General features: G+C 44.5%; 3 protein-coding genes across 7 annotated transcripts; 2 read left to right on the top strand and 1 right to left on the bottom strand.

Annotated features, from left to right (window-relative positions):
• Positions 1–1,476: 1,476 nt before the first annotated feature.
• On the top strand, positions 1,477–21,486 carry LOC140721133 (NACHT, LRR and PYD domains-containing protein 12-like). Of its 3 annotated transcripts, none has more exons than XM_073036011.1 (8): positions 1,477–1,630; positions 6,187–6,479; positions 6,995–7,166; positions 7,267–7,332; positions 17,139–18,863; positions 19,901–19,987; positions 20,141–20,311; positions 20,467–21,486. In XM_073036011.1, the coding sequence occupies exons 2-5, from the start codon at positions 6,477–6,479 to the stop codon at positions 18,128–18,130; spliced, it is 1,233 nt and encodes a 410-aa protein (XP_072892112.1). In that variant the 5' UTR covers positions 1,477–1,630; positions 6,187–6,476; the 3' UTR covers positions 18,131–18,863; positions 19,901–19,987; positions 20,141–20,311; positions 20,467–21,486. The 3 variants fall into 3 exon arrangements, with proteins under 3 accessions (XP_072892112.1, XP_072892111.1, XP_072892113.1); XM_073036010.1 differs by having other exon boundaries at positions 6,187–6,469; XM_073036012.1 differs by lacking the exons at positions 1,477–1,630; positions 6,187–6,479; positions 6,995–7,166; positions 7,267–7,332 and adding an exon at positions 16,355–16,919.
• A 7,982-nt stretch (positions 21,487–29,468) lies between these two features.
• LOC140721137 (uncharacterized) lies at positions 29,469–33,569 on the top strand. Of its 3 annotated transcripts, XM_073036014.1 has the most exons (3): positions 29,469–29,674; positions 30,068–30,193; positions 31,537–33,569. In XM_073036014.1, exon 3 carries the CDS (start codon positions 31,948–31,950, stop codon positions 32,797–32,799), a length of 852 nt encoding a protein of 283 aa, XP_072892115.1. In that variant the 5' UTR covers positions 29,469–29,674; positions 30,068–30,193; positions 31,537–31,947; the 3' UTR covers positions 32,800–33,569. The 3 variants fall into 3 exon arrangements, with proteins under 3 accessions (XP_072892115.1, XP_072892117.1, XP_072892116.1); XM_073036016.1 differs by lacking the exon at positions 30,068–30,193 and having other exon boundaries at positions 29,471–29,674; XM_073036015.1 differs by lacking the exon at positions 29,469–29,674 and having other exon boundaries at positions 29,738–30,193.
• A 19,057-nt stretch (positions 33,570–52,626) lies between these two features.
• On the bottom strand, positions 52,627–61,253 carry LOC140721136 (uncharacterized). The gene is made up of 3 exons (XM_073036013.1): positions 60,942–61,253; positions 58,990–59,237; positions 52,627–54,832 (listed from the first exon to the last, which is right to left on the bottom strand). Exon 3 carries the CDS (start codon positions 54,497–54,499, stop codon positions 53,462–53,464), a length of 1,038 nt encoding a protein of 345 aa, XP_072892114.1. The 5' UTR covers positions 54,500–54,832; positions 58,990–59,237; positions 60,942–61,253; the 3' UTR covers positions 52,627–53,461.
• Between the last annotated feature and the right edge of the window lie 10,684 nt (positions 61,254–71,937).

Consider the following 71,937-nt stretch of genomic DNA (forward strand, 5'->3'; position numbering starts at 1 on the left):
AATCTTAAAGCAATGTCCCCTAGTTCTAGTCTCACCGACAAATGGAAACAACTTTCCTACTTCTGTCTTATTTATCCCTTTCAAAATTTTGTATGTTCCGATAAGATCCCCTCTCATTCTTCTGAATTCCAGAATATAGTCCCAGGCAACTCAATCTCTCCTCATAGGTTAACCCCTTCATTTCTGGAATCAACCTGGAGAACCTCCTCTGCACTGCCTCCAAAGCCAGTATATCCTTCCTCAAGTATGGAGAGCAGAACTGCACGCAGTACTCCAGGTGCGGCCTCACCGGTACCCTGTATAGTTGTAGCATGAGTTCCCTGCTCTTGAATTCAATCCCTCCAGCAATGAAGAACAACATTCTGTTTGCTTTCTTAATAACCTGTTGTACCTGCAAGCCAACTTTTTGTGATTCATGAACTAGCACTCCCAAGTCCCTCTGCACAACAGCATGCTGTAATCTTTCAACATTTAAATAATATCTGCTCTTCTATTATTCCTTCCAAAGTGGATGATATTGCATTCAACATTGTTATATTCCATCTGCCAGACATTGACCTACTCTCTTAACCTATCTATATCCCTCTGCAGACTCTCCACATCCTCTGTACAATTTGCTTTTAGTTTAGTGTCATCAGCAAATTTTGCTACTCTACACTCAGTCCACTCTTTCAAAACATCAATGTGAATGGTAAACATCTGCGGGCCCAGTACCGACCCCTGCGGCACCCCACTCACCACAGACTGCCGACCGGAGAAACACCCATTTATACCAACTCTCTGCCTTCTATTCGTTAACCAATCCACTATCCATGCCAATACACTTCCTCCAACTCCATGCATCCATATTTTATTCTTAAGTCTCTTGTGCGGCAACTTATCGAATGCCTTCTGGAAATCCAAGTATACAACATCCACCTGTTCCCCGTCTTTTGCTACATCCTTTTTTCAAAAAGTGATGTGACATTTGCAGTCTTTCAATCGGGAGGGTAAATGTGAGGTGTTATTGGAGGGTAGGTCAGAGGGGAGGGGAAATGTGTGGGACTGGTACATGTGATGTAGTGGTGCACCTGTTACCCCACTACTGGAAATGTGTATTAGAAAATATGGAGCTGTACAAATGAAGAGTGCATTTCCGGTATGAGAATTAAGGGACACTAGGATGGATAGAGTATCTCTGGGAAGTGAATAGCATTGGCATCCCCATCATTTATTGCCCATCCTAAATTGAACCGAATGAGGGGGTGGCGTGGGGAGGTTGATTTCTCGCAAATGTGGTCCTTCTGGTAAAGTAACTCCCAGAGCGTTGTTGGGTTGGCTTTAAGACTAGTGTTGGAGTTTGGGAGAAAATCTGTGTTTGTAGCTGAAGGCAGGAGTTTCGAGACATGATGTGAGTGCTGTAAAAGCGGTGGAGAAGAGGCATATTTGGGTTGGTGCCCACTTGCTCCTTTTTATATTCGCAGACCCAGAGTCTACAATCTCTGACCTCCTGGCACAGGGTGCTGAATATCGACTATACCAACTGACAAAATTCTACAGGGACAGACTGAAACAAGCGATAGAAGAAGGTGTTGAAGGACTCAGTTGGATGTTGAGACAGGAGGGGCATTTCACTGCACAGGAACATGGGGTGAGTCTATTTAATGTATCCTCACAGGTATCAGAGGGAAAAGTGATATAAATTAATCTCCGACATGTTCTAACATTTCTACGTGGCCAACGAGATCCCTGAATTGTCTGCAGAAGATCTGGCCTCAGCTGTAAAACCTGGTAAGTTGTGGAGCGTTGGGAACTACAGTTTCAGTGTCACATTTTCCTCTCGCACCGGTATTTATCAGTGGGGTATAAGAACAGTGGCTGTATATCTGGACTGTTGGAAAGGCATTCAGACTACAATTCAATCCTCATCTCATCAGGGCTGTCAGTCAAATTCAGTTGACCGACTGGCTTCACTGCAGGCAGTGAGGGAAGGAGGGAGGGAAAGCTGCCAATCACACCTGCTCTGCTGTCCATCTGAGTTCCCAAACAAATGGGTGGCTGACCATTCAAAGTGTCATAGAGAAGTACTGCACCAGCTATATCATGCTGAACCATTTAAACCGCCTCCTACCATCGACCTCCAAACAGACCATAGCCCTCCATACCACTACCATCCATATCCGTATCGAAACTTCCCTTAAACGTCGAAATCCACCTGACTTGCTCCACTTTCATTGACCGCTTGTTCCATACTTTCACAACCATCTGAGTGAAAATGTACCTCCTCATGTTCCCCTTGAACATTTTGTTTTAACCCATGACCTCTAGTCGTAGTCTAACCGAACGTTAGTGGTAAAAGCCTGCTTGCGTTTATCGTATCTGTAAACATCTATCAAATCTCCCCTCAGTCCTCTATGCTCCAAAGTATTCTGAGCGAATTCATTTAGTATTTCCGTATAATTCATGCCCTCCAGTCCCAGTAATATCTTGGTCAACTTTCCCTATGCACCTTCAATCTTATTTGCATCTTTCCTGCAGATAGATGACCTAAACTGCACACAGTCCTCCAAATTAGGCCTCACCGGCGTCTTATACAACTTCAATATGGCATCCCAACTCTGTAATCAATATTTTGATTTATGAAGGCCAAAGTTCCAAAAGATGATTTACGAACCTATCTACCTGTGCCGCCTGTTTCAATGATTTATGTCCCTCTATTTCCAGATCCCTTTCTTCTACCACGTTCTTCAGTGCCTGGCCATTCAGTGTGCAAGACTTACCCTGGCTGGTCCTCACAAAGTGCAACACCACAATTGACTGCATTAAATTCCGTCTGCCATTACTCAGCCCATGTTTCCGGCTGGTCCAGATGCCACTGAAAGCTCTAGTGTTCCTCGGTGTCCACTGTAGTACCAGTCTTTGTGTCCTCCGCAAAATCTGCAGAACCAGTTAACTGCGTTATTACACAGATCATTGATATTGTCTGCAAACAATAACAGACCCAGTACCAATCACTGCGGCACTCCACTCGTCACAGGTCTCCGGTCAGAGAGGCAAATATCTGCTACCACTCTCTGGCTTCCCCCATGAAGCCAAAATCTTATCCATTTTATTAACACATCTTGAATGCTGAGTGACTGAACTTCCTTGACCGACCTCCTATGTGGGACCTTGTCATGTGCATTGCTAAAGTTCATGTAGACAACATCCATGTCTTGCCTTCAGCAACTTTCTGGGTAACTTGCTTGAAAAAATCTATGTGTTTTTTTTTCTAAGAACCCTACACTTCGTGATTTTTTATAAATGACCTGGAATAGGAAGTGGAGGGATGGGTTAGTAGGTTTGCTGATGACACAAAGGTTGGGAGTTTTGTGAATAGTGTGCAGGGCTGTCAGAGGTTACACAGGACATTGATAGGATGCAAAACTGGGCTGAAAAGTGGCAGATGGAGTTCAACCCAGATAAGTGTGAGCTGGTTCATTTTGGTAGGTCAATAATGATGGCAAAATATAGCTTTAAGGGTAAGACTCCTGGCAGTGTGATGGATCAGAGGGATCTTGGTGTCCGAGTCCATAGGTCTCCCAAAGCTGCTAAGCAGGTTGACTCTGTGCCTCTGTGAAGGCATACAGTGCTTGACCTTCAAATTGATTTTAAGAGCCAAGAGTTAATGCTGCAGCTATATAGGACCCTGGTCAGACCCCACTTGGAGTACTGTGCTCAATTCTGTTCGCCTCACTATGCGAGGTATGTGGAATCCATAGAAAGGGTGCAGAGAAGGTTTACAAGGACGCTGCCTGGATTGGGGAGCATGTCTTAAGAGAATAGGTTGAGTGAACTCGGCCGTTTCTCTTAGGGTGATTGAGAATGAGAGGTGACCTGATTGGGATGTACAAGATAATGAGACGCTTTGATCATGTGAGTAGTCAAAGGCTTTTCCCCAGGGCTGAAATGGCTAGCACGAGAGGGCATAGTTTTAAGGTGCTTGGAAGTAGGTACAGAGATGTCAGGTAAGTTTTTGTTTTACACAGACAGTGGTGAGTGTGTGGGATGGGCTGCCAGCGGCTTTGGGGGAGGCGGAAGCGATAGGGTCCCTTAAGAAACTCCTGGATGACTACATGGAGCTTAGAAAAATAGAGTGTTATAGGTAAAGCCTAGGTAGTTCTAAGGTGGGAACATGTTCGGCACAGCTTTGTGGGCCGAAGGGCCTGTATTGTGCTGTATGTTTACTATGTTTCTATTCGTTAGACATGACCTGCCACACATGAAGCCATGCTGACTATTCCCAATCACTCCACGTCTATCTAAGTACCAATATATTCCATCCCTTGGAATACCTTCCAGTAACTTTCCCACGACTGGTGTCAGGCTCATCAACCTATAATTCCCTGGGTTATTTTTAGATACTTTCTGAAACAGCAGAACAACTTTTTTTTTAGGTTATGAGGACACTCAGTCCTTGTTTATTGTCATTTAGAAATGCATGCACATATTAAGAAATGATACAATGTTCCTCCAGAGTGATACCACAAAAAAACAGACAAAACAAAGACTCACACTGACAAAACCACATAATTATAACATATAGCTACAGCAGTGCAAAGCAATACCATAATTTGATAAAAGCAGACCATGGGCACCATTAAAAAAAAGTCTCAAGTCCCGATCGACTCCAATAGTCCCGATATCAGGCAGCAGAAAGGGAGAAACTCTCCCTGCTATAAACCTCCAGGCACCAACAACTGATGCATTGGAAGCACCCGACCCCAGCAGACTCTGAGTCTGTCCGAAAACATCGAGCCTCCGACCAGCCCCTCTGATACAGCCTCCCAAGTGCCATCCTCTGCCGAGGGCCTTTGACCTCGTCCCGGCCGCCGAAACAAGCAAAGCCGAGGTCTCAGAGGCCTTCTCCTCCGGAGATTCCGGACCGCACAGTAGCAGCAGCAGTGAAGCGGGCATTTCAGAAGTTTCTCCAGATGTTCCTCCACGCTCTCACGTCTGTCTCCATCAAATCAGAATTGTGCACGGTAACCTACTTAACAAATAACAGATATCGTTCACCGGAGAGACCACGCACGCTGCGTCACGCCACCATCTTTTCCTCCCTCCAACTTTGATTATCCTCTAATCCTTTGCTTCTTCTGCTATCGCTAAGGATGATTTTATTATCTCTGCCCGGGCCGTGGCAATGTGCACACTTGCCTCCCGCAAGCAACACCTAGTCAGGCCTTCGGGATTTATCCACCCTGATTCACCTCAAAATAGCAGACACCTTATCTATAATGTGTATAGATCTTATGAAGTTGATGCAGTTTGGCCTCACTTCAAAATACTTTGTCCGTCTCCTGAGTATATATAAATGCAAAGAATGCATTTAAAATCTCCCCCATCTCCTTTGGTTCCATGCATGAATTACCATTCTGATATTCCAGAGGACCAATTTTGACCCCTGCAATCCTTTTGCTCTTAACATGTATGAGGAATCCCTTGATATTCGGAATCACCTTGTCAGCTCAAAGAACCTCGTGCCTTATTTTGGTCCTCCTGATATCCTGATTAAGTGCAATCTTGTATTTTTTCATGCTGACACAACTGTATTTCTATGTTGTATTGACTGTTGTACATACTACTTATTATGACGACAAACACCAGAAAATCTGCAGATGCTGGAAATTCAAGCAACACACACAAAATGCTGGTGGAACGCAGCAGGCCAGGCAGCATCTATAGGGAGAAGTACAGTCAACATTCGGGTCCAGACCCTTCGGCAGGACTAAGAGTCTCGACCCGAAACATCGTCAGTGCTTCTAACTATAGATGCCGCCTGTCCTGCTGCGTTCCACCAGCATTTGGTGTGTGTTGCTACTTATTATCAATTACTTCAAACTACACATTACACATTTAGATGGATACGTAACACAAAGATTTTTACTCCTCTAGTATATTAAGAATGTAAGTGGTAAAGTCAATTCATTCGATTCATGTCATGGATGCCACACAAAACATGACTGTAAGGGCAGGACAGGGGCTGCATGTCTCTCGTTTAAGTGAATCCTTTCATTACTGTGAAGATGTGAGTTAGGAGTGCGATGGTGCCGCCGGCATTTGCCTCGGCATGTTACCCCTGCAACAGCTGAAGCTGAGCATCACGCGGGGTAGATGGTTCTGGCATCAAGTTAATGAATATTATGTATCCTTTTGCTCCGTCAGGAACTGCCTGCAGTTTGTGCAGAAGTTCAGCAGCACTGATTGCATCTCCCAAACCTGCAAATCCATCAAACCACGGCTAGGCAGTGGAAATGTTGCTCACTGCCACCTGGCGCATCCACTTCAAGTCTCAGCTCACCCTGACTTTGGGAAATCTCACCGTTCCTTCATCAGCACCGGGAATTCATCCTGGAGATCCCCGCTCATGGCTGCGTGATTTATCTTCATCAGCAGTTATAAACTGTTACTCCTTAATGGACAAATAGGGATGAAGAGTCAACAGTGGGTTTGTAATGGTAGTTATTTAACATGCATTTTCAGATATGATTCCCACCCGTATCTGTTCCAGGCCATGCTGAATGCCTGTTAATCTGAATGTGGCTGTTCTGATTACCTGCATTGCAGCTTCTGAGAATTCAATTTTCTCCCAATGTGTCTGAGATTCGGTCCCAAAATCCATTTTATTTTGCTCCCTCAGTCCCCCCTCTCTTTTGCTTTTGTTGTTACATGCTGGTTTACTCTGCTTTGTTTCCGCATAATTGTGTTAATGCAGACCCTATCAGGAACGTCCCTGGAAATTTTTTCTTTGGATGAAAAATAACATTCATAGAAGTCTTTGCTGCACTAATCCTCAAACCTATGGCTAAATATGTGGTGTAGGTTTTATTTCAGCAGTTATTGTGCCAGAAGAAACATCTAACATGTCAGACATAAATTCTTAAATTTATTCAATTCTTATTAAAGCAACAGGAGCTTACAGGATCTGACTTTCTATCTGCTCCACAATAAATTCATTGTTTTCCTTTTATAGAAAGTCACTGAGCTGACAGAGAAGGGAAAACGGGCAGAGAGTTCCAGACTCTTCCTCAGTTTGGTGATGGGCAAAGGCTCCCGGGCCCGGAGGGCGATGTGGGAATCCTTTGTGGCATGGAGGACTGAGTTACCGAAGTTGGACAGAATACTGAGGGAAATACAGGAACGAGGTATGTTAAAACCACACACTGAACGCAAAGGCATATTGAAATAAACAGTTTAAATTATTTTAGTTCTGTTTTCAAGGACGTTTTTCTTTGAATTAAACAGACCCTGATCCAGAGGAATACATTAACATCGCCCGAGGGTTATCTGTATTACCCACTCAACTGATAGGTGAGTGATGACATTCCCAGTCATGGGTCACTTCTTTATACGTTATCTGTCTTTCTTAATCATTCAAAATAATGCAAGGGCAAGTGAAGCGATCATTCCTCAGGCCATCATTGCTGTGAGTGGGTCAGAGTGTGATGTAGTTTTGGCTCGTCAGGCTTCGGCTATGGGAAGTATCTGGTAAGATTCCGTTTTTGTTCTTAATTCTTCATTCCTTATCTGTTAGGGCATAGGAGTGGAGTGTGGAGTGACAGTAGCTCCAGGGGCAGTCGTTTGCACTGTGCTGAGATGTGCGAGTTCTTGGAGACCTCCAGTCTCCTGGACAACCACAACAGCAGCAGGTGCACCCAGCTACAGCACTGGAGTAGCAGCTCGAGGACCTTTTGCTCATACGGGAGAATGAGGAGGTGATAGATAGGAGCTGCAGGGAAGGGGCAAGAGACAGGGAGCTGGGTGACTGTCAGGAGAAGGAAAAGAAATGCACAATCAGTGCAGAGTATACTTGTCGCCGTTTCCCTCAATAATAAGTATACCACTTTAGATACTGTTGAAGAGAATGTCTAACCAGGGGAGAGCTGCAGTCACAGGGTTTCTGGGACTAAGTCTGGTGTTGTGGCTTAGAAGATACGAGAGGTGAATAGGACGGCAGTGGTGATAGGAAATTCCATAGTCGGAGGATAAGCGACGAGGTTCTGTGGGCACGATAGAGATACACAGATGGTATGTTGCTTCCCAGGTGTCAGTGTCATGGATGTCTCAGAATGGATCCATAGCATTCTAAAGCAGCCAGAGGTCTTGAAACAAATTGGCACAAATGACACAAGTAGGAAATGTGATTAGGTCCTGAAGAGAGATTTTATGGAGTTACGTAGAAAGTTGAAAATCGGGACATCTAGGTTAGTTATCTCAGAGTAAGAGTACAATGAATTGAAAGGTAAATTTCAGAGGAACTCACGCAAGGGGCAGGGGATTGTCTTGCTGCTTGATCCTAATCCAACTCACATACTTCCACTTCTTCATTGGGCAGAAGATACATAAACCTGAAAGTATCAAGGACAACTTTAATTCTGCATTTCTAAGACTATTAAAAGGTCACATTCTATGTTAAGATGAGCTCTTATTTACAACACATATAATAATATCAAAGTAAAAAGTAAGTTTATTATCACCACTTATATGTCACCATATGCGACCCAGAGATTCATTTTGTTCCTGGCCTACTCAATAAGTACAATAACCATAATAGGGCCAGTGAAGGACTGTACCGAACAGGTTGGACAACCAGTCTGCAAGATACAAAAGACTGCAAATACAGAAGAAATACATAATAATAAATATATAAGCGAATTCATAGGATGTGGGAACAATCCTATGGGGCAAGTTTGGTTTCCGCTCTGTTTGAAGAATTATTTGTTGAGGGATAATAACTGTTCCTGAACCTCTTGGCATGAGTCCTGAAGAGGTTCAGTGTTTGAAATGTAATGTAAAGCAAAGTCTCAGTTCTTTTCTCCATAAATGTGATATGATGCTTTGTTGAAGAAGAGCTGAGAGGTTCTTGCAACGTCAGCACCACTAATCCTTCAGCAGCACTTGTAAAAAAACTGACCATCTGATCAATTGATTCATGCATCTGTTATTTAATTTACACTTCTTGCAGAGTGTTGGATTCCATCGGATTGTATTGTCCGTGTTGTTGATGGGTTTTCTTTCCCTGATTTGCAATTGATGCAAATTGATTCAGGAGCAGCTTCTTCTAAGTTAGCCTTCTGAACAGTCCATGAACATGACCTTGCTAATCCTGCTTTGCGGTATATAGTTCTTTCATTTCTTATTGTCAATTATACTAGTTTTTATGTCCTGCGCTCTACTGTGCCAAAACGCAACACATTTCATAAAGTTTCTTAGATATAATAAGGCGTATTCTGCGAGTTGTAAGCCACTGACATAAAACAACAGAGCAAATGACCTATTCTGGAGTTTTATTCACATGATTTATGAAGGAAGACTGAGTTTATACTTGTTGGAGTTTAGACATTTAAGATTAGATTTCAGTGAAACATAAGATCCTCAGACATTTTATTAGGGTGCATCTGAGGGGAGTGGGGAGGACGTCCCCTCCTGTGGGGTTATCCAGAAGAAACATCTGCTCTTTAATATTAAAAAAGTCCATATTTGAAAGAGGTGAGATAATAATAATTACTTTTGAATAATAAGATAAAACGGATCTTTTGCCTAAAGGAGAAATCACAAATAACCCATCAAAATAGCCTCCTATTGTTTTACAAACTAAATATGAAATTGTAACATCATGCATCTCACTACTAATCACCGCTCATTTAGGTAACCACAGTATACTTGCGAAGAGCAGAAAGTGTGCAGTAAGGGTATGAAAAGCTGTAAGGAACAACTGAGAATAGCCAATTCAAGCCAACAGGAAAAGCAAAAAATCATTCACTTTGTTACATTGACTATCAAAAACATTCGATTCTGTCCCACACTCATTGTTAAATAGAAGTTCATAATGTACACAAATACACCCAACACTTGCGAAATTCGCACAATATATGATGAGGTATTGGCGTGCTCTAATCGCTCTGTCTATTCTCAATCAAAAAAGAACAACCACCAATAAATAAAACAAGATATTTCTCGGTGCGACTCTTTAAATCCACGGTGGTTTTGCCTGGTTTTAAATTTTCTCTCTAATTTACTGAATTGTATAAAGATAGGGTAACAAATTAGCAAAATGAAACATACAGACAAACAAATTATACCTTGGCATACCTTCTATACATGGATACATGGATGAATTAAAATTATACTCTCCATCCATAAAAGGTAAAACAATTAATTCAAATAATAGAGCTATTTTGAAAAGATAGAAACATCACCTTTGGTCTTGATAAGTGCAGAACATACAACAGATTTTGTAGTACCATTAAGAAGGCCACTCATGCAAGCAGCCCTGATGGAAATAAATCAAATATTCTCATGTTAGATTTCCAGAGCTGGAATCCACAACTAAACACTTAAATAATGCAGCAAGCAACATCATATTAAGGTGGTTAAAATCTCTATTGCTACACTATTGCTACTCAAAGCTGATAAATATCGGATGGTGGTCTCCAGACGCTAGAGCGTTTCCCCTTTACGGAAAGCAGAAACTGTGCTGGATTAAAAGTTCATTTACGGAGAAGAGGTTTCTTACTTGGAAGCTATTTTGCTGACAGATATACCGTTTCTGGAAAATATAATCGAAGTTTGCAGAGGATGATTGTTGTTCAGAGGGATATTCCGGATTGTTGTGTTCTTCTGCTTTCGGGAGACCTGGATATCCCCGTCACTCTAGATGCAGTTTTACAGATCGCGGACATCACATTTACTATCAAGATGGGACTGATGAATATTTCAAAGGCAGAGGAGTAGGAGCATGCTTCATTATCCACTGCTGGTGGTGTACAAACATGGCAGTTCTATTCCAGTCCTGCTCTCTGAACCTGGAAGATCTTGGGAACAACTATACTCCACTTTATCTCTCATGGGAGTTTTCAGCCATCATCTTGGTGGCGGGGTATAGCCCACCACAGGCCCGAGTCCAACAGTCTCTATTGAGCGGGGCGACAGGCATCAATAAACAGCACACCCTGATGTTTTCCCCGTCATCTTGGGGAATTTTAACCGAGCTAGCGTGAAACAGTCTCAAAATAGTTATTAACAACATATCACTTGTGGAACCAGAGGAGTAACACATAGGACCACTGTGATGCAACAATCATCTCACTGTGCCATCCTACACCTGTAATTTGGAAAGTCTGATCTATGGATAGATATTGAAGACCACAGCAACAGTAGAGGGGACCAATAAGGTTTAGATACAGGAGACACAGGAGCACTTACAAAACAACTTTGAGTTCATAGACTGGACTGTTCAACATTTTTATTCAAATCTGAATGAATACTCCCCAGTTATTACTGACTCTAAAAACCTGTGTGGATGTGTCTATGCCTACCAGAATATATTATACATAGCTGAATCAAAATCCGTACATGAACCAAGAGATTTGTAAATGTCTGGGGAAGGACAATATCGGTGCATTAAAGTCTGGTGATCCAGGACTGCACAAGAAGGCCAGGTATGACATACGGAGGATTATCTCAAGAGCAAAATAACCATTCTGATTGAGGTTGGAGGCGTAATTGGATGCACGTCAACTCTGGCAGTGCTTGCAGGCCATTACTTCCCACAAAGCGCAAACACAATGAATTGCGGAGATGTTTCGCTCCCAGTGGGGATTAACAGCTTTTATGCACGCATTGAAATGGAGAATACAACTACTGCAATGAGAGTCTCTGCAGCATCCACTGACCCTGGGATCTCTGACTCGGAAGCCGATTTCGGAAGGTCTTTCAATACGTTAAGTGCTTGAAAGGGAGCAGCCCCGATGCCGTACCTGGTAGGGCTCTGAAATTCTGTGTCAACTAACTGTCGTGTGTATTCAATGGTATTTTCAACTTCTCATTGCTCCGATTGTAAGTTCCCACCTGCTTTAATAGGGAGAAGTCATACCAATTCCCAAGAAGAACAGGGTGAGATGCCTTAATGACTATTGTCCAGCAGCACTCAGTTCCACAATGAAGGACTTTGAGAGGTTGACTATGGCTTGAATCAACCCCTGCCTCAGCTAGGACATAGACCCAATGTAATTTGCATATCACCACTATTTGTCTACAGCGGATGTGATTTCATTGGCTCTTTCCGCGGCCATGGATCACCTGGAGGATAATAATACTTACGTCAGACATAACACGATCGTTTGAACAGGTATGATCAAAAAGCTCCAGAACCTGGGCTGCCGAACCTATCACTGCAAATGAATCGTTAAGTTCCTCACCAGAAGACCACTGTCTGTGCGGAATGGAAATAATATCTCCACTTGGCTGATAATCAAGACTGGCGCAACTTAATGATGAGTGCTTATCCCACTGTTCTTTTCTCTCTGCATCCATAATTGTGTGGCTAGGGACAGCTCTAGTGCTATCTCTAACGTTGCTGAAGACACAGCTATTATTGTCAGAGTTTCAGATGGTGATGGAAGTGCGCAGAGGAGCGAAACATTTCAGCTTGTTGAGTGGTGTTGTAGCAAAAGTCTTGAGCACAATGTCAGTAGGACAAGGGAATTGATATTGGACTTCACAAAGATTAAGATGAGGGGGCACACACCTGTCCTCAAAAAGGTGTCAAGATCTCTGAGCATCCTACCTGATCCCAACATTGTCTACCTTCAGATCGTTCATCTTCCAAAGAACCTTCTCTCTAGTAATGGTAACTTCAGACACTCATGACCCGTCAATACCTGGAACTTCCACCATACTGCTGATGTCTTCCACATGAAGATTGATGCAAAATACTTTTTCAGATCGTTCACCATTTGCTTGTCCCACATTAGTACATCTTCAGCCTCATTTTCCAGCGGTCCAATATCCATTCTTTCTTCTCTTTTATGCATCTGAAGAAACTTCTGGAATCAACTTTTTATATAATTGTCTAGCTTACTGTCATATTCCATCTTTAACTTCATGATTTTTAGTTGATATTTATTGATATTTAAAAGCTTCCTCTAATTTCCCACTGTTTTTTGTTCTGTTATGCTCACTCTCTTTGGGATTGACTTCTTTTGTTAGCCACGGTCTTCTTGTTTTTGGAACACTTCTTCCTCCATGGGACGGATATATCATGTGCCTTCTGAATTGCTTCCAGAAATTCCAGCCATTGCTGCTCTGCCGTCATTCCTGCCAGTGTTATTTTCCAATCAATTCTGCACACCTCCTATCTCATGCCTCTATAATTTCCTTTACTCCACTGTAATATTGATATATCTGACCTTAACTTCTTCTTCTCAAATTTCAGGGTGAATGCCATCATATTATAGTCACTTACCCCGATAGGGTTTTTTACCTAATGCTCTCTAATCAATTCCAGTCTATTGCACAATATGCAATCCAAAATAGCTGATCCACTAGTGGTCTCAACCACAGGCATTCAAGAGATTCCCCCTCTTGGAATCCCACAACATCCTGACTACCAATCCTACCTGCAAATTGAAATCCCCCATGACAATTGTAACATTGTCCTTTTGGCATGCATTTTCTATCTCCCGTTGTAACTTGTCGATCACATCCTTTTACTGTTTGGGGGTTTGTATATAACTACCATTAGGGTCTTTTTACATCTTCAAAGCCCGATGCTCCAAAGAGGCACATCCATCAGTTAGGAACCGCATCACTCATGCCATGCCCAATTCTTATTGCTACAGTTGGGGAGGAGGTACCTGAGCTTGAGGACATTCACACAAGGAACCACTTTTTCCCCTGTGCTATCAGCAGAATACAATGCAACCGATGGATGAATATGAAATATATAAGTATTGTCGATATCAACAAACAATGAAAATACCTCATTCTGCAATAAAGGGAAATGTTTAATTGGAATTTACTTCAATGCTTAAGAAAATCTGCGATGCAATGGTCAAAATGCAGCAAAGTGATAAACGCTTTCGCTATACCTATATTAATATTCTTTTGGCGCAATATGTTGGCCTGTTACCGATCTGGAAAACTTACAAAGAAAAAAAGAGGGACTGAATGAAAAGTTTTAGGAACACATTATGTGCACTCGAACGCACTGAGGTTAAGCAATAGCCTATAACTTTCCTTTGGACTTGGAGGCAATTTGATGCGGCAGGGCTGAGGCCGAGAGCCAGGAGAATCCCGAAGTCCGATTCACTTGTGCACCAGGCCGAGTTGGAAATGTTGGGTACAGTTCCCCGGAGTATTGAAGCGACAGAACCAGATTTTTTGGAAGGCACTGGGGGCCGGGTTGAAATTGAAAAGTCGGGTACAGAACGATACCGGAGTCTACGCCCCCAGACCGTATCGAAGTGAGTGAAGTGGTGCTTGGATGATGATTTAAGCTCTTGGCCAGACTGATAAACGTTAGAGTATCAGGGTCTGAGGCGAAAGAGAGGGGCGGTTCAACACTGAGGAGTCCAGTAGAACAGAGGGATCTAGGAATACAGATACAAAATTCCCTAAAAGTGGCGTCACATCTAGACAAGAGTAGTTAAGAGAGCTTTTGGTACAGTGCCCTTTATAAATCAAAGTATTGAGTATAAGAGTTGGAATGTAATGATGAGGTTGTATAAGACATTGGTGAGACCGAAATTGGAGTATTGTGTGCAGTGTTGATCACCTAATTACAGGGAGGATATTAATAAGGTTGAAAAAGTGCAGAGAAGGTTTAGCAGGATGTTGCCGGGACTTGAGAAACTGAGAATAGTTGACTAGTTTAGGAATTTATTCCCTGGAGCGTAGGAAAATGAGGGTAAATTTGATAGAGGTGTATAAAATTATGATGGGTATAGATGAGTGAATGCAAGCAGACTTTTTCCACTGAGGCTAGGGGAGGAAAAATAAACAGAGGACATGTGTTAAGGGTGAAGGAGGAAAAGTTTAAAGGGAACATGGGGGAAGGTGCTTCTTCTCGTAGAGAGTGGTGGGAGTGTGGAATGAGCTGCCAGATGAAGTGGTAAATGCGGGCTCACTTTTAACATTTAAGAAAAACTTGGACAGGTACATGGATGAGACGTATATGGAGGAATATAGTTGAGGTTCAGGTCAGTGGGACTAGCAGAAAAATGGTTTGGCACAGCCAAGAAAGGCCAAAAGGCCAGTTTGGTGCTGTAATGTTCTATGGTTCTATGGTTCTAAAAAGATAACGAATGGAAGAGCATGTCCTTCCATGGAAGATATCGCCACGATTTGAGCAGACTAGATTTTGACAAGAACGGCTGGCTCTTAATTGAAGGTTTCATCCCAGAAACAGAGGGATTTCTTATGGCAACATGGGAACAGTTGGTTAGCACGAAAATATCTAAAATACAAAAACAAAAGACCAACAAATTGAAGATGATAAATTCAGACAAAGACAAGAGATACAATCCAACATATTACAAGATCCTGCAGCATTGATTAATTACAGTGGAAAGCATCATTCATCAAAATATTGCTTCACAGTGCACATTCTTAAAAGACACAGTACCTTACTATAAATACAAACCTGATTCAGTTTTAGAATCAAAGTCCTGCAAATTACACTATGACTGATCCATCATTACAGAGAGGACAATGTATCCAGGATAAAAAGTCAAGAAGAACTTACTTACTGAATAGACATAACCATTCCAAACACACGTGACATACAGAAATCAATTGCTGAAAAACACCAGAAATCTGCTGAATTAGCAAAATAAACTGAAAGACTGTGCAGCACGCTGTCCCAATAGTAATATCTGCAACTGGTATCATCCCAAAGTCACTACATAATAACATTAAACAATTAGTTCTACAAAGAAATATTTATGTAAATCCACAGAAAGCAACAATGTTAAACATCACTAGAGTAGTCCGGAATTTCCTATCAATTGAGAGATGAGTGTGTTTGGCTTGCCTGCGCCTCAGGAAAAACCAGTTTGAGCTTAGAAAAAAATAAATCATAACCTATTAATAAAGCAATTCTTACCCTGACGATGTAGTTCATAGTGCATTACAATGGGATAAAGTGCAAACTAGGAAATAAAAGACAAAATGAAGGTTCAATATAAAGGCTTTGCATTGGTGTTTAAAAGTGACAGCTTCAGTCTGCATCCTTTACACATTAGTAGCAAATATCCGAGTCTATGCGGTTTATATATATATATATATATATATATATATATGTGTGTGTGTGTGTGTGTGTGTGTGTGTGTGTGTGTGTGTGTGTGTGTGTTTGTCTGTACATCATACATTTGCACAGTACAGTAGTTTTAGGTGAGGATCTCTGCAGTTTAGGAGCGTAGTTCAATTAAAATCTGACCTGCCAATGACCCTTTGGCCTTGTACCTTATTGTCTGCCTGCTCTGCATTTTCTCAGCAACTGAAACACTGTTTCCCTGAGCTATTCTGTTCTCTTTTTCCTTGTACGGCCTCATTGCACCGATATGATGAAATGATGTATTTGCATCTCATGCAGAAAGGTTGTCTATTGTACCTCGGTGCATGTGCCAATAATATGGCAATTTACCGATTTATTGTTGTCAACAATACAGCGCCTCACAGAGTGATCGACACCAGTTGCCAACACTTCACTAAGCTCTCTGACAAATACGACGTCCATCACTGAGACGCTTCTGGTCTCTCCCATTCATGGAGATTCATCTCCACTTTTCCACCCCTCCTCCATCACTGAAATTGAAAACTACCAGCCTTCTTTCTTCTCATTCTGTTGGGTTATCATTACGAAACATCACTGTGACTCTCTCCACAGAGGCTGCCCGACCGAAGTATTTCCCGCATATTCTGCTCCTGTTTTGATGCAAGAGCAGTGGACACTTACCAAAATGCACAGTGTCCTGCTCTCCATATTTCCACAGCAGATGAACATTAACATCGTCTGATAATGATGCAAACAATGCGTTAAATAGTGTGAAATGTTGTTGTGTTGGATGTGCAGTCAGGATTGCAATAGGATATCAGGGGAATGTTCGCCTTCACATGTAAGTAGTATCACAATATCAGTATTGTATCTTTTCTAAGACATACATCGCTGTTAGTTCCGATGTCTGTTAACAGCATTTTACTTTATGTCCTAATATCCAAGAATGCATTGAATTAATTCATGTAATCTCAAACACTGAATCTTGAAATGCAGTTATAATATTCTTTGTCAGTTGAGCTACTGAACTTTTTGACTATGTTCTCTGTTCCCATGAAAGACGTTCAACAGATACAGAAGGAGACTCTGCGGGCACAGACTGAAACACTGAGAGTGAACACGATCCTGATGAGGGAGAAGGTGAAGGTTTTCCAGCTGGTTGATCGATACGCTGAGCTCACGGTCATTTCTACTGTTCAACATCGGAGTCTGGTGGAATATGAGCTACTGGCAAGAGGCAGAGTCCACGAGGAGTGGAGACAGAAGCATCTCAGTGGAGAACTGGAAAAAATCGGGATAGATCACTTGTTCCAGAGCACCTTTTCCCAGACTAAATCCAAATCTGGGAGTTCTGCAGCATTGGTCGGAATCCCTGGGATTGGGAAAACAACAATGGTGCAAAAGATTGTTTATGACTGGGCCGCAGGGAAAATATATCAGCAATTCCAGTTTGTCTTCAGTTTCAAATTCGGGGATTTAAACACCATTAATTGTCGAATAAACTTGAGGGACCTGATTCTGGATCAGTATCCTTACTTTGGGAACATCCTGAGAGAGGTCTGGAAGAACCCAGAGGGATTGCTGTTTATATTCGATGGTTTGGATGAATTTAAGCACACAATTCATTTTGCTGACAATCGAAGAGACACAGAATGCGACCACCAGTGCTCAGATCCCGAGTGGTGGTGTAAAGTGTCTAACATTGTGTACAGTTTAATCCAGGGCAAGCTGCTCCCAGGGTGTTCAGTGCTGGTGACCAGCCGAACCACTGCGTTACCCTTATTGGAAAAGGCAGAGATTAGTGTCTGGGCTGAAATCCTGGGATTGGTTGATGAAAAACGGAAGGAATATTTCATCAGACATTTTGAAGATCAAACGGTGGCAGCAGCTGTTTTCAAATATGTGAAGGAGAACGAGATCCTGTACACCATGAGCTACAACCCCTCCTACTGCTGGATCCTCGCTCTGGCACTGGGTCCCTTCTTCACACAAAGAGTCAGGGACCCAAGACCATCACCCAACTGTACTCCTACTATATTTACAACATCCTGAAAAACCACGGCCGTGAGATTGAGAACCCCCATGATGCGTTACTCAGGGTTGGTCAGATGGCCTTCAGAGGAGTGTATGATAGGACGATTGTGTTTACAGATGGAGATTTGATCAAGAACAATCTTCAGCCTTCCCAGTTCATGTCCGGGTACTTGATGGAGCTATTGCAAGGAGGGGATGCTCCCCCGTGTGTGGTGTACACATTCCCACACCTCACTATCCAAGAGTTTGTAGCTGCAGTTGCACAATTCCTGAATCCACATCCCGGGGATATCCTGAAATTTCTCACTGAAGCCCAGAACACGACAGATGGGCGATTTGAGGTATTTCTTCGTTTTATTGCTGGTCTCTCCTCCCCAATGACAGCTCGGGGCCTGGAGGAGTTTCTGGGTCCATTTCCTCATGAAACAACCTGCCAGGTGATTGACTGGGTGAAGGAGGAGGTTAAACGCCAGAGTGGAAACACGAGGAGTGAAGCTGGTAAAAAGAGCCTCCTGAACACATTGCACTACCTGTTTGAGTCTCAGAATCGCTGGCTGGCTCAGGCCGCACTGGGATCTGTGAAAACACTTTCATTCAGTGGATTCACACTGACCCCGATTGACTGAGCGGTCCTGTCTCATGTCATCGGACTCTGTGATACAATAAAACACCTCGACCTGGAGAACTGTCACATTCAGTGTGAAGGAATCCAGCGGCTGGGACCCGGGCTGCACAAGTGCCAGGAGTTGAGGTAACTTGATTTGTCTCTCCAAACTATGAAACTGTTCCATTGTGCAGTTTCAATGTAAAACGATTTGGCTAAAACTGTAGGATATCAGGTAATAAAAGACTGTGTTAAATTACCAGGGTATAGGTCAGTAATTCCCAAGGACGGGAGGGTTCTGTGGTTCCTTGTGAAGGGATGTTGGAGGCTTCATCAGATCAGTGGACAACGGCCATTGGTTTAATGGTAGTAAATCACAGGAATGGCCGTGTTTCTCACTGCCTGTGACACGTCCATTGACAATATTCCTTCTCACTGTTACTGACACCCAGACCGACACTGACTGCAGCGGTGGGTCAGAGATTCACTCCCCCTTCCCGGTGAGGGACAAGAGACCGTCAGCAGACTGTCCCAGTGAGAAGGAAAGAAATACCATTGTGAGATTGTCCTCCCCTGCCCTTCCCCATGTGTGACTATCACCATCACTCACTACTAGATACTCAGACTCCATGGGCTCATCTCCCGTTCCAAATTTGGGTCTCAGTTCAGACACACCCCTCCCGTGCAATATTTTACTGGATCAACCTATCATGTTGGACTCTTCCCCATTCTCCTTCCTCCTGTTGGATCTCTCTTCCCCATTACCCTTACTCCTGCATGTTCTGTCTTCCTATCCCTTTTCCTCAGGTGGTGCCTCTTCCACATCTCCTATCGGAATTATAATTTGTGAATTTATAATTCACAAATCCTCCTCACTGTGGGTATATCTCCCACATTTCTGCCCTGAACCTACCAATGCTCTCAAGTCAGTAACACTTCTTTTCACCATCTGGGAGTGACACAGAATGTGTGGAGTTTACAGGGTCACACCGACAGACTAAATTACTGACATTCGGTGAATACCCTGGAGCTGGTCGGTGAGGGACATTGACAGTGATGGGAACTCCAATCAGTGATTTACTGAAGATTTTAATGTTTCCTGAAATATCCGAGTGAGAGAGGTTTTCTCAGACTCACGGTTTTTGAATCACTTTTTTTTTATCTATTTGTCTGTTTGGCTTTAGACTTGGGGCAAATAAACTGGGAGATTCTGGAGTGAAACTGGTGTCTGCGGCTCTGAGGAACCCGGAGTGTAAAATACAGCAACTTTGGTAAGTACCAGACTGTCGGAGGTTGTGTTTACCGTCACTGGGTGTCTGACGCTGAACATTAATGTGATCAGTAATTGTGTTACTGATAAACACTGGGGATTTGTACCGTCTCCTGTCTCTGTGTCCTTCACCCTCTCTCTCTCTCATCTCCAGGTTGAGGGATGTCGGTCTCACAGATTCTGGTGCCGAGGATCTCGCCTCCGCTCTCAGTGCAAACCCATCACTGACGGAGCTGGACCTGAGTGATAATAAACTGGGAGATTCAGGAGTGAAACTGGTGTCTGCGGCTCTGGGGAACCCGGAGTGTAAAATACAGAAACTGGAGTAAGTACCAGACTGTGGGAGATTGTGTTTACAGTCACTGGGTGTCTGACACTGAACATTAATGGGATCAGTAATTGTGTTACTGATAAACACTGGGGATTTTTACCAACCCTGTCTCTCTGTCTTTCATTCCCACTCTCTCTCGTTATCTGCAGGCTGAGGAAGGTTGGCCTCACAGATTCTGGAGCCGAGCATCTCGTCTCCGCACTCAGTACAAACCCATCACTGATGGAGCTGAACCTGGGAATTAACTCCCTCACAGACCGATCTGCTCCCGCTCTCTGTCGCCTCATATTGACCCTCCCAAATCTGGAGTGTTTGTGTTAACGTTCAATGTGATAAAATATCAGGGATATTGGTCTGTGAGCATGTTGAAACATTATCCCCGTCCCCTGTTACTGACACTGATGTGTAAACAGTTTATTTCATCTCTGTTCTTCAATGTGTTTCAGACTGGTGGGGAATCGGTTCAGTGAGACCGGGGAGAAGGAACTAAGATCGGTGCAGGATCACAGACCTGGACTGATAGTGATCCTTTGAACATCTGAATGCGTGAACATCCCCACACTTATGGTGACATTTTCACCGATTCCCCAAGCTCCTCTTTAATGCCCGCACTCCAGGTTTGATTCCGAATGATTCTAACGGAACGGGCTCTAGTCTCGCGCTTTGTGACTTTTGAAGCTGTCCTGCAGTGACGTATTTCCTCCTCTTGTCCAATGCCGCTGATTCTGACGCATGACCAAGTTCGAGATCTCACACAAGTTAGGCTCTGCAGAATTGCACAGTCAGGAAGAGCCCAGTGGCCGGGTTCATTCTAGGACACGAGTATCCCAGGGTGGGATTATCCGGGGAGAGAATCCTTTTGTTTACTTTGCTGAGGACAGTACTTTCGGCTGTCTGGCCGATACAATGATGTTAAATTGACAAATACTTCGGCAGTGACCCTGGATCTACAGGGATCTCTGAAGTGTGATTTTATAATCATCGGTTCTCCGATGCAGAGTGACGGTGAGAAACGGGACTGATGATTCAACCTGTCATTCGATGTCGCCGGTCAGTTAATTGTGTGTGACTGTGAGTGAATCGTGAGCAGCTTATTTATTCCCGCACGCTAGAAGCTCACACATTGTACATTTGTCATGATGAAATCAATAAACCGCTGTAACTTCCTGTCTTGGTGTTTGACTTGAGTCTCATTAGAGGAGAAACAGTGACCTGGGGTTACTGCTGTCCTCCGCAACTGGTGAACTGCAATAATGAGTCTGAGCTCCTCACACTGGTACAGCAACGTCTCAGCTTCAGGCTGAGGGATGTCAGTCTGGTGGCGTCTGGTCTTCAGGACCTCTTCACTCCTCATCTTCCAGTCAGTCTGACACACCGCTTCCTCATACACCAGAATCACGCACTCCCCTGACCCGCACCTTCCTGCGTGCCCTCCTTGCTCCCGCAGACAACAACGACAAAAGATATTGGAAGCTCATACACTGTATGATATCTGACCTGCATCGACAAAGGTCGCGAACAAGACAGGGATGGGGAATCAAACAGAAGCAATCAACATGGAGTGAAGCTCCCTCTACGCCGCCCATCTCATAGTCCCGCTGTCTGACACTGACTTAAGCTCCCCACGAAGGATCCCATTACACATTTCCAGGTCACACACATAGTGAAACTCCCTCCACGCCGTCCCAATACACACTCTCTGTGTCAGGGTCAGAGTGAAGCTCCCTCTGCATCTCCCCATCACACACTCCCATTGACAGACACTGACTGAAGCTTCTCCTGCATATTCCCATGACACACTCTGAGGATCAGTCACAGTTTTAATCTTCCTCCTCCCCATCTATTCACACAGTCCCGGTGTCAGAAATAGAGTGTACGTCTGTCCACATCATCCCATCATACATTTCCGGGTCAGACGCAGAGTGGTTCATAAAACACAGTCCAATCACACATTCCCAGGGTCAAACACAGAGTGGAGCTCTCACCACGGCATACCATCACACACTTCCGGGGTTAGGCAAAGGATTAAGCTACCCCCAACCCTTCAGAACGCACACTCCCGGTGTCAGACATAGTGTTAAGCTCCCAAAACACTGTCCCAACAAACAGTCCTGGAGTCAAGCACTGAGTGAAGATCCCTCCGCATCGTCCCATCATACACTCTGGGGCTCAGATACAGAGAGAATTCCCTCTAACCTGTCCCATCGCACACTCCCAGAGTCGGACTTTGAGAAAATCTCCCTCCAGACAGACCCATCATAAAATCCCTGTGTCAGACACAGAGAGTGGCAGCCTCAGTGACATTAAGAAGGGAAAGCAAAGAGGTCCAAAAAAGAAAAGTTAGAAATCCAAGTCGAAAGCTGAGAAGCAGGACCTCCCAGTTGGTAAGTTCTGGATTGGTGTCTATGCCACGGACTCTGTGAATGTTCATTTGCAGGTGGAGTCAGTGGCGAGGAAGGCAAATGCAATGTTACCATTCATTTCAAGGGTTCTAGAATACAAGAGCAGGGATGCGATGTTGAGGCTTCAAAAGCACTGGAGAGGTCTCACCTTGAGGATTGTGTACAGTGTTGGGCTCCTCATCTTAGTAGAGATAAGCTTGTGTTGGAGAAGTTCAAGAGGAGGTTCATTAGGATAATTCCAGGAATGAAAGGTTTATCATACCAGGAACTTTTGATGGCTCTGGGTCTGCACTCGCTGGAATTTAGAACGAAGAGGAGGATCTCGTTGAAACCATTCGAATGGTGAAAGGCCGAGACAGAGTAGATGTGGAAAGGATGTTCTCCATGTTGGAAGAGTCTAGGACAAGACGACACACCCTCAGGTTAGAGAGGCGTCCCTTCAACACAGAGATGCGAAACCAAAGGGCGGTGAACTTGTGGAATTGCACATACTGCTGTGGAGGCCAGGTCATTGGGTGTTTTTAAGGCAAATATTTATAGGTTCTTTACTGCAGATGGCATCATAAGTTACGGGGAGAAGGCCGCAAAATGGGTTTGAGGAGGAGGAAAAAATGATGTGCGACAATCGCAAGGCTGATTCTTCTCGATTGACCAAATGACCTAATTCTGCTACTATGTCTTCAGTTCTTATGGCCCGTGGGAATGGAGAGAAGATTAGACTGATCCATGGAGCAATCGCTGGTGGTGCGGTAGGGTGGTGGGGGGGGGGGATCCCCGACACTGCTGGGGTTGGCTGTACTCTTTGGCTCGGGGGTTCTGTGGTCCTAATGTCAGAGGGGTGAAAGCGCGGTAACGTGGCGTTGGGCTGTGAGGGGGAGCTCCTCGATGGAGAGTGGGGAGTCACTGTATGGTCTCAATTTCACTCAGTAGATTTCTTTAAAGATTTATGGAATAACACAAGCCCAAGCCATATACAAAATAAAAGTAATATTTATATATTACTGTGATTCACTCTGTTCCAGCAGTCTCCCTTCGCAAACGGAGAACACACTCTGATCGCACAGCCCTCTTTTAGTTGCCGAAGTTATTCCTCTGTCCTGTCATATCCTCACAGTCCGTCGGTCCCCAAACTAATTTTGTTGCCTCGTGCTCTCCCTACAACCCCACATCAGTCCCCAAACTAATCACACTGCCCTGCTCATTTGCTCTGTCCGTGTCAGACCCTAAACTAAACACACTGTCACAGTCTCTTCCAACAGTCTTTTGTCAGTCTCTGAACAAATCACACTGTCCGACTCTCTCCCCACAGTCCTGTGTCAGTCCCTGAATTAATCACACTGTCCAACTCTCTCCCCACAGTCCTGTGTCTGTCCCTGAATTAATCATACTGTCCCACTCCCTCCCCACAGTCCTGTGTCAGTCCCCAAACTAATCCCACTGTCCCACTCTCTCCCCACAGTCGTGTGTCAGTCCCCAAACTAATCCCACTCTCCCACTCTCTCCCCACAGTCGTGTGTCAGTCCCCAAACTAATCCCACTCTCCCACTCTCTCTTGACAGTCCTGTGTCAATCTCTGAGCTAATTACGCTGTCCCACTCTCTCCCAACAGTCCTGTGTCAGTCCTTACACTAATCACAATGTCCCACACTCTCCCCGCAGTCCCAAGGCACTGAACGTCCCTTGGAGTACAGATAAGTCAATCATCAAGAAATGGAAAGATTGTGGCACAGCTGTATAATTGCCTGGAGCAGGCCATGCTCAAAAATTCAGCGATTGTGAAAAAGTGGACTAGTGAAGGAGGCCACCAAGAAAGCTCTGACAGCACTGAAGGATTTACAAGCTTCAGTGGCTGAGATGGGAGGCGCTGTGCACACAAGTGCTGCGCTTGTTCTTCACCAGTCGCTGCTTGATGGGACAGTGGCTAAGAGAGAGCCAGTGTTGAATAGAACTGGCGTGGAATTCCAGCTTGAGTTTTTTAGATAGCATGTGGGAGACTCTGAAGTCACTTGGAAGATGGTTCAATGGCACGATGAAATTTTTGGCCATCTGCTTTGGAAATGTACTTGTATCATCTCCTGACCTGTACTTTCCAATAAACTTTTAGCGGAGTTGCTTGGAGTTTTCATGATGTAGTTATTGCCAGGATACTGGCTGGCCAACAGCTGGACATTCCAGATACAGATGCATTTTTGTTACAATCAACTGAAACATATTGACTGCACACAGGTCTCCAAAAATAGATATCCATTTTAATATATATGTGACTTCTAAAATCAATTGGCTGCAGCAGTCCTGATTTGGGGTGTTACATTAAAGGGAGCGGGGTAATGTTAAGGTGATTGGAAGAATGTGCAAGCGAGATGTCTGAGGTATGTCTTTGGAGATGGAGAGTAGTGAGCCTGTGGAATGCCCTGCCAAGGGCGGTGGTGAGAAGAGAAATATTAGGCACATTTATGAGCCTTTAAGAGAGAGACATCGAAATAAACGAAGCGCTATGCAGGAGGGAAGAGTTAGATTCAGCTTTCAGGAGTTACCAAACCAGCAGAAATGGAATGACACGTTGGAGTCTGGTGGTACTGTAACTAAAAGTGTTTATTAGTAGACTAACTAAGATAGTGTCAAAAATGCGAATATACATATAAAACAGGTTAGCAATGATAAATACAGAAGTGTAGAAATAAGAATCAAAACCAAGCTCTATCAAAGTCTAGGGGTAAATGAATAGTTTTAAGAATATGCAGAGCAGCTCAGTTCAGTTTGGGTTGATATAGTTGTTGTTGTGTTGTTGGAAAGAGAGCGCGCAAGTGATGAGCAGCTGCAGCAGGCAAACCTTCCGCCGTCTTCTTGTTCCATTGTACCGTTGGGGTCACCGGTTATGACCCTTCCGTCCCAGGCTATACCGTTTTTCAGTGATGGACTCGTCACCCGGGCGAGGGTGGACACACACACGGGTTCCCACTGGTCTGCCTTCATCCACCGTGCTCCGGACCCATCCCCCTGAACCGATCCTCCAAGCCCCCACCTTCCTGTGGGTGCACAACACTCTTTCAGTGTCTCAGCAGACCCGTCTTTTATCTCCCCTGACGGGGTATCAGCCATCTATCACTCAACATGTACATGTCCATCAAACTGGGCCACTCCCTGCTGTCTCAGCAAGTATGTTAACGAGCAAAGAAATGTCCTTGCAGCAATAGGTAAATAATCAGTGAAGAAGCCATAATACTAAATTATCCGTCTCTCTCTCTCTCTCTCTCTCTCTCTCTCTCTCTCTCTTATCTGACATCCTTATTGCATGACATGGAAAATTGTAAACTTGCTGAACAAGAAATTGAGTAATGCTGAGCAATGGTATTATTAGGCCTTCTAACTCAGATTGGAGTTCGCCTTTGTGGTATTGAGCCTAAACCAGATGGTAGTGTTAGGTTTTGCACTGACTATAGAAAGGTGAACACAGTAACAAAAACAGATGCTTATCCTATCCCCGGAGTGGATGATTGCATAGACAAGGTTTGAAAAGCTTAGTTTCTGACAAAGATTCATCTGTTAAAAGGGTACTCGTGTGCTCCATTAACGGATAGAGGTAGAAAAATTTCGGCATTTGTAACACAATCTGCGTTGTATACATACAATGTTTTGCCATTTGGAATGAACAATGCACCAGGAACATTCCAGAGAATGATTCATTCTGTAATTCGAGGGTGAAAACACACAGATGCCTATATTGATTATTTAGATACAGGATGTGACATATGGGAAACACATACCTCTGCAGTGGAAACGTTGTTTGAAAGGCTCTCGAAGGCCAATCTTACAGTTAACTAAGCTAAGAGTGAATTTCGCTGTGCCACTGGTTAAGGAAAATGGTTAAGAAGGCAAATCAAACTCTAATTCAACAGCAAAGTTTGATTCTGGAGGAATATGATATGATAACTCACATTAAAGGCGAAGATAATATAATTGCAGATTGTCTTTCCAGATGTGAAGCTCGCGATGTTTTTATGATGATATTTGTATACGCTTCGGCTATGTATTGTATTAATTTGTAGTATGCTATATGTGATTAAAATACATGTACTGTATCTCAACCTGTAATTTGTAGCTAAAGATTTTAGATCAAAATTTTCCTTTTTGATGGGAAGTGTTACGGAGCTGCGGTCATTACTGAGACTCAGTGCATAATCTATTGCTGCTGATTCGCTTCTAAACCGTTATAATTCGTAACAGTAACTGCGTTGTTCTGTGCAGCACTGAGAGAGTTTGTGAGTAGGATTGCGAGGGAAGCTTAGGTTTGACATTTGGAATCCTCTAAAGTTCCACATTGCAGCAGGCGGTTGACTGATGAACTCTGAGAAATTGCCGACACTGCTGCGTCACTGCACATCCGGGAACGTCCCGCTCGTCAGGGACATGGGCGGCGGGAGAGCTTGTTCCGGTGATGCAAGACACCGTGTCCTATGTTACACACGTTAGTGCAGAAGACCGAGGTGAATGGGGGTGAATGGACAGCAGATTGTGAATGGATTGACATTACAATGCGAACACATCAGCTGGACATGTTAGGATCATGGAACAGAAGAGAACAGGAACAAGCCCTGTGACTCTCTACTCCTGTGCTGAACAAGATACCGAATGAGACTAAACTCGGATGACTGTACATGACCCATCTCCATTCATTCACTGGATGTTCATGTGCTTTGACTGAATATTTACCGTTATGGGAATCTAGAGGTTATATCCTAACAGATGGCAAACCTTTGTCATCAGCTTCCTTGTTGAAGTAAAGATTTGAGAAGGCAAGAGAAAACACTGATGGATTAAGAAGGTGGAGGCTCACTTAAAGACATACCCGGAAGGGAGCAGGAGGGCTACTGAGTTAGTCATAACTGCAATCAAGTTGGGTGGTGAAATGGAATCTAGATATAGAGGTAGGAATGACAGAAAAAAACTGCAGACTGTACTCATATAGACTTACTCATCACACAGCAACAGGATCAGGACTTGTCAAAGGTACAAACAGGAGAGGAATCTGAAGATTATGGGAAATATCGATGGATACAGGCACGGATTTGGATTACACTTGATAGCAGTAAATTTGAGGTGCAGACTTGTGAAAGAAACCAGATGATGGACTTGCACCGAGCAATTTGTGGGCATCAAGGATCAGATAGATCTATGGAACAGTTGAAGAATCTGTGTTGGTGCCCAAAACTCCGTGGAGGTGCACATTATTGCAAGAATTGTCTGATTTGTGCCCAGTGAGAACCCAGATAAATCGGCAGGAAAAGCAGTTTCAGGATACGCCCCGTAGAAGGACCATGTGTTAACTTGCAGAAGGCAAAGGATAGTGATGTGGATGAAGGAGTTGCGCAACCATTTCCAGATTGCCCCCGGAGGATGAGGATAATTCACATCTTTACACTCGCCTGAGCTAAGGTGGAGCCAATGGAAGAGAGAAACAGATGGGAGAACGTGTTTGTTGCGGTGCCTTCTGGAAATAAAGTGGGTGATAATTGATCTGATATGAATGGATTTTAACAAGGCGTTAAGGTTAGCCATGGTAGGACCATTCATAACATTCTTAACATGAATACTATTCTGGATTTAGTGTTACGTAATGAACAGGATTTGATAAGCGATCTTGAAGTAAAAGAGCCATTAGGAAGTAGTTATCATAATATGATAAGTTTTTATCTGCAATTTGAGAGGGATAAGGGCAGATCGGAGGTGTCAGTGTTACAGTTGAACAAAGTAGACAATGAGGGAGATTCTGCAGTTCTTGCGGCTGCTGATCGCACCCAGGACTGAACCCTGGTCACTGAGCCTTGGAGGAGTCTGTTCTGCTGATGTTAGTCTTAAACTAGACTGGCATTTAATATTGTGGATCTGTGAACGATAAATCAGTTCTGTATCAAATCCCGTGTCTCAGGTACTTACTGTCTCTACCACACTCACAATGTACACTAGAAAGGCCACTCAGCCCATCTGGTTCCTGCCCATGTTTCTGTTCCATATCCGTATATCAAAATCTATCCCTGCCATTCCCCTCTCACTCTCCCGGAGATGACAGGTTGCAACTAGTCACCACTCCGTGGGATAGGAGATTTCCTGTGAATTTCATGGAAACATATAAATGCACAACACATTACAGATGCTTTGTCCCACTTTGCTGTGCGGCCCATGTATCTTACTCTAGAAGCTGCTTAGAATTACTCTACCACATAGCCACCTATTTTCCTAAGCTCCATGTACCTATCTGAGAGTCTCTCAAAAGACCCTACTGTATCCGCCTCTACCAACGTCGCTGGCAATTCATTCCACACACACACCACTCTTTGCTTAAAAAAGTTAGCTCTGACATCTCCTCTGTACCTACTTCCAAGCAGCTTAAACCTATTCCCCCTCGTGTTAGCCGTTTCAGCCCTGGGAAAAAGCCTCTGGCAATCCACACGACCAATGCCTCTCATCATCTTATACACCTGCATGATGTTCTGCAGGGTGAATAAGACGATGAGCTCACTGTGGTTTTGTCGTTCTCTCTCTCTCTCTCTCTCTCTCTCTCTCTCTCTCTCTCTCTCTCTCTCTCTCTCTCTCTCTCTCTCTCTCCTCCTCCTCCTCCTCCTCCTCCTCCTCCTCCTCCTCCTCCTCCTCCTCCTCCTCCTCCTCCTCCTCCTCCTCCTCCTCTCCCCCCCCCCCCCCCCCTTGTTTTTGACGTGACAGCCCCGCCTCACTCAGGCACTTAAAGCGACACTCACAGTAAGCGAACCTGCGGTCTCGTAACACAATGCAACTCTAAAGTCTGACAGCAGACCAGCGAGTGAAACTTCGATGGTGCAGAATCAGAAACCAAAGTGTTGCCAGCCTGAGTCAGGGCTTTGGGGCTCCAGAGAGAGATGGGGTCCAGAGTTTACCAGGAGGAGGAGGAATCAGACCAGCAGGATGTGGCTACAAAAGAAAGGTCAGAAACATTTGTAAACTGGTTGACCGAAAAAAAGGTGGTTAATTTCACGCAGCAAATGTGGAGAGGAATAAAAAGACAATGTTTAGGCCGAGCCCCTTCTGCATGCCTAGCCTGTATACACTGCTTCTTAGTTGCTCTCTGAATTGCAGAGTTCCTCCAGCGTTTTGTGTGTGTGTGTCTGTATTTCCAGCAACTGCAGAATCTCCTGTGTTTTATATCTGCATTTTACTTTGGCATTAGATACACGTTGATATTGAGTATATTGCTTATGGGAGCCGCTTTCTGCGTTAAAACGGCTGCAAATTTTTTTCTATACACACGAAAAGAATGAGGTATGGACATTGAACCGGTGCTTGCGGAAATGGTTAATGGCACCGTGATTACCCATAGGGCCATGCGTTAAGAATTTTGCTGGTGCTGAAGTGCCGATGAAATGCGCCGGCGTCAGGCTGAGGACGTCCCCAAGTATCACGCATGCGCGCAGTACACAGAAGGCCTTGAAAATGTCGGGTGCTGGTAAGAACGATTCTCCGTGTTTTTATCTTAAACACTGAATTCACAACAATTCCTGTGAAATCCGGACACCGTGGCCAACAATCCCGGGACAGTCCTGCTCTCGTCCCTGTCTCTCAGCACCACGATCCGTACACGGGCCCTGGGGAGCTTCCGGCTGCAGAGTGAATGGGAACCGATGGATCTTTCAGACAGAGCTGAGCTCCGGCTATAATAAAGGCAAGGATTAGGAACTGAGAGAAAGGGAACAAAATCTTTTACATCACCAGTTGAGAAAATCACCTTTGTTCTACCTCCAATCACTAATAAGAGAAAATCTTAAGATGCTGGAAATCCAAGCAACACACTCACAAAATGCCGGCGAAATTCAGCATTAGTACTCTTTTCCATAGATGCTGCCTGGCCTGCTGAGTTCCTCCAGCATTTTGTGTTTGTTGCTTGTTCTACCTCCTCTTGTTCTGGACTTTTCTACCCGTGAGAGCATGTTTTGACCCATTCTCTCTGAGTACATAATGATATCAAACACCTTTGCCCTGGGCAGCAAATAGCTTTCACATTACACATGTGCCAGACTCCAGTGAGACAGACTACTGCCCTTCCCTTCATATTCATTGGAATTGCCATCACTGAGTTCACCACTGTCAGTCATTGGGGGAGGCTTCAGGGGAATATAGAAACTGGTGATACTTGTGTGTATTCTGGTGTTGCAAAAGTTGCTGGAGAATTTGCAAGTGGGAAGAAGTGAAGTGATATTTGGAAATCTGACTTTTTAAAGCGTAACTTAGCAAGTAAACCACATATGGACAATATGCAAAAACCTTGGTGAGAAAATCCTTCATTACTCATTACAGGCCAGCTACATAGGTTGTGTGAGTGTGCAGATGAACTGGATCGAACCCAGAGGAGATCAAAGTTCCTGTTGACAGTGATTTGCTCACTGTGAAAATGAATACCTCTCTATAAAAAAATCACTGTGCACATCTTGTCACTGGGTAAAAAAAATGCACAGTGCAAGACTTATGTACACACTGGTTATTACAAATTAGAGGGGGTATTGGAGGGAAGATGGGGAGACCTGTAGTGTCCCTGATGCCCTCACTTACAAGAAATGCATCCAGCTGCAGCTTGTAACCCTGCACTTTAAGGAGTTGGAACTTGAAACACATATGGGGATTGATGGTCATTCCAGATACCAGCACTCTGCCCAGTCAGGAGATGATTTCTCTTCCAACTTGGGTTTAACTTCACTGTAACAGTGCGATACCAAATCAAACCTTGGCAACTCAAGTAATCTCATCTGAAATGTTGTCCTACATCCATTGATGGATTTTGTAAATCTTTTACAGGTTAAAAATGAGAAGGAATTCGTCTCCAGGAATCTCAAACACGGCACGCCAGTTTTGATGTCTCTGTCTGGATATTTAAGAAGTGGAGCGAGGGATTCAATTGCCATCCTTCCTGCTCAGACTGTGGGGAGGGATTCACTTGGTCATTTGAACAACTAGCAAGCCCGGCATTTTACACAGGAGAAAGGCCGTTCACCTGCTCAGACAGTGGGAATGGATTCACTCGGTCATTTCAACTGAAGGTACATCAGCAAGATCACACTGGGCAAGGCCATTCATCTGTTCTGTGTGTGAGAAAGGATTCAGTCTGTCTTCCCACCTGTGGACACACCAGTCAGATCACACTACACTGGGCAGAGGCTGGTCATCTGCTGAATTTCGGGGAAGCGATTCTCTCGGTCATCTGACCTAATGGCACAACAACGTGTTCACACCAGGGGGCAGCCATTCACCTGCACAGTCTACGGGAAGGGATTCACTCAGTCATCCACCCTACTGGAACATCAGCGAGTTCACACTGGGGAGAGGCCATTCACCTGCTCAGTCTGTGGGAAGGGATTCACTCAGTCATCCAACCTACAGATTCATCAGCGAGTTCACACTGGGGAGAAGCCATTCACCTGCTCAGTCTGTGGGAAGGGATTCACCCGGTCATCCAACCTACTGGTACATCAGCGAGTTCACACTGGGGAGAGGCCATTCACCTGCCCAGACTGTGGGAAGGGCTTCACTCAGTCATCCAACCTACTGGTACATCTGCGAGTTCACACTGGGGAGAAGCCATTCACATGCTCAGAATGTGGGAAGGGATTCATACTGTCATCCCACCTACAGAGTCATCAGCGAGTTCACACTGGGGAGAAGCCATTCACCTGCTCAGAATGTGGGAAGGGATTCACTCAGTCATCCAGCCTACTGGTACATCAGCGAGTTCACACTGGGGAGAGGCCATTCACCTGCTCAGATTGTGGGAAGGGCTTCACTCAGTCATCCAACCTACTGGTACATCAGCTAGTTCACACTGGGGAGAAGCCATTCACCTGCTCAGTCTGTGGGAAGGGATTCATACTGTCATCCCACCTACAGAGACATCAGCGAGTTCACACTGGGGAGAGGCCATTCACCTGCTCAGTCTGTGGGAAGGGATTCACTCAGTCATCCAACCTACAGAATCATCAGCGAGTTCACACTGGGGAGAAGCCATTCACCTGCTTAAGACTGTGGGATAGGATTCACTCAGTCATCACAACTACTGGCATATGAGTCAGTTCACAGTGGGGACTGGCCGTTGTTATGAATCCCTGGGTTTCGTTTGCTGTGGACTGTCATTTTAAGAGAGAGAGATTAAGAAGGTGAATCAGTCTGACTTGCAGCTTGTTTACATCGCTCGCAGCTTGTTTAGTTTTAACCGAGGACACAGACACTCAGAGTCAGACGGAGATGAAGGAGGAAAAATGGAAGGATTGAAACCAGGGAACTAGTGGCCAAGGGTCACTGTTTGGAACTTTCCTTTGCCCACAAGGGTGGGTTAATTATCGATTCACCGTACATCGAATGTGTGGTTGTCACCTTGTTTGATCCATAGGAGTGGATCTGATTTGGTGTATCCTGTGGAGACCCCTTATGTGTTAACCCTTGCCTGGTTGTGGTGTGGTAGTTCACTTGAAGACGATACACCTTATGACAAGTCACTTTCGGTGAGAATTTGTATGTGGATTTGGAACAATGATGGATAAAATCTACAGCGACTGTTCTCTCGTTTTACCACCGTAGAACCTGTGGAATTCTACATATTTGCATGCTCTCGCCATTTACCCTGGATTACAAATCTCTCTCTCATCACCTATTCTGTAGTTGAACTGAACTTTCATACTTTACCATCTCAAGACTCCAAGCCTTGTTTCCCCCGAGCTCAATAGTTTGGGAGTTACATTTACACACATTTATAAACTTAACACTGTTAACTTCTGTTTATCTTGTTTAAGTTGCAATATTACAAGTAGATTCTAATAAAGATAGATTTAACATCAAAACCAGACTCCAGGTGTAGTCTATTGCCGCTGGTTTGTTTCTAAAGCATTATGGTTCGTAAAAAATTTGGGGCGTGCGTCTGGGATATGAACAAATTTGGGGGCTATTGATCGATGAATTATCGATTTGATTGGGGAAATCCCTTTTGATTTATTTGTGTGTGGAAATCAGCAGCAATGGACATTTATAAATTTCTGGAAGTGCCAACCCCTGAGGCATCAGAAAAAGCCAAAAAGAATGAATTGCTGACTGTTGCTAATGGGCTGAATCTTAAGCAGGTAAGGGGGTGTGAAGGACCAGGGCAAGCATAAAACTGGGAGAGGAGGTAAAGGTAAACCAATAGGGGTTTTATTATAAAATATAGGCATCCACCCCCTTTTTCAGAGACTGGGATCCCTGTTTCAAACGGTAATGATGTGCATTTCAATGTGTTCACCTCTCCGTCCTCGATTCTCTAAATGAAAGGGTTATCACATTTGATCTTTCTTCATATGATGACCCCACCGCTCCAGGGATCAGTCTGGTGAATCTTTATTGCACTCTCTATAACAAATACTCTCTAACCACTTTGTTAATCCTCTGTGCAAAAAAAAATGTCCATCTTCTGTAGCCCCGTGTTGCCCCAACCACTCACCTCCTACCCCTGTCATTGGCCCCACTTGCAGGTCAACTGTCTGCCGGTGTCCCCCCCCCCCCCCCCCAATGTGAATCCCTCTGCTCGCCACCATCGTGGGCTCAGACATTTCCACCGGGACAAACATCCTGTCCGCCCCCTCTCACACCATCGTTTTCCTTTCAATAAAATCCCTCCTCTCCCTCCCCAGGGAACTAGCATCATACCGACGGGCCGAGCGGTCTCCTCCTACCTCTCGGCGACACATCAGACTCCGGCCGCAGAAGACGCTTCACAAAAGCCCCAACTTCCCTTGGAGGGAAATGGAAATAAATCAAAAAACGGACATTTACTCCGCTGTGATGTGGGGTTTGAGGCCGGAGCGGGAGGCGAACTCAGCGGGGATAACGCCCTCTGGACTTGTCCACCTCTGCGACTGGTGGTAACAAGTGATTGACATCGCTTTGCACCAATGGGAATAGCGCAGCTCCTGAATCCTCTGTTGACAGCGGTGGGGGAGGGCTGGTCAAGCGATTATTAGCCCAGCTATTAAACTGATAAAGCCCGAGCTCATCAGCGCATGGATGACGTAAGACGCTGTGCACGTAAGGGCAGATCCCGGTGTGGGAAGACCATGCGTGACGTCAGGCACGAGGGGGGTCTGTGTGATGTCACCTGTGGGATGCGCTCGCATTTAAATGCACCTTAATGTGCGTTTCTTATGATTTCAGAGGGACAACAACATTTATCACGGGTTGCATTACTGAATCCAGTGTTGTGAGATGTAAAGTCCCGTGTTATGTGTCCGGCTGGGCCGTGTTGTTTGGGGGCTATTGATCGATTAATTATCGATTTCATTGGGCATATCCCTTTTGATTTATTTGTGTGTGGAAATCAGCAGCAGTGGATATTGATAAATTTCTGTGGGTTGGATGACTGAGTGAATCCCTTCCCACGTACTTCCTCATCCAGGTCATCCACTCCTGGTCTTCCTGGAATCATTCTTTGACACTTCTCCGGACCCATTCCAATACGAGCACATCCTTTGCTCAGATAATAAGTCGGAAGTACAGGTCGGAATCTGCTCACCATACACCAACAGTGATCTGCCCAATGCGTTATAAAGCTATAGTATCGCATCCTTGCTCTTATATTGCTAACATTGCAGTTGTCATCCTTAATCAACTCCATCTGCAAGCAAACCTTTAGGGCCTCTTGCTCAAGGACTCACAAGCACTTATGCACCTCTAATTTTTTTCAAGTTTCTCCCATTTATTTTTTTTACGCCCAATTACTTCTACCAAATATACATGAGTTGCATACACTGTATTTCAACTTCTACTTTGCTGACATTCTCCAGACCTATCGAAGTCCTTCTGCAGACTCCCGCTTTGCTCTAAACTACCTGTTCCCTACCTATCTTTGTATCAACTGCAATGTTCGTCACCAAGGTATCAATTCCGTCATCCATATCATTCAGATTTAACATGAAACAATGCGGTCTCAATACTGACCCCTGCAGAACAGCATTAGTTACCGGCAGCAAAACAGAATTGCCCACATTATTCTGACTCTTTCTCCCTTGTCAGTACAAGTTTCTTTCCTGTAATTCCATGAGCTGTGATCCTGTTCAGCAGCCTCACGTGCAGCACCTTAGAAACATAGAAAACCTGCAGCACGTTACAGGCCCTTTGGCTCACAAAGCGATGCCGAACATCTCCTTGCTCTAGAAATGCCAAGGGTTACCTACAGTTCTCTATTTTTCTAAGCTCCGTGTACCTATCCAGGAGTCTCTTAAAAGACCCTATCGTGTCCGCCTCCACCACCATTGCCGGCAGCCCATTCCAAGCACTCACCACTCTCTGTGTAAAAAACTTACCCCTGACATCTCCTCTGTACCTACTTCCAAGCATCTTCAAACTATGCCCTCTCGTGCTAGCAATTTCAGCCCTGGGAAAAAGCCTCGAACTGTCCACACGATCAATGTCTCTCATTTTCTTGTACACCTCCATCAGGTCACCTCTCATCCTCCATCACTCCAAGGAGAAAAGACTGAGTTCACTCAACCTATTCTCAAAAGGCATGTACCCCAATCCAGACAACATCCTCGTAAATCTCCTCAGCACCCTTTCTATGGCTTCCACATCCTTCCTGTAGTTTGGCGACCAGAACTGAGCACAGTACTTCAAGTGGGGTCTGACCAGAGTCCTATATAGCTGCAACATTACATCTCGGCTTTTAAACTCAAGCCTGCGGTTGATTAAGGCCAATGCACAGTATGGCTTCTTAACCACAGAGTCAACCTACATGGCAGCTTTGACTGTCCTATGGACTCCGTCCCCAAGATCCCTCTGTTCCTCCACACTGCCAATATTCTATCATATTTGACCGAAGAAAATGAACCACATCACACTTCTTTGAGTTGAACTCCATTTGTCACTTCTCAGCCCAGGTTTGCAGACTATCAACATCCCCCTGCAACCTAACCCAACCTTTGTGTCATCAGCAAATTTACTAATCCTCCACTTCCTCATCCAGGTCATTTATAAAAGTCTCGAAGGGTAGGGGTCCCAGAACCGATCCCGGAGGCAGACCACTGGTCACCGACCTCCATGCAGAATATGACCAGTCTACAACCACTCTTTGTCTTCTGTGAGCAAGCCAGTTCTGGATGCACAAAGCACTGTGCCCTTGGATCCCGTGCCTCCTTACTTTCTCAATAAGCCTTGCATGGAGTACCTTGTTGAAGATCATCTGAAAATCCGAGCAAACAACATACACTGCCTCTGCTTTATCTATCTTGCCTGTTATTTCCGCAAAGTATTCCAAGAGATTTGTCAGTCAAGATTTCCTCGAAACAATCCGGCTGACTTTGGCCTACTTCATCATATTTCCCCAATTACAGTACCCAAAACACACACTCTTAGTACACTCTAACATCTTCCTGACCACTAAGGTCAGACTAACTGTCCAATAATTTTCTTTGTTGTGCCCCCTCTCTTCTTAAAGAGTGGAGTGACATTTGCAAATTTCTGGTCCACCAGAACCGTTCCAAAATCTAGTGATTTCTGATAGATCATTACTCATCACTTGAAGAGAAAACTAAGGGGGAACTTCTTCATTCAGAGGCGGGGAGAGTGTGCACCGAGCTGCCAGAGCAAGTGGCAGGGACGATTGTAATCTTTAAGAGAAGTTTGCTTAGGTCACCGGATGAGAAGCATATGGAGGGCTATGGTCCAGGTGGAAGTTGTTGGAACTCGGAAGATTAATGCTTTAGCACGGACTAGACTGGCCGAATGGCATTTTCCTGTGTTGTAGTGTTTTATGACTCTAATGCCTTCACAATCTCTTCAGCTACCTCTTTCTGAACTCTGAGGTGTCTTATCTACCTTCAGGCCTTTCAGCTTCAAAAACACCTTCTCTCCTTGGTAAAAGCATGTATCCTTACTTCTGCCCCAGGTACTGCTGAATGTTTGGCATTTATGTAATAAATTTAATGACACAACTGTAGTGGGTGACTTCAATCTGCAGGAGGATTGGGAAAGTCAGATTGGCGTGAGATCGCAAAAGAGGGGATGTATTGAATGCAAACGAAATGGCTTTTTAGAGCAGCTGATGGTTGAGCCTAGTCGGGGAACTGCTATCTTACATTGGGTGTTGTGTAATAACCCAGATCTTATAGGGAGGTCAATGTAAAGGAACCATTAGAAGGCAGTGATCATAATATGATTGAATTTCTACTGCAATTTGTGAGGGAGAAGCACAGGCAAGATGCATAGTATCTCAATGGAATGAAAGGGAATTTCAGAGGCGTGAGAGAGGTGATTCCCCAGGTGGATTGGAGGATTCTGGTGGAGATGACGCCAGAGCAGAAATGGCTGACGTTTCTGGGAATAGTTCATAATGTACAGGATAGATATGTCCCACAGACGTAGTTCTCAAACAGCGGGGCTAGGCTATTGTGGCTGACAAAGGAAGTTAAGGACTGTATAAAAGCATATAAGGTAGCAAAAGTGAGTGGTAGGTTGGATAATTGGGTAGCTTTTAACATCCAACAACAGGCAAATTTAAAATAAAAACTATAAGGGGAAAGGTGAAATATGACAGCAAACTATGCAATAATATAAACCAGTTATAAAAAAAATATAGGAAAGGGAGGTGAGAATTGATATTGGACTACTGGAAAATGATGCTCATGGGGTACAAATGGGGAAGAGCTGGTAGATGAACTTGATAGGTGCTTTGCATCCGTCTTGTCTGTGGAAGACACCACCAGTGTGCCAGAGATCCGTGAGTGTCAGGGAGCAGGAGTGAGTGCCATTGCTATTACAAAGGAAAACGTGTTAGGCAAACTTCGGTTCTTAAAGTGGATAAGTAACCTGGAGCAGATGGACTACATCCCAGAGTCCTGAGGGAGGTTGCTGGAGAGATAACAGATGCATTGGTAATGACACGTTAAGAATCACTTGATAACAGATGAGGTTTTGGGGTAGTAGGAGACTAATGATATAATAAGTCAAAGCCAGCATAGGTTCTGTACAGGGAAATCTTGCCTGACAAGTCTGTTAGAGATCTTCGAGGAAGTCATAAGCAGGATGGACAAACGAGAGGCGGTGGATATCATTTACTTGGATTTTCAGAAGGCATCTGATAAGGTGTCACACATGAAACTGCTTAACAGGATAAAACTCAGAAGTAATACTGGCATGGACAGAGGAATGGCTGACAGCCAAGAGGCAGCGAGTGGGAATAAAAGGGGCCTTTTCTGGTTGGCCAGCAGTGACTTGTGTTCTTCAGGGGTCAGTATTCGGTCCGCTACTTCTCACATGGTTTGTCAGTGATCTGGATAATAGAACTGATGGGGTTGTGTGCCTCAGACTGTGGGAAGAGATTCACCACATCATCTCACCTAGTGACTCACCAGTCAGTTCACACTGCAGTGAGGGATTTCACCTGCTCAGTCTGTGGGAAGAGATTCACTCATTCATCTAACCTACAGAGACACCAGCGAGTTCACACTGGGGAGAGGCTGTTCACCTGCTCAGACTGTGAAAAGGGATTCACACAGTTAGCTAGCCTACAAGCACACAGCCAGTTCACACTGGGGAGAAGCCGTTCACCTGCTCAGACTGTGGAAAGGGATTCACCACATCATCTCACCTACTGACTCACCAGTCAGTTCACACAGCAGAGAGAGATTTCAACCGCTCAGATTGTGAGAAGGGATTCACTCAGTCATCTGATCTGCTAACACACCAGTGAGTTCCACTGGGGAGAGGCCTTCGACCTGTGAATGTGGGAAGGTATTTACATGATCATCTCGTCTACTAAAACACCAGCAAGTTCACACCAGTTAGAGGCTGATCGTCTGCTCAGACTTTGGGAAATGATTCTCTCAACCGTCTCCACCAAGGCTGCATTATTGTGTTCCACTGGGGAGAGGCCGTTCACCTGCTGTGAATATGGGAAGGGATGCACTCAGTAATCTAACCTTGTAACACACGACTGGGTTCACATTGGAGAGAAAGTTTCAATAAGATGTAGGCTGGATATTTGTCCATCCCCATTGCTGAATGCAATTTCGAGAGTGACTGGGGGAGTCTAGTACAAGAGGGCATGACGTAAGGTTTGCAGGGCGCCCATTCAGAACAGAGATGCAAAGAATTTTTTTTAGTCAGAGGGTGGTGAATCTGTGGAATTTGTTGCCACGGGTAGCAGTGGAGGCCAAGTCATTGGGTTTGTTTCAGGCAGAGATTGATAGGTATCTGAGTAGTCAGGGCATCAAAGGTTATGGTGAGAAGGTGGGGGAATGGGACTAAAGGGCAGATTGGATCAGCTCATGATGAAATGGTGGAGCAGACTCGATGGGCCAAATGGCCGATTCTGCTCCTGTGTCTTATGGTCTTATGTGATTTTTTTCTCATGTGCGTTATTCCTCTTCCTCCTTCTGTCCAAGGTAGTGTTAATCTCAATGGGTTTCAGTGTAAATACTCTTTTCTAAACTTGTCATTTCAGTTCTTACTTATCTTTGTACATTTTACTGATTGAAATGGGACTAAGATATTTTCATTAAAAAAAGTCAATGTCGGTATAGATGGAAGTGGTTATTGCCTTTGTTCTATTTGTTAACTATTGAGCTCTGTTCGGCAGTTTTTTTAAAACCTTGAAATAAATTTTGTCAAAGGTTTTCCCAATATTCCACTACTTTCTGTTGTTTTTGCTTGTTGATTTTTCAGATACGAGGTTATCACGAGTCCCAAAGAAGGGTCACGGCCGGAAATGTTGTTTCCCATCCATAGATGCTGCCTGACCTGCTGAGCTTCTCCAGCACTTAGTGTGAATTTCTCTTGATTTCTTGCATCTGCAGGTTCTCCTGTTTCCCAGATATTTATATGTTTAGTGAAATAACAAGTTGGTCGTGGGGTTGTGTGGCTCTGTTGGTAAAATATTAAATAAAATCATTAGATAAGAGGTGGCATAGGGTTGGGCAGTGTAGAATCTGTGGCTGGAATTCAGGAACAGCAAATGTACAAAAAAATCCTTGATGGGAATTGCATAGTGACCCCAAAACAGTAGTAAGTATGTGGTTCACAAATTACAATGAGAGATAGAAAATGCGTGCCAAAAGGGCAATGTTACAATAGTCATGGGGGATTGTCATGCAGGTGATTAGGAAAATCAGGATGGTGTTGGTCTCAAGAGGAGGGATTCCTAGAATGCCTACAAGATGCTTTTTTTAAGAGCAGCTCGTGGTTGAGCCCACTTGGGGATCAGCTATTCTGGATTGGGTGCTGTAATGAACCGGAATTAATTAGGTCACTTGAGTTCAAAGAACCCTTCGGGACAAGTGATCTTAATATGATCAAATTCACCCTGACATTAGAGAAGGAGAAACTAAAGACAGATCTGGAATAAAGAGAATTAGAGAGGCATGAGAGAAAAAATTGTGAAAATTGATTTGAAAAGAACACGGGCAGGAATGAAAACAGAGCAACAATGGCTGGAATTTCTAGAAGCAATTCAGAAGTCACAGAGAGGAAGTGGTATGCTAAAGGTAAGGTGACAAAACCGTGGCTGAGAAACCAAAGACAACATATAAAACAAAGAGAGGGCACAGAACAAAAATTACTAGAAGTTGGAGGATTGGGAAGCTTTTAAAAGCAAACAGAATGCAACTAAAATCATTAAGAAGGAAAAGTTGGAATACTTAGGTGAGCTAGCCAGCAATATTAAAGAGGGTACTATTTTTTGTTCAGGTACATATAGTGTAAAACAGAGACAGAAGCGGATAGCAAAACAATGGAAAATGATGCTGGAGATGTTGTAATGGGGTGAGAGTGAAAGGTGATGGCTGATGAACTGAATAAGTACTGTACATCACTCTTATCTCTCGAAGACCCCGGCAGGAATATGGAAGTCCCAGATGTCAGTGGTCAGAATGTGTAAAGTTACGTTACTCGGGAGAAAGTAGAAGGAAAGGCGATAGGCAGTGTTTTTTTTTACTAGAAGGAGAAATCGATATTCATGCCTTCAGGTTGGAGCTATGCAGTTGGAATATGATGTGTTTCTTTTAAACCCTGAGGGTGTCAGGTGGTGCAACTCCAGCCATTGCTATTCTGCCATCATCCCTGCTAGTGTCCCCTTCAATCAACTTTAGTAATCTCCTCTCCCGTGCCTCCGTAGTTCCACTCACCCTACTAATAATGATGCATCTTGTTGTACCTTTCCCCTCTCAAAGTGCAGGGTGAATTGCAACATGTTATGATCACAGCGTCAACATGGTTCCTTTACCATAAGCTCCCTAATCAAATTTGGTTCTTTGGACAACACCCAATCCAGAATCAACATTTCTCAAGAGGGCACAATTACAAGCTATTCTAAAAGCATCTCATTAGTATTTTCCAAATGCCCTCTCTTGAGATCAAGCACCAATCTAATTTTCACAATCTACCTCCACCCATCCCACTCATGGACTATTCATCTCACTCTCATTGGTGGGTAGATGCGCAGGATCCTCACCAGGACTACCAGCCTCTGAGACAGCTACTTTTCCCAGGCAGTAAAGCTAATAAATATCTCTACCCTCTAACCCACCCTTCCACAACACCAAACACCTCTACTTTATCATTTCCTGTCTGTCATCTTATATGCAGGCATCCTATGCCGAGCGTCACTTTATGGACATACAATCAGTCCGTGCACAGTATATAAGCTGTGGATATATGTTGTTACTATTGTGTTTCTGTGCTGTATTGGAGCCAGAGTAATAATTATTTCGACATCATTTACACGTGTCTGCTGGAAATGGAATTAAACAACCCTGAATCTTGAAGAAACATTTCAGCAGGCTGCAGCGTCACATTTCTGTCTCTCAGCGTTATTGCGGCAGAGCGCCACCTGGTGACAATGGAGTCCACAAATCGGGGGGTCCTGTTATTGTGGCACATCACCACCAAGTGGCAGTGTTGTCCACAAAAGGGAGAGGTTTACAGCGGTAAGAAGGAGTGCAGGGGCTGCAAGTCGATGAAGTTCCAGACCTGCCTCTAACCACTCTCCTCACCACGAGTCAGAGTCCCAAACAGTCCTTCCATATGAGGCAACTTTTCAACATCGTGACTGTTGGGGTCATCTACTGTTTCCAGTTTTCCAGTGTGGCCTCCTCGACATTACTGAGACCCGATGTAGTCTCTGCATTCTGCACTCTGTCCCGATGAGATTCTGCAGATGTTGGAGATGCAGAGTAACAGACACAAAATGTTGGAGGAAGTCAGGAGGTCAGGTAGCTTCTATAGAGGGGGAAAAAGCAAAACAGAGATTTCCTGCCGAGACCCTTCATCAGGACTGGAGGTGGGGAGAAGCCGGAATAAGATGGTGTGGGGAGTGGAAAGAGTCCAAGCTGGTAGGTGATAGGTGAAACCAGATAAGAGTGAAGGTGAGTGGATGGGGGAGGTGGGAGATGAAATTAGACGCTGTGAGGTGGTAGGTGGAAAATGCAAAGGACTGAAAAGGAGGAATCTGATGGGGGAGGAGAGCGGAGAATGGGAAAAAAGTAAAGGGGAACCGGAGGGAGACGATCCGCAGTGGAGAAGAGAGAAGTGAGGAGACAGAATGGAGGAGACTGGCGTGTGGGTTGATGAAACGAAAAGGTGGAGATAGAAGTTAAAGGTATCGATGCTCATGCCATCCGGATGTAATATGAGGTGTTGCTCCTCCAACCTGAGAGTGCACTCATCGTCTTAGTTAAACAATGAAACGGAAGGGAGAGTGGGTTAATAATTTTCCCCTGGGATCCCTATTAAATCAATCCTCCCTCACCTTAAAACCGGTGCTCTCTGGTTGTTGATTCTACAAAAATGGGGCTGAAGAAAAATAAACAGAAATACATATAAAACCTACAACACAATACAGGCCCTTTAGCCCACAAAGTTGTGCTGAGCATGTCCCTACCTTATAAATTACTGGGGTTACCCATAGCCCTCTATTTTTCTAAGCTCCATGCACCTATCCAGGAGGCTCTTAAAAGACCCTATCGTTTCCCCCTGCACGAACACTGCCGGAGCCCATTCCATGCACTTATCACTCGCTGTGTAAAAACGTACCCCGACATCTCCTCTGTACCTATTTCCAAGCACCTTAAAACTGTGCCCACTGGGGCAGCCATTTTAGCCCTTGGAAAAAACAGCTGACTATCCACACGATCAATGCCTCTCATTATCTTATACACCTCTATCAGGTCACCTCTCATCCTCAGTCGCTACAAGGAGACAAGGCTGATTTCACTCAACTGCGCACATTCCCCATTTCTGTACACTGATAGTTTGGAACACCTGCAAAATGTCGGCCTCAATCTCCAGCACTTCAAGGTGTGAAGTTCCAACCTGCCCGACCTCTCTCCAGAACTCAATCCCTCGAGTATCGGCAGCATTCTCGTAAATCTTTTCTGCACTTATTCTAGCTTAGCGTCCTCTTTCCTATAGCAGAACGACCAAAACTGAATACAATAATCCAGGCGTGGATACCCGAGCAATACCCTAACCCTAATGCAACCTCACTGGCCTCTTCTTCAGACCATGAGCCATGAGATATGAGACAGAGGCTGCTCAGCCAATCGAGTCTGCTCCGCCATTCCTTCCTGCCCAATTGATTACCTCTCGCAACCCCATTCTCCTGCCTTCTCCCCATAATCTTTGAACATCCCTTGAAAATACAATGACTTGGCGTCTACGCTTGGGTAGCTTTTGCCTAGAACAGGCAACTAAAAAAAAATCTATATGAAGGGGAAAGGTGAAATATGAGCGCAAACTAGACAATTCAATAAACCATTATAAAAATGCGAAAGGGAGGCGAGAGTTGATATTGGACCACTGGAAAATGATGCTCATCTGGTAGAAATGGGGAAGAGATGGTAGATGAACTTGGTAGGTATTTTGCATCCGTCTTCTCCGTGGAAGACACTAGTAATGTGCCAGAAAGAGTGTCATTGCTATTACAAACGGAAACGTGTTAGGCAAACTCAGGTTCTTAAAGTGAATAAGTCACCTGGACCAGATGGACTACATCCCAGAGTCTTGAGAGATGTTGCTGAAGAGATAACAGGCGCAGTGGTCATGACTTCTCAAGAATCACTGGATCCTGGCATGGTCCCGGAGGACCAGAAGAATGCAAAAGTCATTTTACTTTTTGAGGAGTGAGGAAGGCAAAAGAAAGCAAATTATAGTCCAGTTAGCCTAAACTCATAGTTTCTGCATAGGGAAATCTTGCCTGACAAATCTGTGAGAGTTCTTCGAGGAAGTCATAAGGAGGATGGACAAACGAGAGGCAGCGGATATCATTTACTTGGATTTTCAGAAGGCATCTGATAAGGTGTCACACATGAGACTGCTTGACAGGATAAAAATCAGAATAAATACTGGCATGGACAGAGGAATGGCTGACAGCCAAGAGACTGCGAGCGGGAATAAAAGGAGCCTTTTCTGGTTGGCCAGCAGTGACTTGTGGTCTTCAGGGGCCAGTATTCGGTCCGCTACTTTTTACATGGTTTGTCAGTGATCTGGATAATGGAACTGATGCGGTTGTGTGGCTCAGACTGTGGGAAGAGATTCACCACATCATCTCTCCTAGTGGCTCACCAGTCAGTTCACACTGCAGTGAAGGATTTCACCTGCTCAGTCTGTGGGAAGAGATTCACTCAGTCATCTAACCTACCGAGACACCAGCAAGTTCACACTGGGGAGAAGCTGTTCACCTGCTCAGATTGAACTGGCAAAAAGTGGCTGATGTAATACAATATTTCGAAATGTACGATAATGCATTTTGTGAAAAGGAACAATGGTGAATAATTATCTGATTGGGAGAAGGTTCAAAAACAGAACTACAGAAAGAAATGTGAGTCCACGAGCAAGTCTCCCAGAAGATTAACTTACAGGTTGAGTCTGGTGTAAAGAAGGTATTTACTTAAAGTGTAGAATATCTAAGCAAGGAGATAATGCTGGTACTTTATAAGACACTACTTAGGACGCACTTAGAATATTTCGGACCCATATCTCAGAAAAGTTGTGTTGTCGTTGGAGAGAGTCCAGAGGATGTTCAAGATGATGATTCAGGGAATGAAGGGGTTAAGATAAGAGGAACATTTGCCAGCCTTGGGCCTGTACTCCTGCACTGACCTATGTTTAATAAATGTGGATGATGGGGGTAAACCTCATTGAAACCCACCAAATGTGGAAAGGTCTAGATAGGATGGATGAAGAGAGGACTTTTCATATGGTGGGGGCACAGCCTGAAAACTGAGCAGCGACCTTTTAGAGTAGTTAAGGAGGATTTTATTTAGTCAGAGAGCAGTGAATCTGTGGAATTCTCTGACACAGACGGCGGTGGGGGCCAAATCTGTGGGCACATTTAAGACAGAAGCTGAAAGTTTGATGATCAGTCAGGGCATTACAGGATATGCCGAGGAGGCAGGTGCATGGGGTTCAGAGAGAACCGAGATCAGCCATGATAGAACGGCGGATCAGGCTTGATGGGCTGAATGGCCTAATTCTGCTCCTATGTCTTATTGTCTTATACTGCAGGTGTCTTACACAGTGAAGATTGACACAGATTACATTCGGCCACTATTTCTTTGCTCTATTACAAAGTCGCCAGCATCATCTTCCAGCGGTACAATATCAACTCTTGCCTCTCTTTTACTCTCTATGTATCTGAAAGACTTCTGATAGTTGATATTATTGGCTCACTTGCCTTAATTTATCATTTTCTCTCTCTTGTGTGTGTTTTTTGTTGTCTCCTGTTGGTTATGTAAAAGCTTTCCAATCCTCTCACTTCCCACTGTTTTCTTGCTGTATTATATGACACCGCTTTTTCTTTTAATGCCTCTCATCATCTTATGCACCTCTATCAGGTCACCTCTCATCCTCAGTCGCTCCAAGGAGACAAGGCTGAGTTCTCTCAACTGCGCACATTCTCAATTTCTGTACACTTATGGTTTGGAACACCTGCATAATGTCACCTCAATCTCCAGAACTTCAAGGTGTGAAGTCCCTACCTGCCCAACCTCTCTCCAGAACTCAGTCCCTCGAGTATCGGCAGCATTCTCGTAAATCTTTATTGCCCTTATTCTAGCTTAGCGTCCTCTTTCCTATAGCAGAACGACCAAAACTGAATACAATAATCCAGGCGTGGATACCCTAACAATATCCTAACCCTAATGCAACCTCACTGGCCTCTTCTGCAGACCATGAGCCATGAGATATGAGACAGAGGCTGCTCAGCCAATCCAGTCTGCTCCGCCATTCCTTCCTGTCCAATTGATTACCTCTCGCAACCCCATTCTCCAGCCTTCTCCCCATAATCTTTGAACATCCCTTTAAAATACACTCAATGACTTGGCGTCTACGCTTGGGTAGCTTTTAAAATCTAGAACAGGCAACTAAAAAAAAAGCTATATGAAGGGGAAAGGTGAAATATGAGAGCAAACTAGACAATTCAATAAACTATTGTAAAAATCCGAAAGGGAGGCGAGAGTTGATATTGGACCACTGGGAAATGATGCTCATCTGGTAGAAATGGGGAAGAGATGGTAAATGAACTTGGTAGGTATTTTGCATACGTCTTCTCCGTGGAAGACACTAGTAGTGTGCCAGAAAGAGTGTCATTGCTATTACAAACGGAAACGTGTTAGGCAAACTCAGTTTCTTAAAGTGGATAAGTCACCTGGATCAGATGGACTACATCCAAGAGTCTTGAGAGAGGTTGCTGAAGAGATAACAGATGCAGTGGTCATGACTTCTCAAGAATCACTGGATCCTGGCATGGTCCCGGAGGACCAGAAGAATGCAAAAGTCATTTTACTCTTTGAGGAGGGAGGAGGGCAAAAGAAAGCAAATTATAGTCCAGTTATCCTAACCTCATAGCTTCTGCATAGGGAAATCTTGCCTGACAAATCTGTGAGAGTTCTTCGAGGAAGTCATAAGGAGGATGGACAAACGAGAGGCAGCGGATATCATTTACTTGAATTTTCAGAAGGCATCTGATAAGGTGTCACACATGAGACTGTTTGACAGGATAAAAATCAGAATAAATACTGGGATGGATATAGGAATGGCTGACAGCCAAGAGGCAGCGAGTGGGAATAAAAGGAGCCTTTTCTGGGTGGCTAGCAGTGACTATTGGTCTTCAGAGGTCAGTGTTCGGTCCGCTACTTTTTACATTATTTGTCAATGATTTGGATAATGGAACTGATGGCTTTGTGACATGGTTTGCGGATGATACAAAGATTGATGTTGGTAGTGCTGAGGAAGCAATGCGATTGCAGCAGGACACAGACAAATTTGACGAACGGGCAAAAAGTGACTGATGTAATACAATATTTCGAAATGTACGATAATGCATTTTTGGAAAAGGAACAACGGTGAATAATTGTCTGATTGGGAGAAGGTTCAAAAACGGAAGTACAGAAGGAAATATCAGTCCTCGGGCACGACTCACAGAAAGTTAACTTACGGTTGAGCCTTTGGTAAAGAAGGCAAATGCAATGCTGGCATTTACTTAAAGTGATGTAGAATATCTAAACAAGGAGATAATACTGGTGTTTATAAGACACTACTTAAGCCGCACTTAGAATATTTGGGACCCATTTCTCAGAAAAGGTGTGTTGTCGTTGGAAAGAGTCCAGAGGATGTTCAAGAAGATGATTCCGGGAATGAAGGGGTTAAGATATGAGGAGCGTTTCCAGCCTTGGGTCTGTACTCCTGCACTGACTTATATTAAATAAATGTGGGTCGGGGTGTTAAATCTCACTGAAACCCACCGAATGTGGAAAGGTCTGGATAGCGTGGATGAGGAAAGGACTTTTCGTATGGTGGGGGTAGCCATAACGGAGGGCACAACTTCAAAACTGAGCAGCGACCTTTTAGAGTAGTCAAAGAGGATTTTATTTAGCCAGAGAGCAGTGAATCTGTGGAATTTTCTGACACAGACGGCGATGGGGGACAAGTCTGTGGGTACATTTCAGGCAGAAGCTAAAAGTTTGCTGATCAGTCAGGGCATTGCAGGATATGCCGAGGAGGCAGGTGAAATGGGGTTGAGTGAGAACCGGGATCAGCCATGATAGAACGGCAGAGCAGACTTGATGGGCTGAATGGCCTAATTCTGCTCCTATGTCTTATTGTCTTATACTGCTAGTGTCTTGCACAGTGAAGATTGACACAAAATACTTGTTACATTCGGCCGCTATTTCTTTGCTCTATTACTAACTGCTCTATCATCTTCCAGCGGTACAATATCAACTCTTGCCTTTCTTTTACTTTTTGTATATCTGAGCAACTTTTGATACTTGATATTATTGGCTCACTTACCTTAATTTATCATCTTCTCTCTCCTGTGTGTGTTTTTATTTGTCTCCTGTTGGTTATGTAAAAACTTTCCAATCCTCTCACTTCCCTCTGTTTTCTTGCTGTATTGTATGACCCCGCTTCTGGTTTTATCCAAAACAGGAGAAAACGTGTGGATGCTGGGAATCCAAGCAACACAAACACAAAATGCCGAAGGAACCTAGGAGGCCAGGTAGCACATATGGGAAATAGTAAACAGTCGACGTTTCGGGCCGAGACCCTTCGTCAGGACTGGGGGGGGGGGGGGGGAAAGATGAGACGTCAGAGGAAGAAGTGTGGAAGTGAAGGGGTGGAAGAAGTGGTCGGTGATAGGTGAAACCGCGAGAGGGGAAGTAGTGAAGTGTGAGGATGAGAGGGGTGGAAGAAGTGTGAGGGTGAAGGGGTGGAAGAAGTGGTCGGTGATAGGTAAAACTGCGAGAGGGGGAGTAGTGAAGGAAAAAACTTATTAGGATTTTATTTCCTTAACGATTCTTGAAAAAATCATTGCTAATGCCTCCACATCTCTTCAGTCACCTCTTTCAGATCTCTGGGGTGTACACCATCTGGTCCAGGTGACCTATTTACCTTCAGACCATCTCTGTTTCCCAAGAACCTTCTCCCGTGTAACGTAACTTCACACATTCTGAGCACTAACATCTGGGACTTCCATATTCCTGCTGGTGTCTTCGAGAGATAAGATTGACGTACAATACTTACTCAGTTCATCTGCCATCACTTTGCACCCCAACCCCATTATTACCTGTTCAGCATCATTTTTCAGTCCACCCCCTTGTTCAGAGACTGGGATCCCTGGTTCAACCAGTAAGGATGTTGTGCATTTCAATGTGTTCTCCTCTCACTCCTCGATTCTCTAAATGAAAGGGTTATCATATTTGATCTTTCTTCATATGATGACCGCACCACTCCAGGGATCAGTCAGGTGAATCTTCATTGCACTCTCTATAACAAATACTCTCTAACCTCTTTGCTAATCTTCTATAGAGTTAATTTCCATCTTCTGCAGCCCCGTGTTGTCCCGACCACTTCCGCCTCTCTTTTGCACTATTTGTAGCTGAAGAAAAATTTGGTATCCTCTTTAATATTACTAGCTAGCACTCCGATGTATTCCAACTTTTCTTTCTTAATTATTTTAGTTGCATTCTGTTTGTTGTTAAAAGCTTCCCAATTCTCTAGCTTCCTAGTAATTTTTGCTCTATGCTCTCTCCTTGGTTCTTACGTTTTCTTTGGTTTCTCTTATCAGCCACGGTTTTGTCAACTGCCCTTTGGAATACTACTTCCTTGTTGTGATGTATATATCCTTTGCCTTCCGAATTGCTTCCAGAAATTCCAGCCATTGCTGCTCTGTCTTCATCCCTGCCCATGTTCTTTTCAAATCAATTTTGACCAATTTTTCTCTCATGCCTCTCTAATTATTCCGCATCAGACTTTTGCTTCTCCTTCTCTAATGTCAGGGTGAATTTAATCGTATTAAGATCACTTGTCCCTAAGGGTTCTTTGAAATTAAGTGACCTAATTAATTCCGGTTCGTTACATCACCCAATCCAGAACAGCTGATCCCAAAGTGAGCTCAATCACGAGCTGCTCTAAAAAAAAAATCTTGTAGGCATTCTAGGAATTCCTCCTCTTGAGACCAACAACATCCTAATTTTCCTAATCACCTGCATGACAATCCCCCATGACTATTGAAACATTGCCCTTTTGGCACGCATTTTCTATCTCTCATTGTAATTTGTGGACCACATACTTACTACTGCTTGGAAATCTCTATACAATTCCCATCAAGGAGTTTTTTTTTACATTTTCTATTCCTTCATCCTACCCACAGATTCTACACGTTCAAACCCTATGCCGCCTCTTTCTAATTATTTTATTTAACATTTTACCAACAGAGCCACAAACCCCACTACCAGCTTGTTCTCTCAAGAAATATATTAGTATCTGGGAAACAAGAGGACCTGCAGATGCTAGAAATCTAGAGAACTACACACAAAGTGCTGGAGGAGCTCAGCATGTCAGGCAGCATCTATGGATGGGAAACAACATTTCGGGCCAATACCCTTCATCGGGACTCTTTTTATTGTAATTTATTTTTTTAATGAAGTTCATCATCAACAAACATTTCCATAAGATGTATTTCAGGTACTGTACATATATATTTGCCACAAATCTCCACATAACATTCATCTGAGGTATACACTTATAGAAAAGAGAGGAAAGAAAGAACAAGCGAAAGGAGAAAACTATGTACAAGTAGGCAGTGATCTTTTTTTTACAATATTTTCAGTCATTTGTGAGAATAAAATCAGGTCTATGAGGTGTTATGTAGTTAAACCATTTTTCCCCAGTATGAATCAAATTGTTCCATCTTATGATTAACAGATGCTGTTATCTTCTCCATTTTGTAAATGTCCATTGTAATTTTCATTCATGCGTTTAAGGTTGGGCTGTCCTGTGATAACAACTTCTTGGTAAAAAAAAATCTTTTTAACAGCAACCAGCAGAAAATTCATTAAATATTTATCTCTTTGTTAGCATTCTTGAGGTATATACCCAAAATATATGGTCTTACTTTCTAAGGGTATTTCACATTTAAAACATCTTTCAGGGCATTGTGTATCCCACTCCTGTAGTCTTTGACAACAGGGCAATCCCAGAAAATATGATAATGGTTTGCATTTTCATTTCCACAATTTCTCCAGCAAACATGAAGTTAACTATCATAATGGGATTTCTGAGAGGGTGTAATAAAATATCTTATCAAGGTTTTCCATCCAAACTCCGTCCATTTCTGTGAACTGGTATACCTCCATTGATAACTGCATAATATTGTCCATTCTTCCTCAGATATAATTATTCCTCATTCCTTGTCCCATTTTGTTTTAATGTACATGCTTGGAATTATTCTACTACCATTATCTGAATTATACTTTTCTTTCTTCTAAATAGCTCTATCAAACATGAATTTGCCTTGGTTTCATTTTTAACCCTCTTATTAATATATAGTGGAGTGGCGGAGCAGACTCACCTACTTCTGCTCCTTTGTCTTGTGATCTTGTAATATTGCCCTTTTGGTATGCATTTTCTATCTCCCATTGTAATCTGTGGACCACATACTTACTACTGTTTGGAGGTCTCTATGCAATTTCCATCAAGGAGTTTGTTTTTACATTTGCTATCCCTTCATTCTACCCGCAGATTCTACCAACAAACAAACAAAGCAGTAAGTGCAGAAAATGCCAAGAGAAACCAGAGACAATCGAAGACATTCCAGGCTCCTGCAGCAGTTTAACTCAATCTGATTACTTACAAAAGTACAATCAAGTGGCAAATATCATTCACCAAAATCTTTAAAATACAAACTCATGAATGCCCTCTATCACTTCATAAAGGCACCATAAATTCAAGCCTTACCCAATTTTAGAGACAAAATCTTACAAATTATATGATAATCAATACGTTGTTTCAGATAGGACAATCCATAATAACCATCCGGATATAATACTACAAGATAAACAAGCAGGAACAACAATCTTAATAGATAAAACCATTCCCAACACAAACATGTTCCACAACCAGTGGAGCACCTCACCACAGTTATTGTTTCTCTCATCAGTCAGACAAACAAAAGATTTTCTCTGTCAATCAGCTTCCAAATGTTGCTACTCTGTCATTCGTTGCCACGCCCCGCTGCTGCTTCCCTTCTCATCATCATACGTTCATAATCCAGAGCCCCAAACTCTGCCCTGTGCAGACACCCCTCGGGTTTCTGACCCTGCTTTGTTGAACATCCAACAGATGGTTTTCCATTCTGCTTTCAGTCTTTAAAGGACAGGGGTGTTTTCAACAACTTTTAGAAGCAGGGAAAATGACACATAATGTGGAAATGATTCGTGATTAAGGAGGTTAACTACCAAAGTCATTCTTCCTCAGTCCAGAGATGAGAGGGGTGAAGAACATCTCAGACAGAACTGCAGTCAGCTCGTCTTCTTCAGTCAGCAGGGAATTCAAGGGAAGCCTCTTCACCCACAGAGTGGTGACTGGAACCCATCCCACAGGGAGAGCGAAAGGGGAACAACAGGGGAGGATTTAAAGGACTGTCCTGGAACAGAATCACTGGCAGGATCCAGCTAGCCTGAGTTGACTCTCTACTCTGCACTAGGCGTGTTATAAATTCACTAAGTACCAGAGACAGAGTTTAAAATATAACTAATTTATTTGTCTCAGATCCAGAATATTAAACTCCACTTGTCACAAGGTTAGATTACTGAGTGAATTCCTTCCCACATTCACAACGGATGAACGGCCTCTCCCCAGTGGAAACTCAATGATGCACATTTGGTGGAGATGGCTGAGAGAATCTCTCCCGAAAGTCTGAGCAGATGATCGGCCTCTACCCAGTGTGAACTCGCTGGTGTCTCAGTAGATTAGATGACCGCGCGAATCCCTTCCCACAGTCTGAGCAGGTGAACGGCCGCTCCCCACTGTGAACTCGCTGGTGTCTCTGTAGGTTAGATGACTGAGTGAATGTCTTCCCACAGACTGAGCAGCTGAATGGCCTTTCCCCGGAGTGAACTGACTGGTGTGTCTGTAGGTGAGATGCGAAAGTGAATCCTTTCCCGCAGACTGAGCAGGTGAACGGCCTCTCCCCAGTGTGAACTCGCTGGTGTCTTTGTAGGTCGAATGGCCGCGTGAATCCCTTCTCACAGACTGAGCAGGTGAACGGCCTCTCCCCAGTGTGAACTTGTTGGTGCTTCTGTAGGTCGTATGATCGATTGAATCCCTTCCCACAGTCGGAGCAGGAGAATCGCCTCTCCCCAGAGTGAACTACCCGGTGTCTCCTCAGGTAGGATGAATGAGTGAATCCCTTCCCACAGTCTGAGCAGGTGAACGGCCTCTCCCCAGTGTGAACACTCTGATGAACCTTCAGATGAGATGATCGAGTGAATCGCTTCCCACAGTCTGAGCAGATGAAGGGCCGCTCCCCAGCGTGAACTGACTCGTGTGCTTTTAGGTTAGATAACTGAGTGAACCCCTTCCCACACAAAAAACAGATGTATGGTCTCTCCCCAGTGTGAAGTCTCCGATGTGCCTTCAGCTGAAAGGACCGAGTGTATCCCTTCCCACAGTCTGAGCAGGTGAACGGCTTCTCCCCAGTGTGAACTGACTGGTGTTTCAGTAGGTGAGATGATTTAGTGAATCCCTTCCCACAGTCTGAGCAGGTGAACGGCTTCTCCCCAGTGTGGACTGACTGGTGTTTCAGTAGGTGAGATGATTTAGTGAATCCTTTCCCACAGTCTGAGCAGGTGAATTGCCCCTCCGCAGTGTGAACTGACTGGTGTTTCAGAAGGTGAGATGACTGAGTGAATCCCTTCCCACAGTCTGAGCAGGTGAATGGCCCCTCTCCAGTGTGAACTCGCTGATGTGCCATTACTTCAGATGACCTTCCCCACAAATTCAGCAGGTGACCGGCCTCTCCTTAGTGTAAACCGACTGGTGTGTCCGTAATTGGGATGACCGAGTGAATCCCTTCCCACAGTCTGAGCAGATGAACGGCCGCTTCCCGGTGTAAAATGACGGGTATGCCAGTAGGTCAAATGACCGAGCGAGTCCCTTCCCAGTCGAAACAGGTAGGATCGGGAAATGAGCAGGAAGGATGATTTTACGAATACCCCGTTCCACTTTTTAAATATCTGGGCAGACACAGCGAGACTGGCGTGTTGTGTTCGAGATTCCCGTAGACAAATTTCTTGTCGTGTTTAACCTGAAAAAAAAGCAAAATTAATCAGTGGGTGAAGGACAACATTTAAGATGAGATCACTTTGGTCGCCGAGGTGTGATCTGACATCACACTGTTACAGTGAAGGTCAACCCAAGTTGGAGAGAGAAATGACCTTCTAACTGGGCACAGTGCTGGGAAATGGAATGTCCATGAAATTCTCTGATGCTCCTCCTGCCTCTATAAGAATCTGTGCCGGTGAGTTATCAGGCGTAAGATTTTTACACAGAGAGTGGTCCGTGTGTGGAATGGGTTTCCGGCGACGGTGGTGGAGGCGGATACAATTGGGTCTTTAAGAGGATCCTGGGCAGGTATATGGAGCTCAGAAAATTAGAGGACTATGGCTACCCCTGGGTAATTTCTCAGGTAATAACATGTTCGGCACAGCTTTGTGGGCCGAAGGGCCTGTATTGTGCTGTTGGATTTTTTTCTATGTTTCTGCTGTCTCCAATCTGTGACTTGGCTCAGTCTGACTCTCGAATTGGTATTATTCCCTGTTTCCACTGAGCTGCATTGGTGCCTGGCCCCAGAGCAACTGAAACAATCTCAGACAAGTAACCTATGTTGACTTTCTTTCATGTATTGTCTATTTAAAGTGCCACATTTTTAAAGCCATGTAAATATATCCTGCTGAGATGAACAGTTGATCCACACAGCTGTTCAAAGGATTTAGAATGAATATTAGTATTATTTCAGGTTCTTGTAACAGTCATAGAAAGTACAAGATGGAAACAGGCTCATTGGCCATCTGCCCACTCCCATATCGCTACCATCCAGGTACCTGTACAAACCTCTAACATGCCGAAATCGATCTCGCATGCACAGCTTGAGCTGGCTGCTCATTCCACACCCCCACGATGACGTGATGACGTTTCGCCTCATGTTGACCTTAATGTTTCACCTTTCACTCCTAACCCATGATGTTTGGTTGTGGTCCCAACCAATCTCAGTAGAAAAAGTCAGCTTGAATTTACACTATCTATGCCCTCATAATTTTGGTACACTTCCATCAAATCACCCCTCAGTCTTCTGCGTTCCAAGGAATAAAGCCCAGTTCAAACTCTCCTTATAACCCAAGACCTCCTGACCTGGCAACATCCTTGCTAATTTTCTCGGAACTCTTTCAACTATTTTAAAATCTTTCCTGGGGATGGTGACCAAAGCTACACACAATACTCCAAATAAGGCATCATCATTGTCTTGTACAACGTCAACATCACATCCATCTCCTGTACTCAGTACTTCGGTTTATAAAGGCCTATGTGCCAAATTATTTCTTTTTGTCCCTATCCAACTGTGACACATCTTTCAGTGAATTATAGACCTATTGCCCCATCCCTTTCTTCAACAATACTCCTCAGTGCCCTATCAGTCACTGTGTAAGACCTATCCTGGTAGATCCTACCAAAGTGTAATACCTCGAAATCGGCTGCATTAAATTCCATTTTCCATTTCTCAAACCATTTCTCCACCTGGTCCGGTTCGCACTGCAAGCCATGATAGTCTTCTATCAGTCTGCTAAACCCGCAGTCTTGTTTTCATCCACAAATTAGCTGATACGGCGATCCATGTTATTACCCGGATTACTGATATAGATGACAAACAACAACAGATCCAGCACTGATCCCTGTGGCTCACCACTAGTCACATGCCCCCAGTCAGAGAGGCAATCATCTGCTACCAAACTCTGAAATCTGCCAGAGACAGGGTCTCATCCAATTTACTGTCTCATCTTGAATGCTGAGTGACTGAATCTTCTTGACCAACCTCCCATATGAGACTTTGTCAATTGCCTTGCTAAAGTTCATGTAGACCAGGGGTGTCAAACTCATTGAGCAAAATGCAGCTTCATGCGTGCCGGATCAGTCGGACGCGTGTGAACGCAGCTTTCGTTGCCTCCGTTTTTTCAGCCTGCTCTCATGTGTCTCAGTCTCTGCTATAACTACAAAGTGTTTCACTTTACAAATTCCGTTTCTTATGAAGAAGACTGCCGAGCAAGACTGCCGAATAAACACTAAAAACCCTGAAAACCTGGTACCTGAATAAACTCAGCATTAGCCATATCATACGCCATAGGCGCTTCGATTACTGGGGCCAGCTTTAATAGTAATTAGATATTACCTCGCGGGCCAAAGATAATTCCACCGCGGACCGGATTTGGCCCGCGGGCCTTGAGTTTGACATATATGATGTAGACAATATCCACTGCCTTGCCTTCACCCACTTTCCTGATAACTTCCTCGAGAGACTAGAGAGAAGATTGGTTAGACATGACCTACCATGCACAAACCCATGCCATCTATCCACGTAGATCCAAATACTTATATATTCTGTTTCTGCGCAAATGTTCCAATAAGTTTCCCACTACTGATGTCAATTTCCTCGTTTATTTTTAGAACCTTTCTTGAACAGAGGAACAACATTCGCTGTCCTCCAATCCTCCAGTACCTCACCTGTCACTAAGTATGGTTTAGATATCTGTGCTTAGGCCTCGACAATTTCTGCACTTATCTTATGCAGGGTCCTGGGGAACAGCTTGTCAGGCCCTGGGGATTGATCCACGCTAATTTTCCTTCAGACAGAAAACACCTCCACCTCTGTAATCTGTACAGGGTCCCTGAAGTTGATGCTGCCTTGCCTCACTTCTATAGACTCTGTGTCCATCTCCTGAGTCAATACGGATGCAAAACTACTATTTAAAACCTCCCCCATCTATTTTGTCTCCCGTATTGATTACCATTCTGATCGTCCAGAGTGGGCATGTTTCTGTTCTGACCTTCTCCATGTTTCTGTGACAGAGAAGCTGGCCAAACCTGACTGGAAGGGGAATCTGGTAGGAGTGACGACAGAGCAGCAATGGCTGGAGTTTCTGGGAGCAACTTAGGAGGTGCGTGGTAGATACATCCCAAAGAAGTGGAAGCATTGGAAAGGCAGGAGGACACAACCATGGCTGAAATGAGAAGCCAAATCCAACAGAAAAGCCAAAGAAAGGGCAAACAAACGAGCAAAACCCATTGGGAAGCTTTTAGAAACCAACAGAAGACCACTAGAAAATGACAACTGAGCTCACGGCGTGGAATGATGTAGTCATGTTGTCATGATGCCATGATGTAGTCATTAATGACTCTTGGCTGCACCCAACAGTCTGTGGCATTTAGAGGAACAAAATATCCGGGGCCTCAGTATTTCTTGAAAACCAAGGTACCCTGAACCAGTTCCCTTTCAACTTTTATTTAGGCAAGCAGATACAAACTAGACATCCTCAATATTTCACTTCTGAAGGCCTCCCACTTACCAAGTACTCCTTTGCCAAAAATCATTCTGTCCCAACCCACACTTGTCAAATCCTTAAAATTGAGCTTTCTGCAATTTGGAATTTCAAGAGAGGTCCAGGCCTCTGTCTTTCCGTATTTACTTGGAATCTCATGGCATTATGATCACTAGACACAAAGTGTCCCCATACACTAATATATGTCTCTAGCCCTGTATCATTTCCTAACCTCTACGTCGAGAATTCTACGTACTGATTAAAGGAACATTTGACGCCTCTACCCCATCTAGTCCTTTTACAGTATGGGAGTCCCAGTCAATATATGGAAAGTTAAATTCACTTACTAAATGAAAAATTGTTTCTTGGCATAGTCTGCGATCTCTCTATAAATAGGTTCCTCTAGATCCCTCAGACTGTTGGGTGAAACCAAATTCCAGTAATGGCTACAATATCATAATTCCATGCCCTGACGTCTGAACAACATCTGTCTTTTGTCAACAAAAACAACCTCTCCCTCATTGTCACAAAACTAAGGAGCCCATTGTGAACTACAGGCGGAATGGAGACAGGCTGACCCCCTTTGACATCAGTGGATCTGGGGTTGAGAGGGTGAACAGCTTTATCAGTACTCCATCAGTACTGGAAAGGAAGGGGGAAGGGCCAGATGTTTGATTGATTAGGGAGAAGTGGGTTGTGGTTCTGTGGGACTTGGTTCTGTGTGTCAGCTGCTCCCTATCCGCGCAAACTCCAATTTACCCAACAACTCACTCTCGTTTGGGTATGATCGACGTCGCTTTCATATTTCACTCAACCCTTTGCCCTGCGGGGAAACAGATAAAACTTATAACCTGATATAGGAGACACCACTTACCTCTGATGCTGTAACCGGATGGCGTTCGGTGTGGTCACGGGTAACCTCACCCTGACACTACGGGTGGGCGGCACTGGATCTGGACCAGGGTGCTTAACCTGCGCGGAGAGTTCAGTCTGAGATGAGGCAGAGATTGACACTTTTCGGCACCAATGGAGCTAAATAACTCGCACGTCTCCTGACGACGGTTGTCTGGCAGATGACGGGCACACAAGGTTCCCCAAATCTTCTCAGTGTGAGCCCCGCACCTTAATTATAAATTAAATTTATAATTTAATAAATTAAATTATTTAAATTCCAGCTTTGTGTGTTGATTATTTACAGGCAGGGGAAAATAATCAACGCACAAAACTGGAAATTAAAACATAAATCGATTTATATTTGTTTCCAGTTCAACCCTACAATAAAATCCTATCCCTCTTCGCATGCCGTCATTATACTAAATTGCACTGATTAAATTGTCAGAGCTTTTCGTGTGAACATACCAATACGTAGAACTGGACCACACGGCCGCTCGAATGTGCCGCTGCAGATCATGACGACATGTCATATCTGATCTAAAATGTCATCACGCATTCTCCCCCCCCCCCCCACACCCCCGTCCATCCCTGAAACATTTCAAACCCGCTGTTTATCAACAATATCGGCCGTAAACTGAGTCAAAGACTTTGCTCCCACTGGCCATTGAGGAGAAGAGTTCAAAGCTCTCCCAATCGGCACAGGAACAATCGATATATTCGTCTGAAATAAGACATTCTGAAAACGAAGCAGGTGTTTGCTGGACGGATCTCGTATCTTTGCTTTGAAACGGGCGGTCATTGTTCTACAGCTGTTCTTAATCTTTACTTAACTTGTGGAAAATGGCAATTGTGCAAACAGGTAACAGTCGGAAGACAAAAAGCACCACAGACAAAAGTGGCTTAAAATATCTCCTTGACCGCTGATCCAATGCACAGAGGACTGGCTAATTGGAAATAAAGATCCGAAATAAATATCAGAAGCTGAATTATTCTCACCGTAATTCCCCAAGAATATTCTGAGAGTGTGGATACCGTGTGTCGTTTCTGACAAATAACCCCGCCCACTGCCCCACACGGATCTCTCGTAACCATGGCAACACACAATACAGGAGGAACTCAGCAGGTCAGGCAGCATCTATGGATGGGTGTAAATAGTCGACGTCACGGACCGAGTCCCTTCATTAGGACTGGAATGGAAAAGGCAAACGGCCAAATGATCGACTGATTGGGAAGGTGCGGCTTGTTCTGTGAGACTCGGAGCCCAGTGTCTGCGTGCAAGTATTTGCCTGCTCGTACACATTCCTCAGAACAGGGAGCGGCCGCTCTGCAGAAACTAAATCCAACCGGTTGGACAAAACACTGCCCTTCAAATCTGAAGGAAGTTTAACCCTTTCTGCTACAGGAAGAGATAGTCCCAATGACGTGCTGCACAGAACATCACGTGTGGTCGCGATCCCACAACGTTACCAGTTACTTTGCTACGAGTTTCCAGCATTTTGCGTTTAATCTCAGATTCGCTTCATCTGGAGATGTGATGAAATAATTCTCAGGCTTCCTTCAAATAAATCGAACCGAGGCATTACCAAAAGCGACATTCTGTAATATAACTGGGATCTCGTCCTGTTATTTTAAGTAGTTGTGTTTTAATGAGGGAGAGAGAGACCAGTGATAGGTCACTACCCCATGGGATTTCACGTGTCACTATCGGGGTGAAAGATGCCTTCAGTTCCCACTCATTAGAAACCACCCTGGAGAGCATTTCTGGTTGAAGGCAACGGCATCGTTTCTCTTAATCCATTTGGACAATGATTGTCTGGTTAACATGAACATGTCAGGACTCCCTTCTACCACTAAATTCACTCCCGATTCCGATCAAAGCCGAGCCTCGCTGTAAACGCTGAATCGTTGTGCAGAATCATAGACAACACTTACCTCTGATGTTTAACCGGACGGCGTTCAGTGTGGTCCCGGGAAATCACAGTCTGACTATTCTGGTGACCGACAATGGTCCCGCACCGATGTGCTCACCCTGTACGGAGAGTTGAGTCTGAGCTGCTGCTCCCGAGGCCACTCGGCTGTGATGTGTCCGTCGCTCATTACAGATGGACAGGGCCGGGTGAGCCGTGGAAGAGCGGGACTGCCGCAGTCGGGGTCACACTAACTCTCACCGGCTCAGGACGGGTCTGACAGCGGGAGGAGGCGGGAGTGGGATCAATGTAGCAACCCTAAAGAGGGAAACAAACAGGCTGCGTTAACCTTTCTGTCCGGATTTCCGTGTAGCTCTCTCCTTTTTCTTTCATCGTAACCAGTGGGGCGGAGTTTCTCTGTTTAACTCAGCGAGTCCCAGGCTGCGAATTTGATCCAGTCCGGGTTCTGGGAGGATCTGAGCTCCGCCCCGTGTGTAGATCGGACTGCCCGGCGTAGGTATAGTTTCAGCTCAAACGTCTGTCGCCTGTCCAGGTACAGGGAGCAGCATTTCTGTTGAAATTAATGCAGACACGTTCGACTACATATTCCAACTCAATTTGGAAAAAAAAAATAAATGGTCAATGATTTTCTAAGCACCTCTCGATTCAGAGGAGTTTCTTAACATTTATAAACTCCATCATTGAGAGATTATTGTATTTCCATCTGGACAACTGTTGTCACAAGAAATCCCCTCGCCCACGGTTAACAGCGGGTTTCGTTTCACAAGCAGTGATTGTTGATTCACACCCTGCCGGAAATACTTGTAGAATTTGTTTCACTTAAAATTCGGCTATTCCAAATGGCCAGATGTTTTACCAAGGGGGCGTGATGATGGGCTGATTGAAAATGAACTATCAGAGTGGGGTGGGGAGTAGTAGTGTGCTGATTAAAAACGGGACTCTCAGTTCGCTCTATCGCCTGGCCTAAACCTTACTCTCCCCATCCCTCTACCCCATGTAACCTATCAATACCCTCATGAATGTGTAGACCTCTATGAAATCTCTCCCAGATCTTCTGCGTGTCATGAGCAAAGTCGTAACCTTTTCAATCTTCACTTATAACTCGGGTCTTCCAATCACAGTAACATACTTGTAAATTGTCGTTGTACTCTGTTAAACTTATTTACATTTTTCCTGTGGGTAGGTGACGTAAACTGCTCATAATACTCCAAATTAGACCTCAGAACCTTCTTAACTCACGGAATCTCCTGTACTGACTACTTTAACTTATGAAGGACAATGTGCCAAAGATTTCTTTACTACCATATCTAGGTCCGCCCCCACTTTTAACGAATTGTGGACCTGTATTCCCAGGCGCCCTTGTTCTACCGCAGTTCTTAGTGCCCTACCGTGCACCGTGTAAGACCTCTCCTGCTTGATCATACCGAAAAGCAACAACTCGCAGGCCTGCATTAAATTCCATCTGCCATTTTCAGCCCATTTTCCCACCTGATGCAGATCCCCCTGCAAGCTCTGATAGTCCTCCTCGCTGTCAACTGCATCCCAAACCATGGTGTCATCCGCAAATTTGCAGATCCAGTTAATCAAATTATCATCCATATCACTGATATAGATGACAAAAACAACGGATATCAGCACCGATCCCTGCGACATTCTGCCAATCACAGGTTCTCAGGTTAGAAAGGCAACCAGACCATCAGTCAATCAGATCATCATCCGATGTGGGACCTTGTATAAAGCCTTACTAAAGTCCAGGTAGAAAATATCTAATGCCTTGCCTTCATCAATTTTCCTGGTAACATTCCTCGCACATTCTTCAAAAAAATCTATAAGATTGTCTAGAACACCCGAGATCCCTAATCAGACCTGTTTGTTCAAATGCTAGTTATTTTGGTCATTCCAGCGCCTTCCACTACTGATGCGAGGCGCACTAGCCTATAGTTTTCTAGGTTAAATTTAGAGCTTTTCTTTAAAAAAAAAAGTGAACAAAATTAACAAAACAGAGTACAAATCCTCTGGTAGAACTCCTGTCGATAAACATAATTTGAACTTATCGGCTACGTCCCTACAATTTCCGTACAAGCCTCCTTCAGGGTCCGAGGGGGTTAACCTGTCAGTTGTTCGGGATGTATCTGCCTTAATTCGTCTAAGCGCCTCCTCATCCGTGACGTGTATAACGTCCATGGCCTCACTTCTACAGATTCCGTGTCCTCTTTACGAGTGAACACAGATGCAAACATCCACTTAGGAACTCCTCTATAGTTTTTTTTTGGCTCCACGCATACATTACCATTCCGATAATCCAGAGGATCAGCAGTGTCCTCTGCAAACCTTTTGACCTGTATAATCCCTTAGGATTCTTCCTCATCTTCTCTGATAAGGCAAACTTATGCCACCTATTAACCTTCTTATTTTGTTTCTCCATGTTATCTTGCTTTTCCTCGACTCCATAATCATCTCATTGTTTTTCGTGGAACATGGATGGGAGGGGATGGAGAGCAGATCAATAGGATTCGATAGATTAACAGATCGACCTGGAGACCGGGAACTGTACACAGTGAATCTCCTGCTGTGGGATACAGAGAATGGAAATCATGTGCGGTAAAGCATGGAATGGTGCGCGATAAGATTTATTGAGAATTCCCGTGTAGAATCGCACACCAGGAACCTTTCGTGGTGAACATCCCCGCTGTGGTGTCCCAAGACCAGGAACAGCAATCTCACACTGGATTTGTTCAGTGACTCGTGAAAAGCCATGATGAACATCCTTGCAATTGTAGATAAATAAATACTTGTTCCAATAATTCTGACCTCGCCACCCGACAACTTCAACTCTCTTTCTCTCCATCACCGTTATGCTCACCCTCCTGCCCCTCCGCAGCAAACACGTTCCCCCCTTCTGCCTCCAACCCGTCTCGCTCACTGTCGTCATTGATGCCATCTCACTCACTCGTTGTTCTTCGCCGTTCGACTTCGTCACCCTGTTTCTTCGCAGAGTCCACCATCCCTCCCTCCCTGCAGACCATCTCACGCATCCTCAGTTACATCCCTCCTTGCTCGCTACCCCTATCACACACCGATTTCTCCTCGACGCACACCTCTCCTTCCGCATCCCACTCCCTCAGCCCCTCCTCGCCCCCGTTATTTCCCCTCCCCCTTTCAATCTCCCTAATCCTGTCTCATATGCCATCTGTTTCTCCCTCACTACTACTCATATTCCTCACTCTCCCTACCCCTTGCTCCTCCCTGGTCTCCTACCCTTCTCTCACCCTCGCTCTCCATTTTCCTCATGCTTTCTCCTCTCGCCTATCCCACTCTTCCCATACGCCTCTCATGACCCTCTGTCCCATTCCTCTGGCACCCTTTCTCGCAGCCCCTACACCTCCCCCATATCAGCTATGGCCCCTGCACTTTCCGCACTTGCCTCCCTCGGGGTCTGAGGGATCAACTTGTCAGTCTCATGGGATTTATCCACTCTAACTTGCTTCAATGAGCAAGCACGTCCTCTCTGTAATCTGTATCACGTCCATGACCTACTTCTGCTGTGTCTCACTTCTATAGATTCTGTCCGTTTCCTGGGTAAACACAGATATAAAATCTCCATTTACGATCGCCCGCATTGTTTTTCTTTTGTCTCCACGCCTAAAGTACCATTCTAAAAATCCACAGGTCAATTTTGTTTTTGAAATCCCTTTGTTCTTAAAATATCTGTATAATCCCATCGGATTTCCATCCCCTTGTCTGCTAAGGCAACCTCATGCTTTCTTATAGAGATGCTGATTTTTTTCTTAAGCATTCACTGTTATTCCTATACTCCACAGATACCACATTTATTCCAACCTGCCTCTGCATCACACACACCTCAATTTTTCTTTTTACCAGGGCTCAATATCTCTTGAAAATCAAGATTCCCAAAAAGTGTTACTTTTTCTTTTTATTCTGACAGACCCAGAAAAGCTTAAACTCTCAAAATTTTACCTTTGATGTTCTCCCACTGACATAGTATATTTTCTTTCCAGAAAAGAACCTGTTCCAATGGACACTTGTCGATTAAGGTGAGTATTAAGGTGGATCGGACCCAAAGTTTAATTAGCCCCGGGTTATTGAAGGAGACGGGAGTTGAGATTGCCGGCCCCTTGACCAGTATCCTTGTCATCTTTTGCCACAGGCAATGTCCCGAAGGACTGGCCAGTAGCCAATCTTGCTGTTCAGTTTGTGAAGAGAACAAGGGAAAGTCCAGGGTGAATCGGCTGCCTGAATTCAGAACTGTATTGCGCATAGAAGACAGGTGGTAGTGGTTGAAGGGACATTCGAGCGGGAGGTCTGTAATGAGGAGAGTCTGCAGCGATCGGCGCTAGAGCCTCAGTTGTTTGTGCTGTTTGTAAATGACCTGGTTTGGTGGTGGAGGCAGATACATTAGAGACTTTTAGGAGACGTTTGGGTTGGCACATAGAGGTAAGGAAGTTTGGGAGATATGGACATGACGTATGTCGAAGGGATGTAGTGATTTGCATTTTAGCTTGTTCGGCACAACATTTTGGCTCATGTCCTGCTGCTGTGCTGTATTTTTCTGTGTTGTATGTGGACATGTTCTCCAGTCTGACCTGACTGAGTCATCATGACATTTTGCCTGAATAGTGACGCCACCAGCCCCTTTAATTACCCCCCCCCCCCCACCAACTTTGTTGAGTCTGAAACAACGGAGCTGCGGAACATTGAGGTGCCAGTCCTATCACATTCCCCGCTCTCTACCTCTGTTACTGACCGTCTCACCATCCTTCATAATCCAGTTCTTCTACACTCATCTCTTCTAACTCAAGCTCTCGCCCCCTCTAGTTACCCTGCTCTTTGTCGCTTCCACTCCTCCTACTTTCCTCCCCCTCCTCACACACACTGTCTCTCCTCTCTTTCCATCTCTTTCTCTGTCGCTCCTTCTCATTCTCTCAACCTACTCACAGAGGGAAACACATCTTCAGCTTCCTCCTCACGAACTTCCACACACACCCCCTGCCCTTCCCCTCCCCCTTGATACAGTTCTTTATATTGTGTCATGTCGCGGTCGGGACTGCCGCGGGTTGATTTATTTAAAGACATCGTGAAAACAACAGCAGGTAATTCGAATGTGAGGTGAGCATAAAATCATCCGGTGCCTCTCCTGTCGCTAAGCGTATTTTCAATATGTCTGCTACGACCCCTACAATTTCTGTAATTTCCTCTCTCAGTATCCAAGGGAACAACTTGTCTCGCGTTGGGGATTTATTCACCCTGATTTGCCTCAAATCGGCAAACTCTTCCTCCTCCGCATTCTGTCCAGGGTCCATGACGTCACTGCTGCTTTGCCTCACTTCGGTGGATTCTGTGTCCATTTCCAGAGATAACACAGATGCAAATAAACCATTATAATCTCCCTCATTTTGTTTGTCTCCATGCATAAATTGCAATAAATTGCATAAATCGATAATCCAGAGGGTCAATTTTGTCCCTGACGATCATTTTGTTCTGCAAATATCATTATAATCCCATAAGATTCTCCATCACCTTGTCTGCTAGGGCAAATTCATGCCTTCCTTTAAACATTCTGGTATCTTTCTCAAGTATTTCCTTACGTTCCCTCGACCCCAAACATACTGCATTTGTTTCTAACTATCTATACCTGTTATGCACCTGCATTTTCTTTCTTTACCAAGGCCTCAATATCTTTTGAAAACCTCGGTTTCCCCAAACGGATACACTTAGCTCTTATTCTGAGAGGCACGTACAGGCTTTGGACTCTCATAGTTTCCCTTCTGGAGGTCTCCTGTTTACCACGTACAGATTTGCCAGAAAACTGCTGCTCCCAATCCACACGTCAAATCCTTTCTGATAGATTTCTCCAGTTTAAAATCTCAACACGGTGCGCTGTTTTTCCATAGTTCAGTTGGATTTACTGGCTTTGTGATCTCTAGAAGCAAAGGATTTCCCTAAACAAGCCTCTGTCACGTGCAATAGAGCCATAATACGGGAAGATATAGGAGCAGAGTTAGGCCATTTGGCCCATCGGGTCTGCTCCGCCATTTCATTATGCTGATTCATTTTTCCCCACAGCCCCAGTCTACTGACTAATCTCCGTATCGTTCTTGCCTTGATCGATCAAGAGTCTGTCAAACTGCCTTAAATATAAATAAAGACTTCGCTTCCCTAGCTGCCTGTGGGAAATAGTTCCACTGATTCACCACTCTCCGGCTAAAGCCATTCCTCATCAGCTCCGTTTTAAACAATGCATCTCAATCCACACACGAGGAAATCTGCAGGTGCTGGAATGCAAGCAACACACACAAAGTGGAACACAGCAGGCCAGGCAGCGTCTATAGGGAGAAGCACTGTCGACGATTCGGGCCGAGACCCTTCGTCAGGACTAACTGAAAGAAAAGATAGTAAGATATTTGAAAGTATGTGGGGGAGGGGAAATGCAAAATGATAGGAGAAGACCGGAGGGGGTGGGGTGAAGCTGAGAGCCGGAAAGGTGATTGGGAAAAGAGATACAGAACTGGAAAAGGGAAAGGATTATGGGACGGGAGGCCTAGGGAGAAAGAAAGGGGGAGGGGAGCACCAGATTGAGATGGAGAACAGGCAAAGTGATGGGCCGAGAGAGAACAAAAAGGGGAGGGGGAGGTAAATAAATAAATCAGGGAAGGAGCATTTCTGATGCGTTTTGGCGTGATGTGGGTCAACAAGCGCTGCTTGTGAAATGAAACCCGTTGTTGACGGCCGGCGACGGTTTTCTTGTGACAACATTTGTCCGGATGAAGACGCAATAATACCTTAATGTTAGTGTTAATAAAACAATATTAATAGATTTTCTGTAATCGAGAATCTCTCAGAAATATACGACAAAAGTTGTTCAGATTTCCTCTGGGGGAAATTTGTCCAAAGTGCTTGGTTTGATTTCAGCAGAGCTGCGACTCCCGGTACCGGGACAGGTCAGGAATGTTTGAGCTCAAACTCGTCCAGCGTCGGGAAGCCCGTCCTCACGCAGGGTGAAGAATAAAACCTTTCAGAATCCCTTCCACAGCCTGGGATTCGCTGGATTAAACAGCGAACCTCCGCCCCATTGGTTGTGATGGAAGAACAAGGGAAAATGTGAGATCTACACGGAAATCCAGACAGAACCGAGCTGCGGTCGCGACTGACAGTCAACCCAGTCTTTAATATTCCCGTCTGTGCCTCCTCCATTTGTCCCAGTCCCCTCTCATCCCGATATCCGACACGTCCCAGACTGGCGAGGGTTTGCGGAGGCAGACTGCTGAAATCTACATTTACCCCGTCTCACTCGGACCTGTGTACCTGTAATGGGCGACAGACGCAATATAACCGAATTGCCTCGGGAGCAGCGGATCAGACTGAAATCCCGGTGCATGGTGATCACACCGGTCACCCGGGAACTCACTGAACTCCACCCCGTTTCAACATCAGAGGTAAATGGTGTGTCTGCTACTCAGGAACCAGTGAGCGTATACCCCACGGCTCGGCATCTGTCGGGATAGGGAGGGAATATTAGGGGAGAAGGGAAATGTTCAAGTGAAGGAATTAATTTTTGACCAAATGGATTGAAAGAAACGACATTGTTACCTTTAATCACAAACATTCTCTGATTGGTTTGTACTGAGTCGGTGCAGAAGAACCTTTCGCTCCGACAGCGACATCCGAAATCTCTCAGTGTCCCGTCTCTGATCTCTTTCTCTTGATCTTTTACACAAACACACACACACACACACACACACACACACACACACACACACACACACACACACACACACACACACACACACACACACACACACACACACACACACACACACACACACTCAGAGAAACTATTCAGAATAACTGTGCGACTGTTCGGAACGTCCCCGTTCAGAATGCCACAGATCACAGATCGATTTATTTAATAAAATTGCACAGAAACGCACATTAAAACAACAGATGATGGGAGTTTGAGGTAAAATTAAAATACAGGAAGGTAATAAGGTCTGATAGCAATTGCAGCAAGTAGACATTCTGATTGCAGACACTGGAGTACTTGCTTCTCCATATCATACTTTTTATAGTTTATTCCCTGTAACAGAATTATTTAAAGACAGTATTGAGACAATTTTGTTTACAGTTGACTGCGAGCGCGGAATGTCGAACCATTTGGATTTGTTTTCAGCAGAGAAGCCGCTCCCGCTCTGAGGAATGTCTGCTTGTCGGAATCCGCCCTGCGGACAGGCAGCAGCTTGACACAGAAAACCGCGCTGTGAGTCTCACAGAACAGCAACCCGGCCCCTCCCCATATGTACTAAATGATCCTCGCCTGACTGTCTGTATGAAGGGAGAAGAAAGCGACCTGAAAATAATATCCAGACGGAGACAGAACATTCTTGGATAATTGAGGTGAGACTAATTCAGCTTCTGATATTTATTTCCGATTAGCGCGTTAACTGTGTTTTGACATATAACCCTCCTCTGGCGGTGGTGGTATCATTGACGCTGCAGTTTTCGTCTGAACTATTGAGATCGTCGAGATTTAAAAAAAATACAGTACTCTACTCAGGGGTTACGATTTCAAAGCACACGGGCAAAAGGCTGTTTCGGCAACAGGAGTTCCGTTTCCAAGTCTTGTCATTTCAGATGAATGCGTGTTGTTTTCTCTTTGCGAATGTGTTTATTGTGGGTGTTTCAAGCTGATTTCCTCAATGCCTTGTAGAGGCAAAGACCTTAATTCTGTTCAAGGCCTCGATACGTAGTAAGCATTGGGGGGAGGGGGGGGGGGGGAGGAATGACCAGTTACAGAAAGCCGCGGGCGGCACTGCGGAACAAAAGCCTTGAATTCACTGTGTTGGGCAAAAGTCTGGAAGGGCAGAGAGGCCAATTTCTCGGTGGTATCTGACCAGTTATTCTAAACCGATTTAATGAGTACAGTCCAAGGCACGTGTAAGTTACCTCTCGCAAAACCAAAAACAAACATTGCAGTAGTTATATCATTCAGTTCGCTGACATAGATGTTACGTAACAATGGACCCAGCGCCGATCCCTGCGGCACCCGACTACTCACTGGCGAGGATCAGTCCATCTTCTACCCCTTACTGCCTTCTCCCGAGAAGCCGATGTCAAAGCCAGTTTAACACATCATCTCGAATGCCAGACCTCTGAACCTTCTTAACTAACCTCCCACGTGAGACTCTGCCAAATACCTTGCTAAATTGTTCAAAATTATTCTGGATTATTTTCAATTCGGTAAATAAACTGTCTTTTCTCCCAGAGCAGGAAGTTGTCACGATCCGGTCCATAAACTACTCATTCAGTTAATTTCCTTTCCCTTGAATTCCACTGGGCTCCTTGATTAGGGCACCTGACCCTCATTCGAACCGGCAGCACAGAAACTCCGGGTTACATCTACTCGCTGCGGATGCGTCTCCGGGGTTGTGTGGCAATGCTCGTTCCGGCCGCCAGGAATTTGGACCGTCTTCCGAGCCAGTGCGGCAATGCACGTTCCGGGACGACAAGAATTGTGGACTCTAAGTTGCTTCGGTGCCCGGGGTTGCTTTGTGAATTCTGTTGCTCCCCTGGCCAGCTGAGTTGTCGGAAGTTTACCGCCACTCCGAGCCACGATACGAATGGACTGTCATTGTTTACTTTTGTCGTCTCGTATACAGCTGAGGATTGCAGTCCGTTTGCCGCTATTCCGAGTCAAGATCCGAATTGTCTGTCGTTGTTTTTGTCCTCTTGTGTCCAGCTGAGTATCGCGGGCCGTTTTGCCGCTCCTCCGACCCAAGATACGAATGTACTATCGTTGTTTGGTTTTGTCGTCCCCTGCCCAAATCCAGGTCCAACTCCAGGCTCCATGTCTGTAACCACTCTTTTCCTTCTGTGGGCAAGCCAGTTCTGGATCCACAAAGCAATGTCCCCTTGGACCCATTACCTCCTTACTTTCTCAATTACCCTTGCATGGGGTTCCTTATCAGCTGCCTCACTGAAATCCATATACACTACATCTATGGCTCTACCTTCAACAATGTGTTTAGTCACATCCTCAAAAAATTCAGTCAGGCTCGTCAGGCACGACTTGCCTTTGACAAAGCCATGCTGACTATTCATAATCGTATTATGCCTCTCCAAATGTTCATAACTACCGCCTCTCAAGATCTTCTCTATTAACTTACCAACAACAGAATTAAGTCTCACCTGTCCATAATTTGCTGAGCTATCCCTACTCCCTTTTTTGAATGAGGGAACAACATCCACAACCCTCCAATCATACTTCGGTTATGCTGCTTTATATTATTGGCTAGTCTGCTCTCATATTTCATCTTTTCTATTTTTATAGCTGTTTTTAGTTGCCTTTTGTTGAATTTTAAAAGCTTTCCAATTATTCATCTTCCTACACAGCTTGCTGCCTTATATGCCCTTTCCTTGGCTTTTATGCAGTTCTTAACTTCCTTTGTCAGCCATGGTTGCCTACCCCTGCCATTTGAGAAATTGGTTCTTTGTGGGACATAATAATCCTGTGCCTTGTGAGCTTCTCCCAGGATCCTCAGCCATCTCTGCTCTGCCGTCATCCTGTCAGTATCCTCCTCCAATCCAGCTGGGCAAGCTCCCCTCTCATGCCTCAGTAATTCTCTTTGTTCCATCGCGATGCTGATACATGTGAGTTATGCTTCACCTTCTCCAACTGCAGTATGAATTCGATCATATTATGCCCACAGCCTCCTAAGGGTTCATTTACGTTAAGCTTCCTAATAAGATCTGGGTTATTACTCAACACCCAGTCTAAGAGAGCCTTTCCCCGAGTGGGCTCAAGCACAAGCTGCTCTAAAGAGCCATCTCGTAGCCATTCAATAAATTCGCTCTTACCAATAGAGACACACCACAGCCTATGACCTCCTGCCTGTCCTTTCGAAAAAAATGTATATCCTTTGATATTTATCTCCCAACTACGGGCTTCTTTCAGCCACAAATGTCTCCCAACAGGTCTAGTAAAT

This window comes from Hemitrygon akajei, unplaced genomic scaffold, assembly GCF_048418815.1.
Source record: "Hemitrygon akajei unplaced genomic scaffold, sHemAka1.3 Scf000050, whole genome shotgun sequence".
NCBI lineage: Eukaryota > Metazoa > Chordata > Chondrichthyes > Myliobatiformes > Dasyatidae > Hemitrygon > Hemitrygon akajei.

Excerpts from the sequence above, each read along its gene's own strand:
- LOC140721133 (XM_073036010.1), top strand. Across the intron at positions 7,167-7,266 it reads GAGGGAAATACAGGAACGAG|ACCCTGATCCAGAGGAATAC; the intron begins GTATGTTAAAAC and ends TGAATTAAACAG. Across the intron at positions 7,333-17,138 it reads ATTACCCACTCAACTGATAG|ACGTTCAACAGATACAGAAG; the intron begins GTGAGTGATGAC and ends TTCCCATGAAAG.
- LOC140721137 (XM_073036014.1), top strand. The coding sequence starts at position 31,948 with ATGGCACAACAACGTGTTCACACCAGGGGGCAGCCATTCACCTGCACA.
- LOC140721136 (XM_073036013.1), bottom strand. The coding sequence starts at position 54,499 with ATGGCACATCAGCGAGTTCACACTGGAGAGGGGCCATTCACCTGCTCA.